This window comes from Perognathus longimembris, chromosome 4 (genome assembly GCF_023159225.1).
Source record: "Perognathus longimembris pacificus isolate PPM17 chromosome 4, ASM2315922v1, whole genome shotgun sequence".
In the NCBI taxonomy this organism is placed as follows: Eukaryota; Metazoa; Chordata; class Mammalia; order Rodentia; family Heteromyidae; genus Perognathus; species Perognathus longimembris.
The window spans coordinates 27,301,628-27,373,716 of record NC_063164.1 but is presented as its reverse complement, the minus strand read 5'-3'; the positions used below and the strand labels follow the sequence as shown (position 1 = coordinate 27,373,716).

General features: G+C 38.4%; 1 protein-coding gene across 2 annotated transcripts; it reads left to right on the top strand.

Moving 5' to 3' along the window:
* Positions 1–14,444: 14,444 nt before the first annotated feature.
* On the top strand, positions 14,445–58,164 carry Cd28 (CD28 molecule). 2 transcript variants are annotated; one of them, XR_007210729.1, is made up of 5 exons: positions 14,445–14,567; positions 34,918–35,274; positions 37,822–37,943; positions 44,569–47,935; positions 58,154–58,164. XR_007210729.1 is itself a non-coding variant. In XM_048344906.1 (4 exons), exons 1-4 carry the CDS (start codon positions 14,510–14,512, stop codon positions 44,695–44,697), a joined length of 666 nt encoding a protein of 221 aa, XP_048200863.1. In that variant the 5' UTR covers positions 14,445–14,509; the 3' UTR covers positions 44,698–48,117. The 2 variants fall into 2 exon arrangements, 1 of the variants encoding a protein (XP_048200863.1); XM_048344906.1 differs by lacking the exon at positions 58,154–58,164 and having other exon boundaries at positions 44,569–48,117.
* Positions 58,165–72,089: the final 13,925 nt, after the last annotated feature.

Here is a 72,089-nt window from a genome sequence, read left to right as displayed (position 1 = left end):
TGCACTTCTCATTAATCATTTGTTGAACATGAATGGCCTACAAAGGAAGTGAATTCCAGGGAGGAGACTTTCTCAAAAGTGGCCTTCCCTGTTATTGTGACATTGAGATGAGAGAACATACTGGAAACAGCATCCAGTAAGCCAGGATCGGATCACTCTTCAGTCCAGAGACCAGGTAACAGTGTGCTTCCTAGCCCTATGCTTTCTGTCACCATCCTTAAAGAAGTAGGCCCAGGATTATCCATGCCAGATCAAGCAAGGCTAGATGGCTTACCACCCCGATCCACACAGTAGAAGGATGTATTTTGATCTACATTGTCTGACACTCTTCACCCTGCTTACCTTCCATGACTGACCTGGTATAGGAGCTTAGAGAGTACAATATGGATCATACAGCTGCAAATTACAGTGGGGAAGGTTCTTTGTTGATTACTCCATTGACCACATGGTTGTTTAGTACCTGTTCTGCCCCTGGCATGTATTGGTACTAGTGTGCAGCGGCGAGCAAACCAGACATGCTCCCTGCTTTAGATTATTTGTTTTGTTTTTGTTGCCAGTCCTGGGCCTTGGACTCAGGGCCTGAGCACTGTCCCTGGTTTCTTTCTGCTCAAGGCTAGCACTCTACCACTTGAGCCACAGAACCACTTCTGGCCTTTTCTGTATATGTGGTGCTGAGGAATCAAACCCAGGGCTTCATGTATACGAGGCAAGCACTCTTGCCACTAGGCCATATTCCCAGCCCCATGCTCCTTGCTTTAAAAGAAATAAGTCTATAATAAATAAGGCAGAAAAAACACAAATATGTAAAAGAATGACAGATTGTAGGCATTTGTGAAAAATAGACTATCAAGATAGGATGTTCATAAGGTGGCCACAAATGTCAGAAGACATTACATTTTGAGAAGGGAATATAACTAAGTCCTGTTCCCTGCCCCCACCCCACCCCCCAGGGGGCTGAACTTGAACCACAGTCCTCCTAAGTTCTCCTGATCCTTGCCTTCCTAATAATGGGATTACAAGCTTAAATCACTATACCTGGCCAAGATCATTAGTGTTAAAAAAAATTAAACATTGAATTTCAGGCTAGGCACTGGTGGCTCATGTCTGTAACACTAACTACTCAGGAGGCTGAGATCTGAGGATCTCAATTCAAAGCCCACCCTGGCAGGAAAGTCCATGAAACTCTTATCCCGAATAAACTACGGAAAGGCCAGACGTGGAGCTGTGGCTCAAGTGGTAGAATGCTAGCCTTGAGCAAAAGGAGCTCAGGGATAGCTTGTAGGCTTTGAGTTCAAGCCCCAGGACCAGCACACATGTGCGTGCGTTCACACAATGTGTGCACACGCATGCACACACACACACACACTGCATTTTAGTACATTAGTACTTTAGTTTTATTTTTCAGTCCTGTATATTTTATTTTATGTATTTCAAAAAAGTAATTGAGAAGGGTTTTTTTTAGGCTTCTAGACTAATGAAGGGTCCCTGACACAATAAGAATTTATTGGACTCAGGCTTGGATGTAATAAGAATGTTGAGTTCAAAATGCCCACTTTTATATCCACATGTGTAGGAGACATTTTTGCTTTCTGACTGAGGAGAAAAAGGGAAGAGACAAGAAGTCCTTGCTAACCTCTTGTATGAGTGGGTAGAGCATACACATACATTTCTGTCCAGCTTGTAGACCATTTCAGAGATGTAATTTCCAAGACAGTGATTGATTTAGAGACCAGACTGTGCCCACAATTTTGGGTTCAGAGTATGTATTTCCTCAAATGTCCCTTACGTAGAGGTCTGAGAAAAGTACAAATAGCATTTTCTCTAAATTCTGACCCCCAGAATCTATGCAAAGTCCATTTAGCCAGGCAGAGCCCTCTCTATTCCTTTGGCCTGTTGCCTCAGAGACGACCCATCTCCAAGCGTGGTACAATTAAATCATTAGCGAGTCTGCCACTTCCCACTGCTTAGCCACTTTCAGATGCTATTTTTAGGAGGTCTGAACATCTCAGCATAGGCATAGCAGCAGTAGCCAGCCCTGAGAAGTCAGCCTGGTTTCCTTAAGGGCTAGGTGGCACCTGAAGATAAGTACGACAACCTTTACTCCCTCTGTGGAATTTCAAATGCTTCTATTTCTGCATCTTGGAGGAGGGAGAGGAGAGGGAAGAGGAGGTGTTTGTTCATTGCTTCAGAGATGTTGGAACTGGAACTTCAAGCTTAAGAGGAAATTCCCTCACCCCCACCCTCCATCACACGAATGACCGTTTTTGGTAATACTTCTTCCACTGTTTCAGGCAGTCTAATCTATTCTGAAGCTATAGTTTAATGGTAAAGAGCAAGACCTCAGTGGGACTTCATCAACTTCTTCAAGATCATAATCTCAGAGCTAGAAGAAGTGTTTTGAGTGTTTGAGGTTTTTTCCTGCTACTTAATTGGCCTTCTCATCCATAAAATGGTCTAATAACAAGCCCCTAAACAAGGTTCCAGTAAGATAACATATGCCAAATAGGTTAACATAACATATGAGATAATTGGAAAGTCCTTGATTAATGCTACTTAATACATAACAGCTATAGCTTCTGTTTTCCTGTTTCAGTTTTTTCCTGTTTAGGGAATACTACATGATTATCTTCTGATCCAGGCTCTGGGCCTCATTGTAGTTTAGTGATACTGACTCTGTCCTGAACGCAGAGCCTGTGGTTCGTAGCGATGCCCTGGGTTGGTGGGTAAGCTTGTTAAATTCCGAGGTGCATGTTGTGGCCAAAGAACCAAGTTCTTAGGTAATTTCTCTGTCAACCTGATTCCTTTGTCTTCCTTACTTTCTCTTACTTGATTTAGAAATGAATTAGCAAGTAGTTGATGGTAATTTATTAGCCTCCTCAAACCCAAACAATGGAAAAATGCTGAGACTGAAGGGTCAAGTGGGGAGAAGCAGTTTGCAGTCTGATGTGAGTTCAGGCTTTATCCTCATCCTAATCTGCAAGTCCCCAGGGTGCCTTTACCTATGCTCCCCCTTCCCCTTCTCAAGCCTCAGTGAATTTCTAAGAGCTTTCAGAAATCACTTTGGATATAAAGATTTGGGCAACTGGTGGCAATCATCTGGATTTGACATGTGAGATTGCTGAGATTCAACCTAATTTTTTCTTTTTTCTTTTTGTTCCCATACTGGGGCTTGAACTCAGCCTGGGCACTATCCCTAGGGTTTATTGTGGCAGGCTGGTATTCTACCACTTGAGCTCCACTTCTGGCATGTTGGTGGTTATTTTTCCAATTAACTATCATTAAGAGTCTCATGAACTTTCCTGCTGAAGCTGGCTTCGAACTGCAACCCTCAGATCTCAGCCTCCAGTGCCTGGATGAGATCAAACTTATTTGAAATACTGGATGAAATATCCTGAAGCCTCCTACATGTGTGACAGTGCTGGAGACCTCTGTGCTGACTTGTATTGTGAACTTCTTCACTGAGCTGGCTTCCAAGAGCAAATAGTTAGTCTGGCATAAAGACTGTTCTTCATGACTAGAGGGACCGCCATCTCCCATGCCTTTCCTCAGTATCCTTTCTGTGCCAAGCCACACTGAACTCTTCATGAGTCCCTAAGCAAACCATGCAGGGTTAGGCTTTGGATAACAATGTGTACTGGGCCTGAAACTTCCTTGCTTACACATCACTGGTCTGGCTAGTTCTGTTTATCCTCCAAATCCTGCTTGCCCTGTCCTAGAGCCTTTGGCTCTGCTAAAGTAAGTAAGGGCCTTTTCCCTCGGTGGTTCTTCCAGACTTGAGTTCCCTGGGGACAAGGGACTGTCTTTGTGTCCCCTGGACATCCTCTGTGTCAGTCAATAAGTATGAGCTTGTTGGGAAAGTGAATGCATTTTCAAGATTGCTTATGGGTATCCCTACACCTGTTTATTCAGCTTAGAAGGAAATGACCTAAACAATTGCAATGTTTTTCTAGAAGACCCTAGAACAATTTGGCCTATCCAGGGTGAGTAAATGCCAGATTAAATAACAGTATGAGAAGTTAGCCCCATTAGACTCCTAAAGAAAATGAAATTTCCTGTTGCTTCTAGTCTCAGAAAGGTGAGCTATGGTGAGCTAAGGTCATTACATATTTGAACACCCTGAAATATCTCAGAAACTACATTCTGTGTGAATAGTATGGACTTTTTCTCCAGACAACTTATGAAAGATGTCATATATTCTGTGGTGTTTAGGTATTCTTAGACAAATGCTGGATTTGTCTGGCCCTTGCTTTAGGGTTAATATTTTTACCCTTGATCTTTATTCTGTACTATTAGCTATTTTGTAACATCTCAACTTCAACTTTGGGATTTTTTTTTTCTTCCAAAGTTCCTTTTTCCTGCCTGCAATACTTTTAGGAGAAAGCACACAGATCTTTAATTTTATAATCTGTGTCTAAAGGAGTTTAGTGAAAGCTCTGTGTGTGTGTATGTGTGTGTGTGTGTGTGTGTGTGTGTGTGTGTGTGTGTTGGTTAAGATATGTAAAGATAGTCACTTAGATACAAAGAAGAATTCTATCTTTTCTAAAACCTAAAGGAAAAAAGCATTACACTTTGAGATGTCTTTAGTTTTGTATATGGCACATAGCAAGTTCTTAAAGACTTTAGCCATAGTTATTGTTTTGAGTACTAATATCATCATTGTTGTTGTCATTACTGGGATTTGGGTTCAGGGTCTTGTGCTTGCTTAGCTTGCTTGCTCAAGTGGTGCTCTACTACTTGAGCCATGCCTACAAGCTCTGCTTGTTACTGGTTATTTTATTTTATTTTGGTGCCATTCCTGGGGGCTTGAACTCAGGGCTTGAGCACTGTCCCTGGCTTCTTTTTGCTGAAGGCTAGCACTCTACCACTTGAGTCACAGCACCACTTCTAGCTTTTGCTGTTTATGTGGTGCTGAGGAATTGAACCCAGGACTTCATGCATGCTAGGCAAGCACTCTACCACTAAGCCATATTCCCAGACCCTGTTGCTGGTTATTTTGAGAGATGGAGTCTATTGGACTTTCTTCCCTGGGCTGGCCTTAAACTGCCATTCTTTGGATCTCAGATTCCTTAAGAGCTAGGATTACAGACATGAGCCACTGATACTCAGCTGATTACTCTTATCCTTTGCAATAATAGAACCCAGCACTTGAAAGCAGGTACTTCTTTTACCAAAGCAAGTATTTGGAGCAGTAATATACTCTTCTGTCCCTACATTCCCCATAGGAGGTCATGATTATATATATTAGTTGGAGTTCATCCAAGCTACTTTTGGGACAAGCAGGATAATGTATTTGGAGCAGAGGTCAACAGCTGTTACTCCTCTGTGACATTCCAGAGATGTGGACAGATGTATTTGGGTTGACCTTTCTTATTCAGCGAGTGTGGGAACTGGAGGGAGAGGATGGGGGAAGGGAGACACAGGCAGAAGGAGGAAGAGAAGCTTCCCACGGGGGACTAATAACATGAGACACCATGGCGAACAAGGCTGAATGAAGTGAGCAGTTCTATTTCCTGAAGGTGCTGTTCCGAACATGTTAGGAGATGAAGGCCTTTAAAATTGTTCCAAAAAAAGGAAACACAAGCATGGCAGTTTTCCCAAGGCTGGGGACAGCTTTCCCAAGGCTGGGACAGGATTTCAGCTCCTGAAGGGGTCAGAGGTGGCCTCCTTTCCATTCCCTGATTACAGGGTTGCAAACAGATGATCAAATCAGATTGAGTGCAAGATGTAGAATGGAATGTATTTTTTACCTTACCCTTTAAATCCCATTATATTAGTGATATTTAATTACCATTTAGATTTCTAGGGAATATCCAAGTATCCTTACTAATTCCAAGAAATTGAAAAAGTAGCCTTTGGAACATTTGTGTCATACCAGCAATCAGATGGGTGGGTCTTCAGGTAGAATAAAAGAGCCTGAATCAAACAAACAAACAAAAAAGGACTTTCTCTTTTTTTAGTTCAAAGGTATAAGACTACCCTGTCATAATGGCCCAGCTAAAGTCTGATTACTATTATCCTTTCTCCATCTTAAATGATGTCACTGTCCTCCTGCTTTATTTACTTTATCAAATGAATGAACCTTCTGTCATGAAATTTCCTAATGCTCACATTATCATTGCTTAGATCCATGAGGTATCATTCTGGCTGATAGTTCATGAATTCCTGGTCTTGATCCATTCATTCAAGATGATGTCAAGACTTTACAAGTTATGCTTCTCTTGAATGAATCTGAGTGACTATAAGGCCAGCAGGGAAGAGAGACCCACATAGTCCTGATCAAAGGAAGACTGCTAATCACATACAAAATTTGAGTGCAATCTTTATGAAGTTGCTGGCTGAAGTTCAGTTGTGCCTATCAAGACAATTCATATCACTTTAAAAGCATTGTTCCTTCCTGTCTACTGCACTTTCAATTGTGAATCAAAATTTGGACCATCTCTACCTTTCTGTGCCACTTGAATCTAGAGTTTCTTTTTTCCAATCAGATAGTTGGATTCAAATCTTGGTTTTGTTACTATATTGCTTTGAGTATGTCCTCCCCAAAGCATGTGCTGGAACCATACCTTGCTATAGTTCTTATGGGAAGTATTTTTTTTCTTCCAAAAGGCTCTTGTTCTGTAGGCTTGGTCCCCAGCTGGTGGTGCTGTGGAGTGGTGACTATGAGCCAAGAGTGGTAGTTCACACCTATAGTTCCAGCAAGCTGAAGAGGTGATTGGGTCATGGGGCTGCTAACTTCATCCATGAGTTAATCTGTTGATGAGTTGATAGTGAATGGGCTGTGAGGAGGTAGGGCCTGGTTGGAGAAGGTAGGTCACTGGGGGACTATGCCTTTGAAGGGTGGACATGGTCCCCAGCTCCTACCTTCCTTTCTTTCTCTCTGCTTCCAGACCTCCATGAAGTGAACAGCTATCACCCCCTATACACTTTCATAGTGATGTTTCTGCCTTGTCACAGGCTTAAAAAGCAATGAAGCCAGCCAACCTTGGACTGAAACCTCTGAGTTAGGCAAGGAAATCTCTCCTTTTTAAAAAATTCTACATGTCAGGTGTTTTGTCACAGTGAAAGAAGCTCAGAGACTTAGCATTTTGACAATTTGGGGAGACAGTGTTGGGGTTTAATGGGAGACTACAGTCTCCTGAATGGATTAATGTCAGTTACTAAAGATCTTGCAGCCACAATATCGATCTCTTGCCTTCTGCCATGGGATATAGCAAGTAGAAGCTTCCTTGATAGATACTGTCTGGCCCTTGGTCTTAGACTACTCTAAGATACATTAGAGGATATACCTCTGCTTCTTATAAATGACCTGGTTTATAGTATTCTGTTGCACAAAACAGGCTAAGACAGTTAATTAGTGTGTCATTGTGAGTAAATGATTTAACCTAAGTTTCTGTTTCCTTAACTATAAAATAGAGATAAAGGTAGTTCCAATATCCTAAAGTTGAAGTGAGCATTCATTCAGGTAAAGTGTGCATGAGGTTTAGCTCAGTAGCTCATAACTGGAATACAATAATAATCTTTAGCTACTGCTTTTATAATTCAGAGAGATAAACTTGTCTAAGTGGTTAAACGGTATTTATGCAGTTGTTCTGCATGATTTTTTTACATGCTGTCACTTTTTAATTCAACCCATCTACTGGATTCATAGTAATACCTCATTGTGATTTAATTTACATTTCTTTTTATTTGTTTCACATGATTTTAACCATATTTTTCATGTAATCTTTACTATAACCTCATAGATTGTTTATGCAAATATCTTTTTTTTTTTTTTTGCCAGTCCTGGGCCTTGAATTCAGGGCCTGAGCACTGTCCCTGGCTTCCTTTTGTTCAAGGCTAGCACTCTGCCACTTGAGTCACAGCGCCACTTCTGGCCATTTTCTATATATGTGATGCTGAGGAATCGAACCTAGGGTTTCATGTATAGGAGGCAAGCACTCTTGCCACTAGGCCATATTCCCAGCCCCCTACAAATACCTTTTTAAGAAAGATTCAGTGTAATTACTTAGCCAATATGGCAGTTTATTCTTATTTCCTTTATGTTTAGCATAATTTGTGTGTGTGTGTGTGTGTGTGTGTGTGTGTGTGTGTGTGTGTTGGTCCTGGGGCTTGAACTCCCAGATCATTGGAGATAAGAGTCTCATGGACTTTCCTTCACCAGGCTGACTTTGAACCATGATCTTCAGATCTCCACCTCCTATGTAGTTAGGATTATAGGCATGAGCCACTGTTGCCTAGTTGTGAATTTCTCCTTCCTTCTGTCCCTCCGTCCATCCGTCCGTCCCTCCCTCCCTTCCCTTCCCTTTTTCTCTCCTTTTGGCTTTGGTTTTGTGATGATATGCCCAGCTTTCTCAACTTTATCATTGCCTATTTTCTGAATTTTTTTAACACTAACACCTGCAATACTACTAAAAAACTCAAAGAGAGAATCTCAGGCTTAATTATTTTGCCACAATCATCATGTGAGAATTACAACCTGTATAAGGCAGAGCTTTGGGGGAAAATTAGAAACGAAAATGAAAGGCATGATTTTTGCTGGAATTTGGATCAAAGAAGATATTATCCTGGTAGATTTGCTCTGTACAAGAATAGCCACAGGGTCTCTCCTTGATAACTTACAATTTGACAACTCTAATACTTGAAGATTCTCAATGAAGCTTTGTAGATCTCACTGGTATGTTATGACCAAAGGATTGTGCATTAAGGAATCATATTATGCTAATTTCGAAGCCAGAGTTCTGCCAGTACTGGTGCTTTAAAGTAAAACACATTACTTTCCACAATCTATTCTAAGTAATCCAACCAACATTTATTCAGCTCCAATGAAAGGTGTGAAATGGAGATTAAATCTTATTTCTATCTTAAAGATGAGGGAGATTCATACACTGTGAGAAATATGAGCAACATACAGAGTGAGATACTTTCATCATTCCTTTTCACATGAGGAATAGAAGCTTTGACCTTCTTCAAGCATATAGATAGAAATTGGCCCAACTGGGATTTGATCTTCAAGGCTTGTGAATGTAGCTCCAAATCCTGTGATTTTTGCTACCAGAATTCCCAGTTAAATACCAGTTATCTTTCCTTTTCTGCATTTAACATAGTTGTCTATATTGTTGAGCTCAGTTCAGGGTAAGGGAACAGACAGTAATACAGGGCTGAAATCTTAGCTAGTACCAAGGTGCACTGTATATTATATTGGGGTATTCCTAGTGTCTTGACAAGAATGCCAGAGAGAGAAAAAGCCACAGTTGCAGCCATATTGGTTGAAGGTGGGAGGATGTCAGGAGAGCCGTGTTGGAGTGGCTTACACCTTGAGTAAATGTCTTAACGACACTATATGCTAGACACGGGGTTATGCTGTGAATGAGAGAGATGTGGACTCCATCTCCATGTTTATGGTCTGATGAGAGACAAATAATAAATAATTGCATGAACAAATCTGCAGATACTTTTTCCTCATTGCATTCTCCCATGATGTAGGAAGTGTGGTGGCGGCTATAGTGGGGAGACAAAGTTTAGATCAGTTGAAGTGGCAAGTGTGTGTGTGTGTGTGTGTGTGTGTGTGTGTGTGTGTGTGTGTGAAGGGGGTTGATAGTGATTGAAGAAAGCATGAGGAAGTTTTATTTACTCTGAACTTGGAAGGTTAAGTGTGATTTACTTAACTGATTGGAGAGAAACATCCTAGGTAACAATAAATAGAAAATGAATGCTCTGAAATTCCTTTTTACCTCTCCATATCTGCTCCTAGGCTTAGTTCCCATTATATTTGAAACATCATATAGAACTTAATCACCTGTATCATATTTTCTCCAGCAAAGCACATGGTTGGATTTGAGTATACTTGTTTGATTAAGGTACTTTGTTTAGCTATGATATAATATGGCCTCCAGTGTTAAGAACACATGTGGATTTAAAGAATATGAAATAATTCCAGAAAAATACAGGTGCATTTTTATGAAGTACAGTTTAATATGCTTTCTAGTTTTATTTGTGTCACCCTCCCTTTCCCTCAGTGATTCCTGTCACTTAACTTCTAAAAAGACATAGTTGTCTTATAACAATGGTATTAAACATTCTTACCTTTTTGTCTTTAATACTGGAAAAGGTTGACTGTAGAGAGTCAGTGTAGCACTTCAATTCTACCATTGCTTTCAGCTAGAAGTGACAAGCTTCTATTCTTGGTTCCATTACTCCTTGAGACTTCTTAACTCTAACTGAGGATCAGTTTTCTCATCTGTAAATGGAGTTAATAGCACATACAGTTGTAAATATTAAATGATGTCTGGAATATAAAGTGATTGGGAAATAGATGTTATACTTTTGGTACATAAACTTATACATACATATATATATGGATATAAAATAGCATTACAATGTAGAAGTATTTTCTCTGTGCTCTGATGGGTTTAAGGTCTCTTATTTCACCTCTGTTATTTGTACCTCTAAACAACATGTTTGAATGCCATTGAGTTTCAAGGGTAACTGTAAAATGACTAATGCAATAATCTGCTTCTTTCGTGTGACACATAGGGAGTGGAAAGCAAATGTCAAGTTGCATTTCTCTTTATTCTATCGGATGAAAACCAAAGTAGGATTGGCCAACTGGTAAAAGTGTTATTTTTATTAATTTGTGAAAGTTAGTTTATAGGGCTTCAGTTTCTGTACAATAAAGGAGGTAGACACATAACTATTTCTTTTGCTTCTAAGTTTGATTTAATTAAGCACCGTTACAACATGTATAATATCAAGTAGATGCTTCCCAGTGTTCTTTAATAAGTTATCTGTTATCAGTCATAGGAAATTGTGGGGCATTCGTTTCTACTATACACATTCTTAGTCTGTAAAACCAGTGTCAGAGCCTCTCACACTAGTTCAGGGTAGAATTCAGTGACTCTTTCATCTTAGACAAATTGTCCTTAGAGAGACATCAGGTCCTGAATAAGATATTTTGTCTAGTTTTAACTGGATGGAAGGTGAGAGCAGGAAAGCTTAGTTAAGATCTCCTGGCAATATTCTTCAGGACTACAGCACAACTATGCCACTCACCAGTAGTTTTGATGTGTGACTGAATCATTTCAAAGGGCCATTTGTTCCAAAGGCTTAAAGTTGTTTCAGTATGGGAAGATTACAAAGATTGCTTGTGAGAAAATTGCCATGTAAATAAAAAAAATAGCCTACCAGAGACGAACTACTTTTGATCTCTCACTTACAAGACCAGGAGGGAGGGAAATGAAAATTGCCTCCACCTATAGTTAGGTCATCAAGGATGTTCACTATAACATTTTAAAAAGGGACAAAAAAGCAACAGCACTGGAGGATAATAGGAAAGAGTGTCAGTGAGAAATGATGTTTATAAAAATATTTAAGCTTCAAGAGATTGGAATGGCAAAGAAGTTTTGGAGAAGACTGCAAAAGTAAAGGGAAAAAAATCTCAAAGTTAATGAATGCTAGTACATCTATCTTAAAAGCTGCTGCATAGCTAGGGAAATAATAAACAAGGTAAAGAGACCTATGCAATTGGAGACTATACATCTGTCAAGTTATGGATATCCAGAATATGCAAGGAACCCTAGGATCTCAATGAAGAAAAGAAAAACAAATGACCCAGTTAAAAATGGGTAGTAGATTTTAATAGAAATGTCCCCAAAGAAGACATAACAAGTAGGAAACAAATATGTGAAAAGTGCTCAACACCACAAATTGTCAGGGAAAAGCAAACCAAAGCCAGACTGAGATAGCACATCACTATAGTAAGAAGGACCATTGTTAGAATAAGAAGTATTATTGTCAGAAACAAAAGATAACAGTGGCTGGTGAGGGTTTGAGAAAAGAGAATCTTGTACACTATTTGTGGGCATGGGAATTGTAGTAGCATAGCTATTATGAAAAATAGTGTGGAGGGTCTTCAACCCATTAAAAACTGGACCACCATATGATTTTGTAATCTCAACACTGAGTATATATCCAAAGAAAATAAAATGAGTATGTTGAAGATACATCTGTTCTCCATGTTCAAGTGTAGCACCATTCACAGTAGCTATGAAATGGAAACCACTTATAGTTCATCAGCTGGTGAATAGAGAAAGAAAACTTGGTATAAATATATTCAACAATTAAAATAAAATAAAATTCTGTCATTCATGATGATATGGGTAGAACTAGAGATCACTAAGTGAAGTAAACCAGGCTTAGAAAAACAGATACCAACTGGGAATATGGCCTAGTGGTAAATTGCTCGCCTCATATACATGAAGCCCTGGGTTCAATTCCTCAGCATCACATATACAGAAAAAGCTGGAAGTGGCGTTGTGGCTCAAGTAGCAGAGTTCTAGCCTTGAGCATAAAGAAGCCAGGGACAGTGCTCAGGCCCTGAGTTTAAGCCCCAGGACTGGCAAAAAGAAATAAAACAAAACAAAGCAAAACAAGAAAAACAGATACCATATGATCTTTATGTATTCATAAGTGAAATATAAAAATATTGGTTACATTAAAGTAGAACTGGCATGATGAGACACATCCATAATCTTCGAATTTAGAATGCTGAGGTAGAATAATGAGTTTGAGACTAGCATAAAATACATAGCAAGATCCGGCCTCAAAAATGAAATAATCAAATAAACAAATAAGCAAACAAACACAAACCTGTTGATTCCCTTTGTTTTATTGCCTTTTATATAACTTTGTGTGATTTCTTGAGAGACAGAGACAGTAAAAGGTATCACGGAACTTTGGCTGCTATTCTGTCTTCTTAAGGGCATTAGATATGTTTATTGTTGTTGTTGGTGGTGGAGGTCATGGGGCTTGAACTCAGAACCTGGGCATTGACCTTGAACTTTTTTGCTCAAGGTTAGTGCTCAACCAGCTTCACTTCTGGTTTTCAGTGGTTAATTGGACTTTCCTTTCAGGGTTGACTTCAAACCATGATCCTCAGATCTGAGCCTCCTGAGTATTTAGTATTATAGGCATGGGCCATGAGCACCCGGCAGTTTTTTTTTTTAATTATATATAACTTAATTTTTTGTTGCCAGACAAGAGGGGTGACCAATAATTATTGTAAGTCAACTATATTTTCACGTTAATTATCTTGCTGAAAGATCAATTGGCTCAATGTGGGTGCCTGGCACATAATATCTATAGACTATCTGAAAAGGTCAGAGGTTTTACTACTGTGGATACTCAGCCATAGGCTTGCCTTTCAAGTTTTTTTTTTTGTTTTGTTTTTTTGTTTTTTTTTGGCCAGTCCTGGGCCTTGGACTCAGGGCCTGAGCACCTTCCCTGGCTTCTTCCCACTCAAGGCTAGCACTCTGCCACCTGAGCCACAGCGCCCCTTCTGGCCGTTTTCCATATATGTGGTGCTGGGGAATCGAACCCAGAGCTTCATGTGTAGGAGGCAAGCACTCTTGCCACTGGGCCATATTCCCGGCCCGCCTTTCAAGGTTTTTTTTGTGTGTGTGTGGCCAGTCCTGGGGCTTGGACTCAGGGCCTGAGCACTGTCCCTGGCTTCTTCCCGCTCAAGGCTAGCACTCTGCCACTTGAGCCACAGCGCCGCTTCTGGCCGTTTTCTGTATATGTGGTGCTGGGGAATTGAACCCAGGGCCTCATGAATACGAGGCAGGCACTCTAGCCACTAGGCCATATCCCCAGCCACCGCCTTTCAAGTTTTTGACCTTTTCTTTGCTTAGGGAAATTCCTACAGACATTAAGCTGGCTGGATGCTCACCTGCGAAATGTGTTTTGCAAATTTCCCATAAGTGAGTTGGGGGGCACTTGGCATAGCCTAGGCACTGTGTATTAAATGTCTCATAGGGCTATCTCATGATCCGCCTACATAACTCCTGTTAACACTTAGCAGACAATCTCCCAATTCCTCAATATCATTCTCCCTACTTTTTAAAACATAGTTTATCCCTGTACTATGAAAATCTCTCTTTGTAAAGAAACGCTCTTCTTTCTTTACAAACACTTGCTTGTCTACTCTTTTTTTTTTTTTTTTGGCCAGTCCTGGGCCTTGAACTCAGGGCCTGAGCACTGTCCCTGGCTTCCTTTTGCTCAAGGCTAGCACTCTGCCACTTGAGCTACAGCGCCACTTCTGGCCGTTTTCTGTATATGTGGTGCTGGGGAATTGAACCCAGGGTCTCATGTATATGAGGCAAGCTCTCTTGCCACTAGGCCATATCCCCAGCCCCTTGCTTGTCTACTCTTAAGTCTCCGATGGATTTTTCTCAACAGTAGAATCCATCCCTATAGAATAACTCACAAGTCCATTCTAGAGTGACCAACACTCTTTCAGTGATAAGAAAAGACTTTCTGGTAAAAGAAGAGACAAAAGTCTAAAGTCATCAAAACAATGTAATATCCTGTGTGAAAGTCATGATGTCTTGTGGTTTGAGTGCCTTGATCATGTGCCCGAAGGGAAGTAAGTTGGAGGCTTCTGAGGCCTTGGCAGGTGTGCCTGCAGCATTGCGCACCCTGCATTCCGCTGAGAAACCTGGCCTCCTTGAGGACAATGATGCTCAGGCTGCTGCTCCTGGCTCTCAACTTCTTCCCCTCAATCCAAGTAACAGGTAAACAATGTTGATTCCCTTTTTCCTCTTAAACTTGTATTTTGTATGGTTACTTTATTTAAATTTCTTTTATAATTCATATAATGGGTGAACGTTGCATTTGAAATGTGGTTCTGTTGTAATACAGCAGCCTATTCACTTAGAAACTCACTGATTCTCAAGACTACAGCACAGCATTTGAGCAAAGCATCTTTGGAAATAAATAAGATCTTGTTCAGGTATTAGTGAATAATGTTCTAAGAATTTAAAACTCTTGTACAAGTATATATATACATATATATACACATATTAATTTAGCAATGTAAGTGTGTTAGCTCTGAGAGCTTTGAATTTGGATTGTCTGGGTTCCTACCACAACTCTTACTAATTGAGCGTAGGCTACATTTAAAACTTGCTAAACTTCTGTTTCCTTATTTGAAAAATGGGAATGAAAACAAATGCTGTTTCAAGGTCATTGTGAGGATAAAGTGAAATAATCCATGGGAAATGCTTTGTTCCTTCTATCATTGGCTAGAAAGATCTGTGTTAGTATAACATCTGCTGAATTGAAGGAGTGTCAAAAAGAACCCTGGAGTTACTATAGACACTAGTATAACACAAATACTAACAAATTAGTTTCTTCTTCCTATTGGCTAAAAATCTGTTCACTTTGATTAAAATCCTCTAAGTTCCCAGCAATGCTGACAAGCAATATAGTAAGTGTAGAGTGCTTATTTTGAGTATCACTCAGTTCTCACAAGGAAATTTTTGGATGCCTCACTGTTTCCCTAAAAACATATGGTGAATTTTGACTTTATCTTCTGCTTTCTCCCAGATACTCAGCTGCTGGGTGCTTGTAGGTGCAATGTGGTTTTTGAAGAAACTAGTTGGGTTTAGGCTACTTTTCAACTCTCTAAAACTTAAACTTCCTTCAGTTCTCATCATCTCAAGGCCATTGTGAAGATAAAAATGAAATGATAGTAGTTACAGTTAAGTGAAATGAGGTAGTACTTTAAACCCCATTGCAGATGAAGAGATGGAGGAGTAAGAATCAGGAATGTTAAGCAAGTTACCGAAGAAAACACAGGTCCCAGTTGTTGGTGGCAGATTGCAAATCACCTTTGTCTGACTCAAGAGCCTGTGCCCTTCACTGGCAGGTCGTCTGACTTAGTATGATGCAACTTTCCATTTCATATGGCCACATGTATCCAGAGTTAAAATGATCTTTGGAAAGTCAATTCCTAACAGAAAAACCTTGTTACTTGGGTGAGTTGGAGTGATATGTTTATCCAACTTGTTCTGTATAGATAAAAAGATCTGGCTTATACAATGGACTTGTTTAAATAATGATAGATGGTTTTCTCTGAGAGAGAGAGAGAGGTACATCTCAGAGCCAGCATCTCTCATTTTGTTCCCATTGATTTGAATGGGCAGGGAGGGCATTATCCATTGGTGTTCTTCAACATCATCTGTGTGCCTCCAAAGAATATCACTTTCCAGCCTGCATGCACACATGCAGAGTTTGTTGTCTGACATGGTAGCGAGCATAAATTGTTCATCTTATTTATAAAGGGTGTTGATAGAAAGAAAGACATCAGTTGGTAAAATGGTTTCTGGAACCAAGCATTTAAAACTACTAATATCGTTCCAGAAGAAACTTTGAGATTCATTTTGAAGATATTTGTAGTTACCTGTTTAAAGACTCTTTAACATTTATTTTTAAGGATATTTAAACTGTGTCAATTTATTAGATGGCCTCACCTTGACTAAAAACTACTTAACATTGGTAATTGTACACCAAATGCTTTTCTGATGTGCCTTATGAACAGCCATCTGTCATCAACTCATTCACTCCCCTTTAAAGATTCCCTTGGTAGTACTCAAAGCTTTGTATTTTCCCCTTTAGGACATTTATTAAGAAGGGCATAGCTTAAAAAAACAAACAGTCAGAGGGCTGGGAATGTGGCTTAGTGGTAGAGTGCTTGCCTAGCATGCATGAAGCCCTGGTTTGATTCCTTAGCACCACAAAAGCAGAAGAAAAAAAAAAGCCCAAAGTAGCGTTGTGGCTCAAGAGGTTGAGTGCTAGCCTTGAGCAAAAAGAAGCCAGGGACAGTGCTCAGGCCCTGAGTTCAAGCCCCAGAACTGGAAAACAACAACAACAACAAAAACCCCATCAGTCAGAGAGTTCACATATGTGGAACACTTGCTTCCTATTTTGAGATACATTTACTTTTCAAATGAAAACTTGCTTTCTTACTAACATTCAGGATTTGGTGCTTAGTGTACATTAATGAAGCAGGAAAGAATAGAGGTAGAGGGTATACTTTTGAAATGCCTCTTTCAGTAAGAAAGGTTATGAGAAGTAAAATAATTGCAACATACAAAAGTGTACCATTCATTTCTAACCAAATGGTGCAAAGCTTTTTTTATGTGTTTTTTTGTTTTTCTCTGTTTACCCTCCATGAAGAAATTATCCATAAGTAAAGTTTCTGTGTCAATGTCCTTTGTAGAATCATGAGAAACTACTGCTATGCCTGTGTTGAGATTGTGAATGTGTGTATGAAGAATGGTTTCTCATTTCCATTTATTTATGAGGTGAGCACTTTTACCACTAGGCCATATTCCCAGCCTTCATTTCCATTTATTTAATAAATTTAGCTTATTGATTCACAACACAGCTGAAAATACATATTTGCTGAAGATTATGCCTAACCTGACTCTTCACAATTTGAGTAAGGCTGTAGCCAGACCTGAATGGATAATTTAAAGAAATAAAATTTAAGACGAGCAAGAAGACTTTCAGCCTGATAATTCCGTTGCAAAGGTTACATGTTTTCTTTGAGACTTGGGTACTTATATAACTGAGATCCACAAGAAAAAGTCTTGTTAGATTTTAGAATATGAGTCCGTCTTGGAACTGAAGGCTCTGAAATGGAAATTACTTGTTGAAGAAATGTGGAGACAATACATATGACATTGGTCATATGTTTTCCAGTGAACATTAGTTATTTTTTAGCAAACTGGTCATATAGTATGAAGACCAAAATCAGGACAGAAGCTACTCAGTTTTCCACAAGAATATTTCTTTTCATATTTCCCCCATCAACCTTAACAACTAAACTGTCATATCATCCAGTTTGGACATGACTGATTTTAGTACTGCTTCAATAACCTCAGTGCTTTATTTTCCCAGAGAAGTACAGAAGGCAGCAAAGTGATTGGTGTTTAATAAAATGTCCTATCTGCAAAGCAAAATAATTAAAGACTTTATCTTTAGCTCAGTTGCCAGCAAGTGATATCCTCTGTGATAATTGTGCACAGAAAGAAGTAATTCATCTCTTACAGTTGAGTATCACGTGGGGGCTGGACTTGGGAAAGTGAGATAAAAAGATGGACATTGGAAAATGCAAGGTAATAAATAGATCACGATATTTACACAACTTCCAATATACTACAACCAGTTTTTCTGACTTAAGAAAGTCACAAAGTATTTTGTTCTTTGGAGTAAATTTGATGCCTATGTAAAAAATATGAACATTGCTTAGGAATTATTTGTACTCTAACACATTGCCTGAGATAATATATTACTGTTTTCTCCATTTTTTAGGGTATCCATCTTGCAAATTCTTTTATAGCAAGGACTGCAAAATGAATACTGATTGATCAATTCCGAGCAATAGAATGAGTCATTGAAACAGACTAGAAATCGTGATTGTAACTCTGAGGTGCTGCTCACTTTCAGACCTTGGTGATGGGTAGGGAAGGAGCTCGCTGTCTCCCCATCTTCAGACATAGGTGTCCCCCTTTTTATGTCTTTCCTTCTCAAGTGGAGAAATGTTTAAGATTATTTGGCATTTATCTTGTATGGCTATCTTCCTCCAAGTATGTCCTGCAGATTGTGTGGAAACATTTATACAATGAAACTTCGTGTGCCACTCACATCCCAGGAGAAATTTCTGTTTGTGGTTTATTGTCTTCCTAAACAAGAGCTCTTCGTTTTTATGTGAACTCACATGGACATTGGTGGGGATGCACAATTTATCTCAGACTTTCTTGTATAAAACGCACAGGGCAGTGCAGAGCACAATTGTTTTTATTAGCATGTCATCACAAGGCATACAATCTTTTTCTCCAGACCTGGGGCTTGAACTCAGGGCCTGAGCACTGTCCCTGGCTTCTTTTTGCTCAAGACTAGCACTCTGCCACTTGAGCCACAGTGCCATTTCTGGCTTTTTCTATATATGTGGTGCTGAGGAATCAAACCCAGGGCTTCATGTATACGAGACGAGCACTTTGCCATTAGGCCACATTCCCAGCCCCCCTTTTCTCCTTTTTATCACAATAGAATTACAGTTTATTTTCTTCTTCGAGAAGTTTATTCCGAGGATGGGATTTTCCTGTTGAGAGTATAGTTAGACACTTGAGAAAATGACCTCTGAGTGGCTGGAGTTTCTAAGCTGGGTTTCTAAATTGTGTGAAAGTAACTGTATGTCTCCTTTCAAATGATTTGATTTTGGACTCTTTTTGCTCAATGATGTGGTATTAGCACCACTACCACCAATCAACCAACAAACAAAAACAACAAAAGAACAAAACCCCAACACACCCTGAGCTTTTGGTCTAAGAAACATTGCTGAGAATCAATCACCATGCTCCAGTGAAAAGCATTTGCAAAGAGGGTGTGTAACTTTTTAAGGTGTAACTCTGGTTTTGTTGACTGAATACTATCAGAGAAATACATCAAATGGAATCAAAATACCTAGCTGCTTGGCAGAGACTCAGAAAAAGAGGGTTTTCATAATTTAGTGCTAATTTCATAGACATCTTAATTTAGTCTGTGTGTCATCAAACAGTTTATGTGTGTTTATGGCTCCAATGCTGTAAGAGAAGTTGCAGGTGGAGAGTTTCTTATTTAACTTGAGTTGCTCCTTTATCTCAACATCACCATTACTGTCATCTTTTTGTCATCATCTTCATGATCTTGGGGACTCTGACTGGCAAGGTAGCTGGTTCCTGATAGTATCATTCAGAATTACTCAGTCCACTTTGTTTGTTTGTTTTGATTTTTGCCAGTCCTTGGGCTTGAACTCAGGGCCTGAACACTGTCCCTGGCTTCTTTTTGCTCAAGGCTAGCACACTTGAGCCACAGAGCCACTTCCAGCTTTTTCTATATATGTGGTGCTGAGGAATTGAACCCTGAGCTTCATGTATACGAGGCGAGCACTTTATCACTAGGCCATATTCCCAGCCCACTCAGTCCACTTTGGACTCTGGTCTAAATGTGAGCCTTTTCCCACTGTATTTCATCACAACATTGACTCACAATCTACCAAATCATGTACTGATTATTCCAGGAACTCTTCTTCATCACTCATTCATTTATTCAGCTACCTGGATCACTGATAAGTCCCTCTCTTGAACAATGATGTAGATTCTCTGTTGAGAACTTAATTGGGTGTTGATTTTTTAAATTACTGAGAAAGTAAAAGGTTGTGCTTTCCATTGCTTAGGGGTCCTTGACACAAGACAACGTGTCAAAAATCATCACCTGGCTACATTCTCAGCTTCACTAGATGATCTGATGAATTTTGTTGTTATTAAACACTACTAAAATCATGGGCACATAATTTAAGATCAGGAAAGGTTCCATTTCTGATTCACAGATTTTATCCCATTGAGGATTGGTGAGAATAGGTGCATAGGAAACTGTTTTCACCATGAGTCTCCTGGAGAAATAAAACAGAGTATTAGGTTTTTGTTCTCCAAAGGGCCTGCTCTTGTGCTTTGGCAAGATAGCCCTTATGTTAGATTCTCATTCGATGGTATTTATTCTATATGAAAGACACTAGTCTGAAGTCTGTGACAGACACAAAATCCCATTTTGAGATTCAGGAAATAGAGATAAAAATGATCCAAACTTCCATTTTTTTTCCTTTTAATTCAGGGCAATTGTGGATAATATTTTATCCATACTAACTTGTTTTATGGAAAATGATTATAAATTGAAGCATCTAAAGCAACGTAGAATGCAGACATCAATATTTAGCGATGAGAGAGAACAGAGAACCCTCCTGAATTCACAGAGAAAACAGCTGTGTTGGCTTTTCCTATAAGGATCAGATACAAAGATGACATTGCCAAGTTACCTGGGATTTTTGCATGCTTTGGGCCTATTGCCATCTTCTGTATTTAAACTATCTAATTTTGTGCTAGAAGGATTGCTTATGTTGTGTCAGTCCTCCTTGATTTCAGTTTAGTTGAGAAAATTATGTAACAAGATCAAACATCAGGAAACAGTTAACTGGTAATCTTTGGCTTTCCTCCACTTCATGTGGTGCCTTAATGGCTTTGCATATGTTGTTCTTATGATCTGGAATGGCTTCTACACCTCTCACCTGAGACACTAAATGCAAAGAGACTTCTTTCCTCCTCGAAGTTTTCAAGATTGTTATTCTAAGTTGAACATATCTATTTTTTCCTACTATGAACTATGAGCTCCTTGACCAGGGCAGGATCATTTCTTATCCATCCTTATAACCCAATATGAGGCAACATGTTAGAGAAGATATTCAACAAGTATTTGTGGAAGAAGGAAAGAAATGAGTATCAAAATGAGGAAGCACAAAAAAATGCTCTTATATGATAAACATAGGATGGTAACTTCATGCAGAGTCAGGAATCAAATTGGAATGATAGATGATTAAAGGACCATGTTCTTAATAAAAATTGCTAGCAACATTGTTCTACCTTGATTTCCTTGTATTAAATCATCTAATCTTTCCCCGAATCCTATGACGTTGTTACTATGATTGTATTATTTTGTAGAAAGGGAAATGGAAACCCTGAGCAGGTGGAGCGTCTAACCCTGTTCACATAGAAAGTATGCAGATGGTCTTACTACAAGATTCAGGTTCTTACCAGTACTACAATGCCTGAGAAAGAAGTCACGTGAACAAGGAAATGAAATCAGGAATACTGATGCATGTTTTTGGGACAGATGGCAAGTGAGACGGTATGGAGAAGTGTGCAGCACAGAGGTAGGGTTGAATCAGAATAAAGAAAGGACTGAAAACTTGGTAACAGGAGTTTGAGTCTTGCTTTCAAGACATTTTGAAGAAGTTGAACTGGATAAGAAGAAAATACTTAGTAATCATGTCTTTGACATGAGACAAGAGAAGAGATGGCTAGTTGAAAGGAGAGGGTACAAGTGTGTGAAAGCAGAATGTTGAACTGAATCTGGAACTCACTCTCTGTTTAAGAGTCAGCTAAAGAGAGTGGTGAGCTAGTGACCTACACAGAGAATTGACTTGAGTGGGAAGAAAAATATGGGAGAGGGAGACCAGTGGGATGCCACTAAAATCAAGGGGAAAAAGGATTTAAACAAGAGACAGTGACTAATAGCATTCAATTCAGAAACAAAGAGACGAACATTGGGAGTCTAGTAGGATCTTTGTTTAAGCAGAACCATAAAGAAGATAAGACTCCAAGAATTAAGAAAAAATGGAGGAGGACAAAACGGGGTTAGTGAAAAGAAGAAAAAATTGATAGATAAGGTAAAGGCAATTGGGAACTTCTATCAGCTAAAATGTTTACCATGGTACTTTGTATTGTAGGCATGTAATAAATGTTCACAGTGGAATAATTTAATAATGTTTGGCATGTGGGAGAAACAAGTGTTAGTTGAGTGTTAGTGAATTCGTGCATTTTGGGGGGCATCCCAGGGCTTGGGGAATAGAACACTATTAGGAAAGAAAAGAGGAGGGGGAAGAGGAAAAAGAAAAGGGTGGGTCAGTTTTGTGAAGATGAAGGCAGGTATATGTGGGATAAAGCTTGGGCAGGTGAATCATTCCTTACCTTGGTAAGCCTGAGATTTGTTTACCAGCATGGAAGGATTTGTTGGGCCTGGGCCATGGCTCAAGGAGTTCTTGCCTAGTTTGTTCCAGGCCCAGTGTTCAATCCCTAGTACCACCAACAAATAAAAACAAAGCAAGAAAATACACAGAAGCCAAAACAAACAAACAATCCCCCCAACCAACCAAACAAAGCCCTGCTTTGTTTAATGTATATATATATATATTTGTATTTAATTAGATCAGAATAGGTCCTAGTGTTAAATTGATGGCAATAGGCCAGTGAGATCATACACAGTTTGAATTCAAAGATTTACCCCAAATATCTTTAAATTCTTCCTTGAGCACCCAAACATAGTGCACGTTATGGCTGGACTTGACCTCAGCTTCTGGCTGTGATGACAAGATCCCAGGGTTCAAACCAGCCTTGCTTGCCATCATTAAGGCTCCAGTTTCCAGTCAGGGCTGTAGATATGAGCAGCTCCCTGCAGTCGTTTAGAAAAAGGATGTGGCTGGTTAACAGTTTGGGGGAGACCAAATCTGCTTCTCACCCAAACTCAGAAGTTAAACCCAGGCTTTCCCAAGGTAGGGAAGTAAGAGTAGACATTTTATAGTCTGCCACATTATGACATTACTTTTTGGGGTCTCTTTCCTTATTTTATGTATGAAGAGATTGTACTAGAGGACATTTCACATCTAGTGTTGGGGGGGCATAAAATGCTTCTATAGTAGAATTTTTAAATGCTAGCATGTGTGTGTGTGTGTGTGTGTGTGTGTGTGTAAAATCAGTTCTAATGAGGCAGCTCATCATTCACTCTATTCTTCTGTGGATGTTCTTATATTTTGCTAGAGTATATAGAAGAAATTGTAAGCCAGGTATCTGAAATCCTTTGAGGTGATGGATAACCAGGATCTTAGACACTAATATGCTTAGAAATAACTGCAGAGCTTTGGGGCCCTATGGCCTTTGCTGATTCTTATTATCTGGTCCAAAACTAATCATTTTCAAACTATTTTCTTATGACACCTAGAAGATTCTTTTATGCCACGGTAGTCTTAAGCAGGGCTTCAGAGGTGTAAGATTTAGGAATACTAGAACAGACATGAGAAATATATTTTTGTCTTTTTTTTATAGAGTTGTTTCGACTGCGGTCTCAAATGACATGGTTTAGGAGTACCTAAGCTTGGTTGCTTGATCCAACTGTATATTTAGAAAAACAGTATAATAATAGAAGAGATCCTTTAGTGTCTATGAGTTTTCTTTTTAATCTGTTGCTGAATTACTGTAATAAATTTATGTTGAAAGCCATAGAATCTCTGTCTACCTACTGTGGACTACAGATAATCTTTTAAAATGATAAAATTTTGATTTGGGAGAGTGGCTCAGTGGTTTTTGATTTGATATCACTTTTATTTATGTCTATTTGTCATACTGTCCTAATCAACTGTCTATCTAGCAAAGGAAAATTGTATGTCTGTGAATGGAAGGGGGTTGTGTGATATTGCACCCACATTTATGTGGCTATACGTTTAGGAGTTTCTGTCTTTCCAAGGTGTTTACACTCTGAATTCCTGGAAGTGTCTCTTGGATTATGGAGCAGGCAGTGGATTTATTTTTAACAGTTTTAATATTTTTATCCTAATAGATGGTTCCTCAATGTACATTTCTATCTCTGATTAGCTTCCTTAAACTTCAGTACTATATTTCTCACTTCTGTATCTTTCCTCTTTGAGGCTTAATCTAGCCTTTAAACACTGCATATCAAAAACTATACCCAACAGCTTTATTTCTCCCATGCTTATTTCTTCTCTCAGCTTACATTATTTTTCTTGTCCTCACCCTCCCATGAACTCATGTCAGTTTCCATTCCTGCTATCAGTCTGCATGGCAGAACAACAAGGCCTTGTCTCCTTTCTCTGCTACTACTCAGGTCTTTTGAGCTATGTTACTATGGCAACAGCTTCCTTATTGGTCTCCTCTTTGCCTCTGACCTTGTTCTAATCCAATGCCTTCCTTACTGCTCTGCTAACCATCCCCAGGACCATTCTCAACTAACATGTTGTGAGTGGCTCAGGTTGCTTTCCTGTAAAATCCACGTGCCTTTTCTTGGCATTAAAGGCCTTTAATTATTGATAGCAACCATCTTTTTCCATTTTTCTATCTACATAAATAAAATGTCCTACTATTTCCCAATAAATACTATAGTAAGGTTATTTGGTCCATAATTGAACTTGTTTACATTTGGCCTAGACCTGATGATCCAGTCAAAAGTGAATTTGTGAAAAAAACTGGATCAGACTCACCTGGAAACAAAGGCCTTCTCTGATGACTGTCAATTAGCTTCTAAAAAGCTTATGCACTGTTTATGGCTTTGCAGTATATCTAGCTAAGAGGGTAGCCCTTTAGGATTTCTTCTACATCTTTACATCTCCCAAGGAAGAGCATATGTGTTGTTGAATGAATGGTCATAGCAGAAGTCAGAATTCCAAAGGAAAAAAAATCAAAATTTTTTTGCAACGAAGTATTCATTGATCATTTTGATAATTTTTATTTCTCAAAAATGAGTGTCTTAGGTCTTAGAACTTAGACATTTTATTAGTGAACTACTTGACCTCTGAGTTACTTTGTGAAATTGCATAACAGTAATATTTGAAAGGGACAAGGACGAGTAACCTCTACATGATTATGACTGCCTGCATAGGGATATAGATTAGGGTCAGAGTGTGTGACTACTGCATCCGCAAAGCATCTTGTCCTTGTAAATTTATTTACCAGGCTTCTACGTCTATCCTTATTATTACCTATAGTCATTTGTCTTTGTTTGTATTAAAGTTTCTTTTAAATTTTGTTTAAAAACTGTATGTTCTGTTGCATAGTTGGTTGTATGCTCTGTTTGCATACTTGATGTACTTGATTAGCTTTAAGTTGTGACATACACAATCTTGGAGAGAGCTGTTTTGGCCTGTTTGCTCAACAGAAGTCATGCTTCTGCCCTTGAAGTCTCCTCTACACAATTGTCTTTACTTCTCATTCTTGTAACTTCATTATCTTTTCACCTGTTCAGTGCTAAGGGTGGTTATAACCTTGCTGCTACAGGCCTTAGGTGGTCATCCATTCCCCCTTGACATTCTGTTATTTATTATTATTATTATTATTATTTTCTGCTGGTACTGGGGTTTTAATTCAGGGCCTTGTGCTCATGCTCTCACATTTTTGAGCATAGCTGGCACTCTACCACTTGAACCATGCATGCAGTCCAGATTTTTTGCTAGTTAATTGGAGATAGAGTCTTACGGACATTTCTGCCTGGAATGGCTTTGCACCTTGAACCTCTGATCTTGCCCTCCTGAGTAGCTAGGATTAAAAGCATGAGCCACCAGCACCATGCTGAGGTACTGCTATCTCTACATCTTTACTAACCATCTTTTGTAAATAAGCCATCCTTCAAATATACAATTTTGAGGGCACTATTTTATATTGAAATCTTGAACGGGGCAACATAGATATGTGTATATTATGCTTGTTTGAAGCTACATTTTGAGAGATTTTTCTTAAATCATCATTCCTTATAAAAATAGAGATAGAATAACAGGCAACCAAAAAAATGAGATGAAATGACCACAATGTTGTTGAAACCATAACTTGATTTTTTGTCTTTGTTTTCATTTCACATGAATTTCAGGATCTTGGCACTGAACCTTTGATGGGACATTAGGGGCTCAAAGAGGATAGTGGAAGGTGCTATAGTCTGAGGAATGTTTGTACTCTTGCTACATCTGAAGGAGGCCAAGCTAACAAGAGTTACCAAGGCCACAGACATGGAGTTCATGTTTTTACTCAAGAGAACAGTTTTGTCTTACAGGTTCCAGAGCAAACCCTGGATTAGCCTTTGGGGAAGCCTGGCCCTTACATAATCTGAAAAGGAATAAGTGGTCAGATGGCCATGTTCTGAAAGGCATCTTAGACCCAAACAGGAAATGTTCTCAGAGGAAAGTTACAGACATGTAAGCAGCTGTGTGGTCAGGAAGAGGTGTCCTATGCCAGGGTAACCAGTATCACCCTTGCAACTGGCACACAGATTTCATAGGACAACACAGTTGAAAATAGTAAGCCATCATTTTCTTTGGTTCCTTATTCAACATGTGAAATTCTGTTCCGTCAGAATTTTTAAAAAAGGAAATTACATAAGCTGAGGATCTTATAGCCTGATTTTTTTTCAGCTGCAAAAGAAACTCTTGACTGTGATGTTCATAAATGGAACCTAATCAAATTCTTAAAGGTTCTGGAAGAAAATCAATTGCTCATTAAGCAGGTGTTTTATCTTCTTTCTTGCTTCTCCAGCTTCTCAAGGCATACTTCAGACTTGAGGGCTGCTTTCTTGATTCTGGTTCACTAGCTTCTACTTGTCATTTTGTTTCTCTATGGTGCTTATGACACAGAAAAGGAAAAGTAGAGTACTATACATTTTTTTAAATTTTTTTTTTATTGTGAGGGTGATGTCAGAGGGGTTACAGTTACATAAATAAGGTAATGAGTACATTTCTTGTCTAACATTGTTAGGTCCTCCTTTGTTTTCTCCTCCTCCCCTTCCCCCACTCCCCCCGCCCAATTTGTAAAGTTCATTTCCAACATAGTGTCTTGTGAGTATCACTGTTGCATTAGTTCACCCCTTGTCCTTTGTCTCACCATTTTGTTGTTCCCCTTCCTTTCCCCAATTCAGATAAACCTATATACAAGACACAGGGTACCAAGACGAAACAAAACAAACAAAAAACCCCAGTGACAACAGTGGATAAACCGAAGGAAATAAAAAATGAAAGAAAAAAGAAATAGCTTCACACAGTACATTAAAAAAACCACAAAAAAACAAAAACAGCCTTCTTGTTTCCAGATCTTGGCATTCATTTAGATTAGCATCATTTATAGCCCTATGTACATAGCTGTTGAGCTACTGTGATCCTCTGCTAGGACTATCCTGGACATATACTAATTATTACAAGTGAGAGAAACTATGGAGCCTATGTTTCTTGGGTCTGGCTTACTTCACTTAATATGAATTTTTCCAAGTCTTTCCATTTCCTTATGAATAAGGCAATTTTATTCTTTCTAATGGAAGCATAGAGTTCAATTGTGTAGAAAACTATACATTTCAACACAATTAACGAATGCATTTCATAAAAGCCCTGAAGTAATAATTTGTCCAATGATAGTAGAAGTTGAAAGTGATTTTATATGTTGATGACTGATCTCCCTTTTGTATATGTGGGCAAGCTGAACAGAAGAGCTGCAATGGTATTATTACTGTTTGTGCACTAGCAACAAGTTGTAACAAGTGTTTCACATGTCGGTCTTGTCCATGGATCTTATCTGCCAGCCACCCATGACCTTTAAGAAGTCCTTCAAATCGTAAGCAAAATGTTCTGTATATAGTAGCCCTCCTGCCTCACAGGGAATGAATTTCAAGACCCTCCTTGGATGCCTGCAACCTTGGATAGCATCAAACCCTCAATTGACTTTCTGTTTGAACTAAGCACACATCATGCACCATAGATGTAATGTTCTCAGTTTGAGGTGCAACAGTAAAACAAGCCAGAATTTTGTTTTCCTTCTTTACCATTTCATGGAAGGAAGTTCCATGTTAGCAACTCAACATACTGTTTTTTTTTCTTTTTTTATTAAGTAGAGATTTTTATGCTTTCTACTTAATGGAAGAACTCCATGGCTTCAGTTTTTTCTTGTCATAATCCAAGTTTCAGGATCATTACTTTCACATTACCTTTGGGACCCCTATTAAATAAAGTAAAGGTTATTTGACCTGGAGAATAGCTATGGGACTGTCCGAGAGGCAGCCTCCACACACTGTGGACCTGTGGACAAAAGGAGTTATCACAGCTTCTTTGAGACAAACAGGAAATCTCATTGTGCTACTCATACAGTACACGATTTAAAACTACAAATTGTTTATTTCTGGAGCTTTTAGATTGTGGCTAACTATGGATAACTAAAACTGTAGAAAGCAAAATCTCAGATAAGGTAGAACTACTTAATATTAGGTACAAAAAGTTTGAAACAAACTTTCTTTAAGTATGAAATCAATCTTCCTGAATGAAAAAGATGTTTTTCTTTTCATTCATGATTTAAAATATTATTCCTAGGTGTCTAAATATATTACATCTTACCTCTTTGGTTATTTGTGTGACTTGGTTCAACAAAGTTGTTTATTAGGTTTCAGTTATCCCTTCTGTAAAAGCACGTATTAGCTTGGATCGTTTTTTTCCAACAGTATTTTTTTTGGCGGGGGGGGGGGGCAGGTGGGAGTCCCACAAAATGGTGGAAAAAAAAAACTGGAATTTATCTTGATCCAGTTCTCTTTTCATGCCATTTACCCCTTAATCAATTGTATTCTCCCTGACTCCCACTTGGACTCTTCCATCTAGTCTAGATTTGACAAGATCTAGAACTAATCACTGAAATTATGCTGAAATTTTGATGCAATAAGGTAGAGGGTAAAGAACAATGGACTAGAAACTGTCATGGAGGCCTGAGCTGGAATCCCAGGGGTCACTTATTTGTCCTGAAACCTTGGGCAACTCTGGACATCTCCTCATCTGTAAAATGAGCATAAGGATAAATGTCGTATCTCTTTACCTCACTGGTGGTATGAGATAAGCAAAAGCCTTTTATAACCATATGAACTTTAAACTGATGCGTTTCCCGCACTGTATTCGAGGCTTCCTCTTTGGAAATCTGTGCACTACCTACACTGATGGGGAATGTCCTGTTAAGGTTGGGGTTCTTTGATGTCAGGAGCCACACCTTAGAAGTCCTCTCCACTTAGGCAGAGGATTGACCTGTTTACTAAATGTGGTAATTGACCAACTTAGAACAGGTGAAAAGGAAAGGAAAAAAAAAAAAGAATAGGTGAAAAGGCAGGTAGTTGTTTTTGTCACCAACCTTCCCCAACTCCATTCTCATGGAAACACAGCCATTTTCAATCTTCTAGAAGATGGTTATATCACAGGATTCACAGGCTATCTGTGGGAAATCTTTTAGCTCTTGTTACCTTGCTCAAAAGCAGCAGATAAGTACCATCTCACTTCAGATCTTACTCTTTATGTCGGCCTGTTGTCAAGCAGGAGTTGTGAGGGAATGAGGTTTGAGGTTAGTGCTTCCTGTCTCCACACCTTTAGCTAGTGAGCTGCTAGGAAAGGCTTTGAAAAGCAAAGCACTACATTAATCATCAAAACAACTTGTCAACTCAGTTAAACAAATGTCCATCAAGCTACTCCTTGGAAATACAATTAATAGGTTAACAGTGTTTCTCTTTTAATTAGTAGGGTTGACCCAAGGAAACCTTGTCTAAATGCTCACAAGAAGGAAAATCAAATATTTGCAGGAAAAGAGCAGTTCTGTCAAAAGCAAAGTCTATGAAGCATGTTTTCTACTACAAATATTATCTGAAAAATAAAGATGAATCAAATAGTATCCTTTAGCATCTTCTTCATCGAGCTTTATATGTCTTTATATTCTGCAATAAGTTCTTTTTTTAATTTCTCTTTTAATAGAACTAGACTTTATTTTCATGTTTATTACATGCTTATCATTGATGTTGAATACATAGTAGAACTGACAATATACAACTTAGGAGAAAATTTTACATTCTCCATTGTATGGGTTCAATAAGTTCTTAAATTATTGAAGTATTATGGATTTGCAGAAACTCCAAGAACCAAATACATATCCAGAACAATTGTTATTTGATACTTCAATTGTCAGTTACTTTGATTTCTATCTTAACACTGGTCCCATAGAGTGAGGGATGCATAGTCTTATATGTACTGTCTTTTAAGAGAAAACTAGGAGTCAGAATGATTATGTTCACTCAAAATCATAATGACCATACATATTCAATATTACTTAAAGTAATTGTTATCTTTGTCTAGCACCCAAAGTGAATTTCTTTCATTTAATGCCTCTTAAAATTATATATAGATACTGAAGTCCTATAACATAGTTTCTTGCTTCAACTTTCCTTAACTATTGACATGGACCAATGTGGGACCAAGTGTTATACAGATATAAATATTAAAAACAGAAAACAAGAGGTTTGTTGTATGTTGAATTGTATAATCCTGGAATTCAGGAAGTAGAGACAGGAGGATTGAAAATTCAAGACCAGACTGAACTACATAGTGAGGTCATGTCACAAACAAACCTCAAACAAACAACAAGAGATTTTTATCACTCAACCCTGAACTTAGCTTGAATTCTAAACTAGGTAGCCATTAGCCACATACTAGCATCAAGCAAGCAAACTATCTCAAGTACAGTATCTATGTTTAAGGGTCAGCAAATTCAATTATTAGTGTTAACAGAGAGTAGAGAGGATAAACACTGATGGACATAGCTGCTGATAGGAATGATGAAGTTGGATTACTCAATAATTACTTAAGGAGATCCTGTTACTCTCACAGTATTCTGTAAAGAACTGTAACATATGGTGCTTGCTGTCAAGACACTTGGAAACTAGGCTTATAGAAAACACATGCGAGTGAGAAAAAGAAAACCAAAGTAAACCATATGAAATGAGGTGTTCCAAAGACAGAAGCTGACCAAGTGGAAAATGAGTGATAGAGACAGGAGTTGTCTTGAGAGCTGGGAAGGAGATGGTAGGCCATAGAGCTAGTGAATCAAGTATGGGAGTGGGAATGCTTGCATGTGTCTGAGAATATTGATTTAGATGATCTGACTCATTAAGGTGCTAGTTTAAGAAAATGGAGTTGGAACATCCTATAGATGTTTATTAAGTTTGAGAATAAGAAGTTAGGTTTCATCAGTACAAGAAATGTATCCAATGCCTAACATATGAAACTGTAACCTCTCTGCACATCACTTTGACAATAAATAAGAAAAAAAAATTTATAAAAAAAGAAAAAAACTGGGATAAAATGAGGGAGAGGTTGACATTGTTCGAAAAGAAATGTGCTCATTACCTGACCTATGTAACTGTAACCCCTCTGTACATGACCTTTATAACAAAAATAAATACATAAGTAAAAATTTTAAAAAGAAGTTAGGTTTCATATATTAGGTTTATACTTTGCAAACTTGATTGTAATTTAGAAATACAGGGGAAACCTTAGAAATCCTGATGCCAAGCTAGGTACCAGTGGTCCATGCCTGTAATACTGGCTACTCAGGAAGCTGAAATCTGAGGATTGAGGTTTGAAGTCAGCCTTGGATGGACAGTGTGAGTCTCTTATCTTCAACTAACCAGCAAAAATCTGGAAGTAGAGGCGTGGCTCAAGTGTATGGCAGCGTGCCAGCCTTGAATGAAAAAGCTACATAAAAGCATGAAGTCCTGAGTTCAAGCCCCACTATTGGCACGAAATAAAAAAAAGAAGGAAGGAAGGAAGGAAGGAGAGAAGGAAGGAAGAAAGAAAGAAAGAAAGAAGGATGAAAGAAAGAAACAAAGAATGGATGATCATTCTGATTTAACTCTCCTGGCAATCCAGGATTTTAAAAAGTTTCTCCAGTGATTCTAATAGGTGGTCAGGTTGAGTCCTCTGTTTGACCAATTTTATTTTCAGCATCAATTGAATATTAGAATCAATAGGGGGAAATGTTTGAGACTAAGCAAAAAACAACACAGAAAATAGTTTCAAACCACACAGAATCTGTTAAGAAAATTGTTTCAAAAATGTAAAAGTGCTAGTCATACAGCCACAAAAACACAGTTCAGTTCATAAATGGAGAAATGATAACAGTAGACATTTCTTTGGAAAGGGCTCACAAATAGCATCATTCATTATTACAGAACTGCAAATCAAGCCATGAAGAGATAACACTTGATACACACATGAATGTGGCTTTTAAGAATAGAGAGACAACAAGTGTTGGCAAGAAAGTAGAGAAAATGGAACCTGTGTATAGTGCTGGTGGGAATATGAAATGGAACAGTTGTTGGGATAACATCCGGGCAAGTCCTCAAAAAATTGAACCCAAAATTATCACATGACTTAGCAATTCCATTAATGCTGTATACCTAATAGCTAACACACACACACACACACACATACACACACACACACACACATACACACACACCCCTTACACAGAATGTTCAGAGTGGTCTTATTCACAATAACCTGAAAGTGATGAATGGAAATCTAAAATGTGGTGTATTCACATAGTGGAATATTGTTTGGCCATAAAAAGCAATAGAGTTCTGACACGTATTACATTCTGGATAAACCTTGAAAACATTGTGCTAAGTAAAAGAAACCAGTTATAAAAGGTTACATATTGTATGATTTCTATTGATATCAGTGTCTTCAGTAGGAAAATACACAGAAATAGAATAGGCAAGTTGAATAGAATGCACAGAAAGGAGATTATTTGCTTCCAGAAGTTAAAAAAGGGAGGGATAGGAAATGACTTAATGAATAGCAAATTCCCTGTTGGAGAAATAAAAATGTCCAACGTATGATACTGTAACCTCTCTGTACGTCAGTTTGATAATAAAATTTTGAGAATAAAAAAGAAATAAAAATGTCTTGGAATCACATTGTGGTGATCCACTCACAACTTTCTGAATAGATTATTTTAAAAAACCCATTGAACTGAACACTCATTACAACATAACTCCACCCACCATCATTAACTTATACTAATTAAATCAGAATTTATGGGAATGGGAAAATGTGGACGTAAGTTTTCTCTCTAAAAATTTCTAATGTTTTTTATATATAAAAATATATATAACACTATTACACATTATGACACAAACCTAGTAACTGAGTTTTATGCCTTCTACTCAAGCAAAATAAAACTTCAGAGTACATGAATTTAAACCCAGGTTAAATGGGGGTAGAGGAGAGAATGACGGAAGAGGTGGTACTGATCAAGATACATTGTACATATAAATTGGCATGCTGAATCCAAACCCTTTGTACAACTATTTAAAAATAATTTAAAATGAATTTAAAGCAAACACATGTAGGTTAAATTATAAATTTCATTTTAACAGATTTGGATTCTACTTGGCTTTTCAAGTGTGAATGTGGGTGTTGACCAAGGAATCTTTTTGAAAAAGATGATTACTAGGAAGCTCCCCAAACAATAGCAAGAATGTTTTTGTTTGTATTGAACTTTACATTGAAGGTGAAAATGCTATTTGTTTACTTCTGAAAAGCTGAGGCCCAAACCCCATGGGTCCTTTGGTTGCAAAGCTCTCAATGACTCTTCTAAGTGTTTCTTAGGTGGTGTGGTGGGTATTTAGTTCTGGTTTTACTCATTATTTCCTTAGTGACTTTAGACAAACTGATGTTTAGACCTCTGAAGTAATTTTTTTTAAAAAGAAGGAATATGTTGTCATGTTGTAGCAATGGGGATATATGGGGAAACAATGTCAACATTTTTTTTATATAGAATTGATAACAGCTGCATTTCCTTTGCTTTAAAAAGGCAGCACTGCTTTAAAAGGGCAGCTCTTTTAGCTGGATAGCATGAAGGTAGACAATGACCTGCCATAGCTTTTGCTAGACTCCATCCTCTGAGACTTAAGAGAACATCTACACAAAACTCTTGAGAACACTGCTCTCAGAATTTGTTATGGAAATAAAGAAGCTCAAATTTCTAGGTTACATACTGTCTTACCTTTTTAATCCTACTCTTGGAATGTCCAATAATCAAAGTAAAAACTTTTAAATGCATTCATAAAATCCAGCCTTGCAAGTTAAAAACAAAATTGTTTGTATATCTGTGTCAGACTTCCAAGGATATCACTTAATCAGAAAATCAGCCCAGTGTGTGAGTAACATCTTAGGAATCACAACACAGATTCAAAAACTCCCTGTGTGTAGCTGTGGTGCTCATTGTAAGAAAAGACAAAAGGCAGAAAGGTGAACTCAACAGGCTAACAGGTTTTATTCTGGTTGGAACACCTGGGAAGGGCACCCAAGTCCTCTTGCACCTGTCTGAAGAGGAAATGGTGCATGTCCCTTACACGAGGGTCTCCTTATATTAGGCAGAAAAAGTGAGGTCAGGTGGGCAGATGGAAGTGGGGCCAGGTGGAGAGCAACTTTACATTGACCGAGGAGTTTCAAGTTCTCAGCAGCATCTGTGTCCACCAGATGTGGCCTGGGTCTCAGGCTCTCTTTTAAGACCACTGGGTGCATTTGTTCAGGGGGAAGGAGAGGGGAGATGGTTTAGTGAGGCTGGAGCAAGGACAGTTCAAAGATATGGCTGTTAGGGGGAAAAGGTGAACGTTTTCCATTTATTTTCCATCACTCACTGTCAAAAGAAGGCCTCATTTTACCTTCCAAGTGAACATGCTCCTCGGTCCATTCAAAGGAGGATGGATACATTATCAAAGTGTGAACTTTAACAACTTTAGATACAACGTATCGCTCCAAGAGAAAGCCTTTGCTGGGAGGTCTATTTATTTGATTAATTAAGCCATCTAATTAAAAACGAACATTTTTTATACTCTGGTTCTAAATATTTTTTTTTCCTCTAGAAAATACGATTTTGGTGAAGCAGTCCCCCTTGCTTGTGGTGGATGACAATGAGGTCAACCTGAGCTGCAAGTATACCTATAACCTCTTCTCAAAGGAGTTCAAGGCTTCCCTGCATAAGGGGCTGGACAATGCTGTGGAGGTCTGTTTTGTGGATGGGAATTTTTCCCATCAGCTTCAGTTTCACTCAAATACTGGTTTCAACTGTGATGGGAATTTGAGCAATGAAACTGTGACTTTCTATCTCCGGAATTTATACATTAACCAAACAGATATTTACTTCTGCAAGATTGAGGTCAAGTATCCTCCTCCTTACCTCAGCAATGAGAGGAGCAATGGGACCATTATCCACATTACAGGTAATGTGTGAAGTCTACCCTGGTACCACCCTGAAGTAATGCTTTCAACTGGAGTCCTGTACACTAGGTGATGATCAGTGAGGAAGTAGAGCAGTCCCAAGTGGGATCTATACTAAGAAAGATCAATCATGTTCTTTTTTGTAAAAATAAAATATTTTTTTACTTTAGAAAAGATTGAATTCTATCATCCTGCCTTTCCTTTCCTTCATTGACATATTGGTAGATGGGAGATGAAATTATGGTCAGAAAGATCGCATCAAATGTTTTCAATTTGAGAGGATCATGGCAGGAAACACAAATACCCTGTAAGCCTAGGTGTCTTCTAGAAGCAGGTGTGGCATGGGTCAGGGCCCAGGAAGAATGGCTTCTATTTCAAATTGCCTTTTTGTGCTTCATGGTGTTTCTCTGTCTAGTGCTTTTCCATTTCTCCAAACACACAAAGGATGTGACTAGGACAAAGGATGTAATATGAAATTTGATAGTAATCAACTCTGCTACTTGGGGTACACTGTTGGACAATGCTCAAGCTCAATATTATTAAACAACATTAATGAATCTGTGGAAATAAGTCCACTGAGTTTATATTGAGGTCAAATTCTCTCAAAACATTGGGGAGAAAAATTATAGATTCCCAAGCCCAGAAGAATGCAGTTTATTGGCATCAACACATAAACATAACAGAGACAAACACAATAGCTTTCTTTTTCTATAGAATGGTAAACAAGAAGATATATGTTCTGTTTTATATTTAATACTGGTATAATTCCTATAAATGCTTGTTCTCCTATCCTGAAACAAAGATCTACTGGAGAAAAATCAAATACTGGATAAGGAGTGTGCCATTAACATAATATAGCAGGGTAGTTTTGTGTTCTGGCAAAATAGAGACAATTAATGTGAGAATGTTACTGAATCTCATTTAATTTTCTAATATCAAGAATGCCTAAGCAGAGATAGACACAGTGAGTCATGCCTGTAATTCCAGCTACTCAATTGGCAGAGATCAAGAGGATTGAAGCTTGAGGCAAACTTGGCAAAAAGTTAAGTGAGACCCATCCCCATATCAACAAACAAGCTGAGCATGGTGGTGCTGTCTGTACTATCAGGAGGGATAGGTAGGAAAATTTCAGTCCAAGACTAGGCAAAAAGTGGGAGACCATATCTAAAAAAGTTACTAAAGCAGAGAGGGCTAAGGGTGTGATTCAGTGAGCATAAGGTCCTGGGTTCAATTCCTAGTACTGTCAAAACACACAAAAAGAATTCTATACATAATATTTTGGTTTAAAAAGAACATTTAAAAAGAATTTTGCCCATATAAATGCTATAATCCTTTGTACAACTACTTATATCCTAATATATATATACACATACTAATATGTAAATATGCACATATACACATATATGTACATATAGTAACGATCTCGGGCTCAGTATCTTCTCAGCATGTGTGCATATTATAAATCTAAGTGTGTTTAAAAAGATGCCTAGGCTCAACCTTGAGATTTTGACGTAATTGATATGGGTTGAGGAAGGGGCATTGAATATTTTTATATGATCAAAGTTCCTCAAATAATTTAATGTGCAGCCAGGATTAAAGATGCTTGGACTAGGGCTGGGGATATGGCCTAGTGGCAAGAGTGCTTGCCTCGTATACATGAGGCCCTGGGTTCAATTCCCCAGCACCACATACACAGAAAATGGCCAGAAGTGGCGCTGTGGCTCAAGTGGCAGAGTGCTAGCCTTGAGCAAAAAGAAGCCAGGGACAGTGCTCAGGCCCAGAGTCCAAGCCCCAAGACTGGCCAAAAACAAAACAAAACAAAACAAAAAACCCTTGGAATAGCCAGGTGCTGGTGGCTCATGCCTGTAATCCTAGCGTCTCTGGAGGCTGAGATTTGAAGATCATGGTTCAAAGCCAGGCCTTAACAAATCAGTGAGACTCTTAACTCCAATTAACTACCCCCAAAAGCCAAAAGTGAGCTTTAGCTCAAGTGATACAGTATTAGCCTTGAGCAAAAAAAAAAAAAAAAAGCTTACACAGTGCTCAGACCCTGAGTTCAAGCCCCAGCACTGGTACACACACACACACACACACACACACACACACACACACACACACACACACACGACACTCATGCTCTGATCACTAGCTCATTATTCTGACTGCCATACTATGCTGCTTTTCTTAAGGCTTGAAAACGTGTGTCATTTTATTTACTTCAAAAAGACAGTTTAGGTCTAGATGATTGGGCATCTAATGGGAGAGAGAAAATGAGGTTGGGTTGAAGTCATTAGAACCAGCCATTTTGAATCATACAGTGGATTCAACGAAGTCAGGTAAATGCAGGTCTGTAAGCAGTTGTTTTTCAGCTTGCCCTGAAAACTGACTGGGTCACGGTCAGTGGTATTGTGTAAGTCCCAATGAGCAAGTCCATATAGGAGCAGCTACTGACAGTTTTATGTCTTTCATGTTCCTCTCTGGGTGTTCCCAACATAGTGCACTTAACTGCTATTCCCCTATTGTTAGATCCATTCTGTTCTGTTTTCCAGAGAAACATCATTGTCCTGAGCACCAGCCTTCTGAGCCTAAGCCCTTCTGGGTATTGGTGGTGGTTGACGGAATCCTGGCTTTCTACAGCTTTCTAGTAACCGTGGCCCTTTGTGTTTTCTGGGTAAGAGAAGCAACACAGCTTTTATATCATTTTTCCACTGCACACACAATCTGAACATATCAAGAAGCTATTTTGTTTATTATAGCATTGGTAGGAGTAGGAGACAGCCCTGGATTCAGCCAAGCTGTTCAATTATCCTTCTCCTTTTCCTTCTCCCCCTCTTATTCTTCCTCCTCCTTCTCCTTCATCATCATCAGGATGTCTTTTTCTTCTTCATCTCTTTTCCCTTTTTTGCCCCCTTCCTCCTCCTTCTCTTCCTCCGCCTCCTAATCTTTTCCTTTTCTTCATCTTTTTTCCTTTTTCGCCTCCCCCCCACCTCCCCCACCTCCTTTTTCTCCCCCTCTTCTTCCTCTTCTTCATTATTATACAAGAGCCTTTCAGTCTTAGGTCATCTTAGTCTTTTTGGCCTCTTGCTAAAAATTTGCTTCTTAATTGTTCCCTACATGTTACCTATAGTTCAGAAGACCCTTGAAAAAAAAGCAGGGAAAAAAGAGACTTCTTGTCCCCAGGACAAGAAGTGTGGGTTTTTTTTTCCAGTCCCAGGACTTGAACTCAGGGCCTGTGCACTGTCTCTGATTTCTTTTTGCTCATTCTACCAATTGAGCCACAGTGCCACTTGTAGCTTTTTCTGTTTATGTAGTACTGAGGAATTGAACCTAGGGCTTTATGTATGCTAGGCAAGCACTTTCCCACTACGCCACATTCCCAGCCCCCCCCCCCTTTTTTTTTTGGCCAGTCCTGGGGCTTGGACTCAGGGCCTGAGCACTGTCCCTGGCTTCTTTTTGCTCAAGGCTAGCACTCTGCCACTTGAGCCAGAGCACCCCTTCTGGCCATTTTCTGTATATGTGGTGCTGGGGAATTGAACCCAGGGCCTCATGTATACGAGGCAAGCACTCTTGCCACTAGGCCGTATCCCCCGCCCCTCAGCCCCCCCGTTTTTTAAAAAATTATAATTTATTCCAGATGTTTGGTGGCTGATTCACTATCATGAGCAACAACTTTTATGCCTTTGTACGTTTATGACCTTTAACATAGATTTATAATGAATATTTTATACAGCTGTCCTTTATTATAAAAAACAGAAAAGTTAAAGATATTTGTTTAATATTTGTTCTGTATGTTTCTTTTAGTTTCCATCTAGTGTGTTCTCATTTCATTTTTCATTTCCATGCAAATGAAATGAGAAGCATTTCTTGGAAGGACTGTCCTCCAAACTCCCTGAGACTTTGCAAGTCATAAGCTTTCCTTTGCTTTTTAAGGGTACTTTTGCTATACAAAATTCCTGGTTTATAGGGTTATTTTTCTTTCAACACTTTGAAAGTAGCATTTTTGTTAGTACAAATTCTTTATACTGGTATTATCTTGGGAATTTTCCCAATTTGCCCTCTACAAGTTGCCCAATTCTTATAGGGAGAGGGAACTTGTAGCAAAATAGCCCAAGTTTTGCCTCTGATATTAGTTGAAAACTTTCATCTTTCCGGATCTTGGGTGGGTCTTCATTCTAGGTATCTTCCAGATCTGTGTTAGTTGTTAATGATTTTATATTTTTGATATTCTTAGTTGGTATTTTTTTCTCCCTTCGAATCCCTGGCCATTGACTTTTTATGCCTGTTTTCAGTCTTCTCATTGAGAATCTCAACTTCTTAATCCAGTGACCAGATGTAATGGCCCATTGGGAGCCAAATGCTGCTCTGAGAGAGGCTGGCCTAGGTCTGAAAATTTTACTAGCTTTGTGAGAAGTAGTTTGCAAACGCTTTAGCTTTCAGTGGCCAAATGAGTACTTTCCATCATTTAGAAATTATGGTAAAGTTGTGTCCATGCATTACTTTCTAAAATGAGGTGCTAATTTCCTGAGTGACTACAATCACACCAGAAAACAAACACAGCTTCTCACTTTTAATGAGTTTGAGCAATTATCTTTCAAATCAACATGCATCATAAATGCTATGACTTTCTATTTGGCAGTCCTATTAATTGCTAATAAAGTTCATCATGTTTAGCTTGAAACAAATTTACTTTGGTTTTTGTCTATCTCCCAGACTCCTGTTGAGTTAGGCAGTCTCAGTGGCCTGTCTCCTCATCTGTAGCCTCTTGTAGTCAAACAAGGTTATCTAATAATAATACCCTTTAAGTGCATCGCAAACCAACGTCTGTGTATTTGCTAACGAATGTGTACAGACAGAAAAATATCTATACTTCACAGTATAAAGTACCATTTTTATCTTGGGCCATCATTTCCTGCTGCTGTTATTTAAGCAACAAACACCTTGATGAGCTAGGCATCTAGGCCATGAGGGATCCCTAGGGTTTAGCCACTTCCTGGGTAATTTATGGGACTCCTATTTTTGGCTAGTCTTGCAGTATGCTTTGGTGAAAGTTGCTATTTTCTGTCATTTCCTGAGGGCCCAAGATGTGCTACTGTAGGCTGTTCTAGGCTGAGTGGGTTTCTGGGAACAGCTGCAGATTCTATCTCAGTTCTTGACCTGAGGTTGACATTTGAGTAAATAAAAAAAAAAATCTTCTCTTGGTCAGGCCGTCATGGACCAACACCTGCTATTCTCACTCACTTCTCTATCCACTCAGTGGAGTAATAAACGTGTTCCCATGCAATCTTTTAAAATCATGATCTTAAAAGGAACTCTTAAAATCACATTCTCTACTGCCTGGGAAATGCAATGTGGGAAATGTGGATAGTGTATGTTCAAGAAGCTTTGCTTTTAAATCCACTACTTTTTTTTTTTTTCCCCCAGTCCTGGGCGTGGACTCAGGGCCTGAGCACTGTCCCTGGCTTCTTTTTGCTCAAGGCTAGCACTCTGCCACTTGAGCCACAGTGCCACTTCTGGCCTTTTCTATATGTGGTGCTGAGGAATCGAACCCAGGGCTTCATGTATAGGAGGCAAGCACTCTTGCCATTAGGCTATATTCCCAGCCCTAAATCCAGTACATTCTTGAAGACTATTTCCTTTCTGGTTTTTTTTTTTTTTTTTTTTTTGATGGGTGGGGAAAGGATTGGGGTTTGAACTCAGGGCCTCACATTTGCAATGCTGGCATTCTACTACTTGAGCCATAATGTCCAGCCTTGGTTTTAGCTGGATATTTTGAAGATGGCATCTCATAAACTTCTCTGCTGTGGCTGGCTTCAAACCATGATTCTTCAGATGTCAGCCTGTCGCATAGCTAGGATTACTGATATGAGCTATGGGTTTCAGACTAAAGTTTTTTTTTGTTGTTGTTTTGTTTTTTTGCCAGTCCAGGGGCTTGGACTCAAGGCCTGAGCACTGAGGCTTCTTTTTGCTCAAGGCTAGCACTCTGCCACTTGAGCCACAGTGCCACTTCTGGCTGTTTTCGTGGTGCTGGGGAATTGAACCCAGGGCTTCATGTATGCAAGCCAAGCACTCTTGCCACTAGGCCGAATTCCCAGCCCCTAAAGATTATTTTGTTAAGTGAATTGATTTGTGTATGCTCTCTGTGTTGCTGTTAACTCCCAGAAACAAGTGAATAAGGCAACGTAGAGGAAAGGGCAAAGGAGGAGTGTCTCTGAGGGAGCAGAGAGCACAGACACACAGGCCCATAGGGGATACTTTGGGCACAGGTATCTGCATAACCACTGTGGGTTATGGGTACCATTCTCAGTCATGTTATTTCCACTCTAATGTTGCATTTAGACTCTGCATGGTAGGAGCCAAATTTGCTTAATAATACTACTGGGAGGGTAAGATGTGAGCTGATTGCAGATCTTTCATCATCATTGTGTGTAACTTGGGGTACCTCAGTGACAAGACATCTGTATTACTGGGTCCTCCTTATGAATTATAATTTTGTCCTTGTCCAGAGATAAGGATTGCTAGTTGAGGATTTGGCAAAGGGATTTTCTAGGGTTAGAGTAAATACTAAAAATGAATCCTGGGGTATCAGCAGAAGCATTCACTGCCTATTTGGGGCAAACATTTCATTGGCTTAACATTGCTCTAGTGTAACTTTATGCCCAAGAGAGTCCTAGACTTTTATTTATAGAAAGGATGTGGAACCGAGCTATTTGAAGAACAATATCACATGTTTGGCTTCCACAAGTTCCTCTATCTGAACAAACTTTCCAGTCATGTTTGCTATCTTTTCTTCTTAGTACCATACCAGGTAGACAGGCTGGCTGTCATCTCATTGACTAAACCTGAATGTATCCCCTTCTCTTTCAAATTTACTTCTCCTATTATTGTGCTTTAGACCTTTGGGTAGAACACTTGTCTTTTAGTCACCTCGGCTCAAACGATCAAACATCTTTTAGTATAAGTAAGGAGGAGCCAGACAGTCTAGCAATATTCATTCCAATTTGGTGACATTTTATATCCATTGCTTTCCTGTCATCCTATTATTTTTTATGGCCAAACTATTTAAATAAGGATTTTCTAATCTTGGCGCTATTGATGATGGGTTAGGTAATTTGTTGTTGTAGGAGTTGTTGTGTGCATAGTAGATTGTTTAATGACATCTCTGGCTGCTACTCTGTACATGCTAGTAACATCCCTTCCCATTATGACAATTAGAAATGTCTTCGGCCCTTGCCAAATGTCCTTTGGGCCAAGGAGTAAGGGAAATTGAGATGCCAAGGTTAAGGTTTAGGAAGTCTGACTTGGGCAACTATATTTATGGGAGTGTCCTTTATTGATATGAGAAACCCAAGGAAGAAATCAATTTTAAGAGATCTTGACTTTCATTTTGGACCTGTTAGGTGTAGCATACTTTTGAAATCTAGTCCAGACATAAACATTCAGTTGAGTAAGTGGTGACTGAAGCTGAGAATGTGAATGAGGATTACCTAGGGAGAGAGGACAGAGCGACTAAATGGGAGGCCAAGTACCAGGGAAGAAATTCTACTGTTGAATAGCTGGAGAAGGATGAGCCCACAGGAGTCAGAGAAGGAGGCAAAGAGAGGTAGGATGAAACTAGGATGTCACAGAAGGCAAAGAAGAAGCATGTTGAAAAAAAGGAATGAATAATCAATAACAGCTTTCCTTGGAATCTGAACTGGGATTGGTTCTGGAGCTTGTTGAAGCACCAGAAAAACTGAGAGATGCTCAAGTGTGTTTGTATTTCTTTCTTTCTTTCTTTCTTTCTTTCTTTCTTTCTTTCTTTCTTTCTTTCTTTCTTTCTTTCTTTCTTTCTTTCTTTCTTTCTTTCTTTCTTTCTTTCTTTCTTTCTTTCTTTCTTTCTTTTTCTTTCTGTCTTTGTTTTTTTTGCCAGTTCTGGGGATTGAACTCAGGGCCTGAGCACTGCCCCTGGCTTCTTTTTGCTCAAGGCTAGCACTTTGCCAACTTGAACAACAGCGCCACTTCCAACTTTTTTTTTTTTTTTTCTGTTTTTGTGGTGCTGAGGAATCAAACCTAGGGCTTCGTGCATGCTAGGCAAGCACTCTACCACTAAGCCACATTCCCAGCCCCTCAAGTGTCTTATATAAAATGCATAAATTTTAAATCATCTCTAGATTACTTAGCCTGCCTAATACAATGCATATGCTATGTAGGCAGTTTTATCATTCAAGGAATAATGACAAGAATATCATTTTGAATATTTTCTGTGTATTATTGAGTCCATAGATAAAGAGCCTCTGGTAGGGAGGACTAGTTGAGTAGATTGGTGCTGAGAGTTCAAGAAAATATGGCTGAAAGCTCATTAGTAGTTTTCAAGTCGTGTACTCTTTTTGACAAGGAAGATGTGAAGGCTCAGACACTGAGTGCATGGAAATGAGGCCAGAGCTATAGCCATTCACTCTTTTAGTTAGTCAGCCCTTGATGGCAGTTATGTCTAGTGTATCTACTCATGCATCAGGCCTCTGAGCCTAGAAATAGACATTGTTTTCCATGGTAGAGAATTCTGAATCCAGATACTCAGATAATTTTCTGCTTTTAGAAAATTTATGGATATTTTATCATGATATAAATCTTGTCATCAAATTTGATCCAGAAATGATACTCCTAGCTCAAATTCATAGCCCCCAGTCAAAGCTTTGCCGAGACTTAACCCTTGCTCCACATTCATCTTGACTTTTAATTCCTACTCTGGATAGAAATTTAATTGGAGGGAACTGAGCCTGGGAAATAATGGTGAGCACATTATTGTCTGTATAGAACTCTGTACACACAAGTAAATGAGATGTAGCTAGTTGTCTAGAACTATAAATCCCCATTAATTTGATTCCACTGTGGTGAATTTATGATTATCCCAGACTCTGGAGGAGCTGAAGGGGTCTTTTCTAATTAATTATAGGGAGTATGTTACAAAAATGACTAATGTAAGGAAACTATAACTTGAACACTTAACCTATTTTGAACAGGAAGGGCTTTCAAATAGAATTTAAATACTAATAAATACACTTTTGCAATCCAGGGCAAATGATGCATTGAGATACTTTTTTTTTCTAAAATATTTCCTTTGGTTGAGATTTCTGCAAGCTAATGTACAAGAACTAATAGGTTTGAGTAGTCATTATTCAAGTGCATGGTGCTTCAGAAATGCTAGCGTTCAGGATCATCAGGAAGTTGATGTCCTGAATCAATGTCCCCAAGTCTTAGAACTCCTCCTTTGGCATCTTCTCCATGTCCTTCCATGTTGACATTTCTTTTTTCTGCAGATGAATAGTAAGACCACCAGGCTCCTTCAGAGTGACTACATGAACATGACCCCCCGAAGGCCTGGGCCCACCCGCAGGCACTACCAGCCCTACGCTCCTACAAGAGACTTTGCAGCATACCGCCCCTGACAGGGACGCCTATCCAGAAGCCAGTTGGCTGGCAACCCTCCAACTACTCAACACCACTGCTCTGGATAGGAACACAGCACCTCATTTTTCAGCCAGCCACCTTGGGGCCCTGTTAGGCCACCAAGCCAATTGTTCTTGAACATTTACACTCTATGTGAAGATCATCCTGACACTCTACAATGAAGTTAAATTCCTGTGACAGGCTAAGTCTTGCAAAGTCATGACCCCAATTCAAACTTATCATATATTTATTGACTTGATGGAGAAATTAGGTAAGTCAACCAAAAAAGTGAGTGGATTCCCTTAGCTTTGAATTCTGCTTCTAGACTGCTGGGTAAGAGAAGTTCCTTCATGTTTATCTTCCCATCTCAGTCCAGTGAAGTATGATATTCAAAGATATTTTAGATGGAGAAAAAGATTAGAAAATAATTTCCTTTAGTTACATAGGTATTTAGGGTATGGATAGGTTAAACTGAGGGAGAAGGTAGTGTTACTAAACAGTTTTAAAGTGTTAAAACACTTTCCTCCTTATGAAATGAGCCACTTAGTTCTTATTTAATGCTATTTTCCTTCAATGAATTTTGACCACATTTAGTCAGTTTAAGTAACAGAATTCCCTCAAAACATTGGTAGACTTTGTTTCCTCATTCCCAGTGATGAGAATTTTAATGTTCACAGCATGACTTCATAAGAATTGAAGAACCCTCTGACACAAAGAAGAATGGGTCCAAAAATAAGGTCACGTGATGTCACAATGATTTGAATATTATGAAGGATTATTTATGCAGCAGCAAATTCCAGCCAAACTATGTGTGTTTCAGCTTTGCACAGTTGCTCTCTATGTGTGGAGATCTGAAGTGAGGTGCTGAAAGAACACCCACATGGGAAGACGATACTGTGATTGGGGGATGTTCGTGTCTATTAAGATAAAAGGGATGAGTTCCAAGAAATTTCTTCTGAAAAGGGGAATGAGGCAATTCTTGCCATGTGTTGAAGAGATAGTCAGCATTGAGTGGAAATTTTTCAGAAGGCACCAAATAGAAGAATCCTTGGTGTAAGAGTTCCTTTGTAGCAACTTTCAGCACTCCAGAATTCTGTGGGTTTAGTTATCTACGTATCCTGGAGATCCATAGGCATGGAAAAGGATTTTGGAATACATCTTTTGAGACATTAAAGTTCTCTGAAAAGATCTGATCTTGGAATGACTATGGATATTTCTCTGCTTCCAGTTTGGGTCAACTGAAGTATATCTAAGGACCTCGAAGAATAACTCTACTGCCACCAATATCATTTGTTCAGTACTTTGGTTTATTCATGTGCTAGAGGAGCCTATGTTTTAGAGGCAGAGAGAAGTGTTTCAACATCCATCACTATTTGAATGGTCTCAGGCAGGTCACTGCTCATCTTTGACTAAGATCTTTCAATTGTGAAATGGACATAATGGTCACAAATATCTGTCCTTGTAATCTCCATGAGGGTATGGCTACTGTCATGACAGTCAAGGTATGCTGTCAAGATACCATCCTAGTCTTTATTCTTGATTTACAGTATTAGCTGTATTATTATTGTCATACAGGTAAATTACATATAGAAATTAAAGTGGACAATGATCTAAGAAAGTAGGTAAATATATAACATATTTAAACCCAAATTTCTGAGCTGTTATAAAATATGAGAGCCTCAAAATCCTCAATTTTTATATTTCTTGAAATATTGTATCTTGTAATGAAATGTAGGGCATTTCTTCCCCGCTTATTTTTGTATATAAAGAAGTCATAAATTTTTTTTAATGCAGGGAGAAGGGAAGGCTTAGGAATCTTGTGATTCTGATAGAAAATATTATACTCTGATCTTTAAATGCTCTTGTATTTTATGCATTTAATGAATCCAGAGAAGGTCAAATTCAGCAGTACTGGTTTGATGGAGTGTTGACTTTACATGTGCATTTGTGTCTAGGACTACCTCTTGGCACATAGAGTTCTTCAATTCAGGTTCTCTGATTATGTTTTAAAGCTGATAGAGCTGGAGAATTTGTAGAAAGGGCAGTAGCAAAAAATAAATACATGCATTTTTGTGAACATGGAAAGACTTGATCTTTGGTAATAAATAGTTTTGTTTTCTAAGTGGAAATGTAGGTTTACTAAAGATGAATCACACTTGAGATTTTTTTTCTTACTCATGTTGAGCAGAACCAAAGCAGTGTTATGGAAGGAAGTCCATTTTCACTCTTAGTGTGAACCAATAAAAGGTTAAAAAACAGTGGTTGGAGTAATGCTGTTTGCAGTTTCAGATATGGTAATTGTGAAGAAAACAGTATCATTTGCTGTTATTGTTGTAAGTATCTATAATTCATGATATTTCTGTAATTTTTGATTTGGGGGCTGAGCATGTTAAGCTATAAAGATAAAGTATCCATTACATTTTCTGCACCTTGTGCAAAAATTACCACACTATCATGTACTTGTTTTCAATTTTGTGTTTAAATATTGTCTTCAGGGTGTGTATACTTTCTGGCTTAGCCAATACCTCATTTAGGCCAGGCTTCCATATATCAATTTCACTTCAAGCAAGGTACATTGCTGGCTTATTTACTTGGCTTCAGTCACTGTTTCTCATTAGACCAATAGTTTATCTCACTGAGGGGGTCAGGCTGAACTTCTCTGTACATTCTGTGTGATATAAATGCTCTGTGAGAAAATTCAAAGTTCAGTCTTGAATCAGCCAGATACCTGTCATCATGGACATTTTAATGGACTTGTTGATTATTAAATGATGTCACCCCTCATCCCAGCCTTTTTTTGCATTGTCAGATGGGAATTTTAGCAGCCTCAGGGACTGATCCCAAGGTACTAAATTCAACTACATGCTAGAGGTTGGAGATGATATCAGTAATGGATTTAGAACCAAGATCAGCACTGCCACAAGCCTGCTGCTAATCCATGTCAATGAGAGAGGCATAGCTTCTCTCAAGATCTGGAGTCAGTGAGTCTTGTATCTTCAAGGCCATTTGAGGCTCTGGAAATCTCTCTCTGCCTCTCTCTCTCTGTTTCTCTCCTTCCCCTTCCCACATTTCTGCATACTTTTGGGGGGACATTTTCCTCTTCAGTTATCCCAGGCATGTTCCCACGTTAAGGCCTTCACACTTAGTAGTTTTCTAGAAGGTTCTTCCTAAATATCTACCTGGTTGAGACCTTCAGGTCTCAGTTCAAGTGTCATCTTCTACCCCAGGTATTCTCCTGTACATACACCCTGCCTACTTTCTTGCTTACTTTTCTCCATAATATTTTACCATCTTTTGTACTAGCTATTGTATTGGTTTGTTTATTGCTTCCCTCCCCAAACTGGATTGTAAACTCTATAAGGGAAAGGATTCTATTTTGTTTATTGCCCGGCATACAATAAATATTTATTGACTGATATTTCATATGGGTTTATGAATTAATGGCCCAACAAAATGATCTAATCACCCTCTGAGGAGTGAGACAATGCATATTATAAAAGTCATATTTATTAGAGAAATGGGTAAAGCCTACACAGTGAAATCTGGTGAAAGAAAATCTGATGGATATGTTACCTTACATGTTAGACATTTTTGTGCAATCTGGAAAACTAATACTAGTAGGAGGAATTATCCTCAAATACCATGTTAAACAAGCCTAAATTAAGAGCAAGCTTATTTTCCATTGAAGTCACATTCCCTCTTACTGGACTACCAACCATGCTTTTAACCATATCGTTAGACTATTACTCTGAAAATGTTGCTTCTGAAGCTCTCCTCTTTCCTATGAAGTGATTTTACACCAACAAATTCTATCAATTTCTTGCCTGGCTCTGATTCAAAAAGAGCTCTAAAATGGAAATTTGAGGACAGAAAATATAAGTGTCTTCACCTGTCCTGCTCATGTCATAACTAAGCACTCAGATAACTTGCAACAGTTTCAAAATAAGAGAGTAACAACAAACAAATAACACTTGCAGCACTTAAAGAAAATTAAAAATTGAAATCAGATTTGGAGAGTAACAAAGGGGGAATTTGATCTAAATATGTTGTATACATGTATGGAAGAATTGCAAGCTTCCCTCTGGTGAAATTAACATGTGCTAATGAAAAAAATTTTTAAATCAGATTTATATTCAATACACACCCACATACACCCACATACACATACACACACACACACATACTCACATTTTGTTACTAACTTGTAGATAGGGGAAGGCCCTTGATTGAACAACAGACAGAGAACTTTTCTGAATATTCACAGACAGGGCAGGTCCTGTTTCCTTGATTTCAAATTTTACTCTAAGAGTGGCTTGGGGTCAAATAGGTAGACCATGAGTTATTAAATAAAGCTTAATAAAGGCAACAATAGTGTGGGAAAGATGTGTAGTCACTCGTGAATGGTTCAACAGGACAAATCAAATCAACTGAAAAAGGACAAACTTGATTAAAACAATCCCAGCTACTAAATAAATCTTCTTAATAAGCTGTTTTTTTAGAGTACTACTAAAAATAGTACAACCTACTTCTGTAAAAAACAAAACAATACAAAACACCACATTCTTCTAGGACCCTGAAACTCGAGTTCAAAATGAAAACCAATGTAAACACTACTTCACCTGACAGATCTTCCACCATTTGGATACATAAACATATGAACTGTATAAATGTCCACAATCCTTAGTTCACACCTTTCCAACCCTTTTAAGAAGCTGTTTGTCCTCTCTTTGCCTCATCTGGAATAAAGATGATGGAAGGTGAGAAAAATCAAAGAAGAAATATCTGTATTTGCTGCAATGGGTGCCTGATCACAATAAGCACTGGATATTGCTCGATGTTTTCATAACTAAGGTCGTATTGTTCTGTTGAGGCTTTGCCCAAATCCTTATATTTCAGTAGCATTCCTTGAAGTTTGTCCTCTAAGTTTTGGTTCTTCAGGAACACAGTGGAGGGGCTGGATCTCTCCATTCTCTGTCTAGCCTCCCAGGACCAAGGTGCACTTTCCCTTTGAAGACTCACAGGCTGCCAGCGATCTCAGGCCAGTGTCCAGAGCAGAAAATGACTCACTTTCTCTGCATGCCTTTTGTTAAACATTTCAGAGTGTTGACATTGGGCCTTATGCTTGACAATCTCTTGGGATGAAATTTGGATGATTGAAGAATGTATCAGTTTTCCTCAGCTGATGTTACTCTTGGAACAACACCAAGGGTCAAAATGCCTGCTTCAAAGACCGTTCCTCTTATTTGCTCACGTAAACTCTGTAGAAGGGTTTGGAGTGGCCGATGTTCAAGAGAGGATAGGGCATTATAAGAAGATAATTGATCTCAGGACAGGGGGATAGAATTTTACTTGTATTTCAATGGGCAGAGCTATCTCAGCGATAGATATAAACGCTCCCCTCTCTCCAAAGAAGAAACTATGAGCTGGGTGGAAATGTCAGTTGAGACCCAAGAGCAGCAAACAGCTTTGTTTTCCTATAGTTGTGGTTTTACATGGTGGTGATGACACACGAAGATGAAAATGTGCAGCATGAACTCCAGTTGTTATCTGAGTGAGCATCTCTGCCCACGCTGAAGGATATGTGTGGGTGTCACCTGCACACACACACACACACACACACACACACACACACACAGAGAGAGAGAGAGAGAGCTTTTGTTTTAGAAAGAACCAGTTAATAAAGATCATCGGTGACAAGTGATGTTATTTCATGAACTTTATATTCACTTTCCTTCCTCATGTTAATCTCCATATCTGCATTTAGTACCTGGCCTAAATTTACTAGCATCTGGGGACTGAGTGAATTTCTCCTGCTTTATACATGGCATTCTGCTTCCTGGTATGGGTAAACCATCTTAGGAACAACAAGATTTTTCTTCTATAGAAGATAGAAATACTGCGTATTGTGTGCCCTGCTCAAGACTTCTAATGATGGTGATAAGGGTAAAACCCACCCAAGCTCCCTTTAGGAAGGATGTATGTGCTTCCTAAAGGAGTGGGTGGGTGACTGCCTCTAATGCCTCCTGGGGACTACTGTGGCCCTAATAGAATGTTAACTGTTGTACTACTAGGTAACAGAGCTGTGGATCCTCAAAAGAGAAAACACCTAGCAGTGCATATCAATGAAAGCAAAAAGAAACAGCCATACTCTTTCTCTCTGGAGTCCCCTCTTTAGCCTTTGCTTCCTGATGTCTCTGCCTGCTTTCATATATTCTTGATATATATTTGACATATATTCTTGACATAAATTTGGTGAAGTTAGCAATGTGAGAACAAACTTCCTGGTTCAGATCTCAAAGGAAATATGAGTAGGTTTTGGTGACCTGTAGAATACTAGGTTTGGGGTTCTGGGGATGACTTTGGAAACTTTTCAGTTAATGGCAGAGTCTACTCATATTTCCTAGTTCCCAGTACCATGAGTGAACTAGAGTAAATGATTTTTATCTCATTCCTAGAATAGTTTACATACTCTGGAGCTCTTCTAGAATTATCTTCTCCAAAGGAATACAACATGTGTATTTTTTCCCATCACTGCATTTCTAAGTCATTGAGAAATATGTTATTTTTTGAGGTTGCTAATCAGGATTATTTGAAAAATCTCCAATTATTGGAAATCTATACATTCATTTAACTGTTACATTAAAATATGAGTTACAATAATTATATTTGTTTTGGCAGTACGAAGGTAACTTGGCTTTATACTTGCAAGGCAGTTAGTTGTCCTCCCGCTTGAGCCATATCCTCCGTCCTTTTTGTACGTTAGCTATTTTTAAGATAGGTTATTGCATTTTTGCCCTGGGATTCCCTCAGACTGCCAATTTCCTACTGGTGCCTGCTATGTAGCTGGAATTACAGATGTGAACCCCCATGCTTGACATACTGTTTGTGATGAAGTCTTGGTAATTTTTTTGTGTAGGCTAGCCTCTAATCATGTTACTCCCAATCTCTGTCTCTTGAATAGTTTTGGACTAGGCATGAGTTCAGACACAGAAGATTACTGTAGAGTGAAATTCTAAAGACAGTCTTAGACTGGAATGAATATTATCATACATAAATCTTTTTGAACTTTGTGGGAAGTGGAGTTGCTTTCAAGAGGAATACTGGCATTTTTATCCTTGGAATTATTGCCAATTCGTTTTGTATTGAAATTCTAATGATGTACACTTCCATCAATCAAATTTAAGAGTTTTAAAATCCATTTATTCTTGTTAATGTAGTGTTAGCACCACTTCTGATCATTGCCAAATTGATAGCTTAGAATGGTATCACATAATCTGGATAATTAGCATTTTATTTTTAATGAATTGATTATATCATCTTTTTAAATGATTAAGAGCTATTTGTATTTCTTCTTCTGTGGGTGATCAATTCATTCTTTGTCCACTTTTGGCGGGGGGGTCATGGGGCTTGAACTCAGGGCCTGGGTACTATCCTTGAGGTCTTCAACTCAAGGCTAGTGCTCTACCACTTGAGCCACAGCACCACTTCTGGTTTTCTGGTGATTAGTTGGAGATAAGGGTCTCACGGATTTTCCTGCCCCAGCTGGTTTTGAACTGTGATCCTCAGATCTCAGCCTCCTGTGTAACTAGGATTATAGGCATGAGCCACTGGAGCCTTTTGTCCATTTTTTTTTCAGTTGCACTGTTGGCTTCACAATGTGCGACCTCTTTAAGGAAATTATCCCTTTGTTTGTGCCTTCTTCATTTTCAACATGAGTAGATGTGAGCTGCTTGTTTCACTATGAGTTCACCAGCTTTGCATGCTCTGCACTGAACAGGAGTAAGATACAGTCCTTTACTTGGTCAAATCCCCAGATTATGGGAGATACTTAGAGGATACAAAGACAAGGGCTGGTGGCTAACTAGGAGTTAGAAGGAAACATCAGGTTGCTCCCTGAGTTCTGACTGGTGCAATAGCAATGGGCAGGGCTGGGAATATGGCCTAGTGGTAGTGTGCTTGCTTTATATACATGAAGCTCTGGGTTTGATTCCTCAGCACCACGTATACAGAAAAAGCCAGAAGGGGCACTGTGGCTCAAGTGGCAGAGTGCTAGCCTTGAGCAAAAAGAAGCCAGGGAAAGTGCTCAGACCCTGAGTTCAAGCCCCAGGACTGGAAAAAAAAAAAAAGCAATGGCATTTACTTTCTGGGAGACAGAGACGTAGGAGGAGCAAACTGGTTTTTACTAGGAGAGAATGAATGGCCTTGGCTTTCCCATGTTGAACTTGATATGGGAATCTGGGGACCCACACTTTATAAGGCAAATGGACACAGAATTGTGACACTCAGGAGTGAACAGAAACTAGGGAGATCGATTTGTGAGTTAGACATCCACTTATGGTTTACTCATACTCTAGTGGGTTCACTTAATAAGCATCTATCAAATACTTTTTATGCTGGGTATGAAATACAGAACAGATAAATTTCCTCCCTTCATGGAGTTTTTAAGCTGGTGAAGGAGATCGACATAATTTGTGAGTTTATACTCACAAATATGTATGTAATTATAGATTCAAGTAGGTGTTGCAGAAAAGAGAATGCAGGCTTATGTGTGCGAGTAACAGTCCAATCTAAATTTAGATAGGTGGCAGGGTGGTGGGTGGGAAACATATGGACAGGCAAAGTCTCTATGCTCAAACCTGCTGGGTGCAGAGTTGCTTAGGAGGTTGTGAGTAGAGAACATTTGAAAGAGAAGTCATGGACAGGTCCATCCCAGTCTTTGTGGAGCTTAGGATAAACTAAAATCAGTGGAGATCCATTAAGTATCTAAATATCATAATTGAGACAAGGAGTCAATAATATATTCTATTTCCTTATCTTGGCAAATACACCTGTATAATAAAAAAGGAAAAATATGTGCCATGAAAGACGAAGTTGGCAAAATAGTGATAACAACTGAATATAATTATTATGACACATGTCTGAGATGACTGGATAAGCAATGAAATGCACACAAAATCACACATTCTCTTAATGGTTTGAGGTGATTGGATAAGCAGTGAAATTCAGAAAGGTACAATACTTTATACTTTCAAAACTTGCTGGGCTGTAAACATATGGGTCATGTGTATTTTTCTGAATAGCTATACCTTAGCAACACGCTTTTAAAACAAATATTTATATCATAAAATTTATTTTTCTTCTCTTTATTTTAGTACACATAATATGTCCTAACCAAGACATTTTTTTAAACATAATTTGGCATCAAGGACTGTAAGGTTGAGTTAATTTGTCTTTGTTAATTGTGGTTCTTTTTTTTTTTTTTTTTGGCCAGTCCTGGGCCTTGGACTCAGGGCCTGAGCACTGTCCCTGGCTTCTTTTTGCTCAAGGCTAGCACTCTGCCACTTGAGCCACAGCGCCGCTTCTGGCCGTTTTCTGTATATGTGTTGCTGGGGAATCGAACCTAGGGCCTCGTGTATCCGAGGCAGGCACTCTTGCCACTAGGCTATATCCCCAGCCCCTAATTGTGGTTCTTGTCTCAAATGACCAGAAAAAAAACTCTAGAAAAATTAGTTTCACAGTTATTGAATAGCAGGCCTTTTCTTTCCATGAAAAGCATTTTTATTTCTTATGTCTCTTTTAAAAAATGTCACTTTAATTCATTTCACATGCAGTTTTTATGTGGAAAATTTATTTACTCTGAATTAAAAAACAAATTTTTAAAAAGGTAAAACATTCAAATTTTGATCTGTTTCTTTTTTATAATAAATAGCAAGTAATCATTCTTACCCAATAACTGTAGCTAGAATTAATGTAGCAGTAATTTCTTTTTTCTTGGCAAATTCTACAACAGAAGATTGGTTCATTTACCCTTTTTAATGTATTCCATATCTTGTCTAAATTAAATCTAAGTACTTTAATAGTATTTAGTTGGCATTGATCTGTTTTAGTTCAGGCTGCCAATACAAATTATCATAGATTGGATGGCTTAAACAACAGAAGTCTCTTTCTCACAGTTCTGTAGGCTGGGAAGTCTAAGAGCCAGTGCCGGGAGGACGACTAGTTTCTGACTTACAGCTGGCTCTCTTCCCGCTGTGTCCTCATATGACAGAAGACACAGAGTCAGACTGGCTTGAGCCTTTCCTTATAAAGGCTCTAATTCCATCATGAAGACTACTCATAGGAACACATTATCTCACCAAGACTCTAGTTACTAACATTGTTGCATTGAGATTTAGGGTTTCAATATAGCAACCTTGGGAAGACACATGTAGGCCATAACCCGTCAAGTGTTCAAACTAGTTATAAGTCTATATTTACCAAGTGTTCATTAATATTCCTACCAGTTTTCAGATCTATGAAACATTGTGTATAATGATAGGATATTTTCAAAAAATGCCATCACTGTTAGCCTATTTGATGTCATGTCTCCTAGGATGAAGAACAATCAGAGTCATGGTGTGGATTCTGAATTTTTTTGGCCAAAATCTTTATATACATCTTACTTTCCAGCCATGTTAATGCCAGTCTCATAGGTTTTCCTTTGATAAGTGAAAAAAAATCACTAGCATAAAATTGAAATAGCTCTGGTGTTTGTAATGTCTAAGGAAAATGTATTAATATTTTTATGAGTAAAAGATTTGTATTTTAATATTATATTTATGAATTATGATACAATAAATATATTTATTTATTTTAGTCAGTCATGGGGCCTGAACTCAGGGCCTGGGCACTGTCATTGAGCTTTTATTGTTCATGGCTAGTGCTCTACCACTTTGAGCCACAGTGCCACTTATAGTTTTCTGATGGTTAATTGGAGATAAGGGTCTCACAGACTTTCCTGCCCAGGCTGGCCTTGAAATTGGATTCTCAGAGCTCAGCCTCCTGAGTAGCTAGGATTACAGGCATGAGCCATCAGTACCTAGCTTGTATCTATATTTTAAAAAATTATAAATACAAAAATATTCGTAAATGCTACCCAGGTAATGTCCATTTAGTTGCTAGTATAAGTGTGACAGACACTAAGATGTGTTCTCTAGATGCTCTATAGGAACAAATCATATATTCCTGAGGCTGCTGAAGTGTTTGTTCCTAATAGTTGATAAATGAGTCCCTCCATGGGCATTGTCCTTTGCTGAGGGGAGCCATCGCATCCAAGGTCATGCTTTCTTCCTAGAGCGCTGTCTGATGGCTGGTTAATCGATGTTTCTGTATGCGAACAGTTCAGAAGAGCTATGTTCCAAGTCTGTATGTTTTTCCAGAGCCTCTGTTTGTATTGACTAAGGTTTCTGATTTAACTGTAACTGCATTGGAGTTTAATTTCTTCCTCTGCTCAGTTCTACTTCTCTTTCTATGCTTCCCCACTGAGTGGGAAGAAAATTCTTCTGTAAAAACTTTAATAAATTTCAGAAGCCCAGAGTCGGTTTTTTTTCCCCCCAGAGTCTGTTTTGAAGGGAAATTATGCTACATTAGTGTTCTGTCTCAACTTACGTATGTGTTTATATACATATATGCATACATACAGTATACATATACACATATGTATATACATATGTGTACATATATGTGCACATATAATATAAATCTATATGTATGTATATACATATACACATATAAACATTTATATGTATATGTGTATATGTAGGGTTGTTTAAGCTAATTAATATTGCATAATGTTCCAAAACAGTATATGGAACTATTGCAAATACTGTGCTAACTTTTAAGCACTTTCTAAAGCCATAATTTGAAACTTTTTTTGAGAGGCAGGAAGTAGTGAGATGGTACCTGCCTGTAATTCCAGAAAGTAAAAAGATCATGAGGTAAAAAGATCATGACTTTAAGGCTAGCCTGGACTATATAATGAGAACCTATTTTTTAAAAAAAGCAAGAAAAAGTGTGGTTAGTAGTTGCAAGAAGTAATATCTTGTAAAAGGAGCAACTGTATTCACACTATCTGTGAGGAAGAGCATAAAAGGCCAATTTAATATTTTTCCCTTGTGGGATATATTTCTGCACTCAGTCCTCAAGCTTGGAACAACCTATGGCCTTCATAGCGTGTGGAGACAATTACCATTATTTTGAGGTCACAGGACAAGAGCGATAAAGGGTATCTCCCTGGCCTAATATTCTGGGTCCTAAGGACAGATGCCCTTCTCCTGTGGAATGTTCAGAGTTAGAAGAAACATAGAACTCTGGAGGAAAAAAATGCCAGTAGCTAAGAAAAGTACTCAGGGAGATAAAGCAGACTCATAAGGAACTGGTGGTGAGTTCAAAAATTGTTAAGTCATGTGAAATAAATGATATGTGATATTAAAGAATAGAGTTAATTTGTGGCAAGTTTGAGTCCTTTGCAAAATTAAGCGGAAAGTGCAGAGTTCCCATATATTTTCTCCACATCACAACAAGGCTCCTCCACTGTCCCTGACCTGTATAAGAGTAGTACAAGCCATGTTACAAGCCATTATCAACAAAAGTGCAGAGTTCACATTAGCATTTGCTCTTGGTGTTACATAGTCCATGGATTTTGACACCTATGAGGTGATGTGCATTAGAGTATCATATAGAATGATTTCACTGCCTAAGAATTCATCCACTTCACCCTTTCATCCCTTTCTCCCCTCTAATCCCTGGCTAGTGACATTTTTTTTTTATTGACAAAACCTATTACTTCACACAGTTCATTGTAATGGAGAAAGAATCATATTACCCCACATGGAAAGAAAAATTGAAATGTAAGGTGGTGTGATTTATAGTGTCCACTAAGTAAGTAAGATAAGAAATGAGTCCAGCTCTTTGGACTTAGCAACTAGAAAACTTGGCAAGACTGGTGATAGCAGAATGGTGGAGCTAGAAGTGACATTTTAGCAGAGACAGTTGTAACTAGGCAGTGGAGAAGAGGAGGCCAAGAAATTTACGGCAATTGGTTTTCTTGGCAAGAGAAGCTTCTTGACACCTGAGTCCCTATATGGTCTTTAAATTCCTTGAGGACATCTCCAAAGTCCATCACACCGAGTGGTCAATGAGCCATGATTTCAAGGAAGGCCATTAGCTGAAGACTTTTAGCTTATTCTGAACTTCTCCACAGAGCCTGGCTTTTTTGACTGTATGTCTGCAGAGGTTCCAAGGTCAGGGATTCTAAAAAGAGAAAGATAGTTGTTTGCCTTAGAATTAGAAGCCTATCACTAAGACTAGTCCATATTCATAGGAAGAGCGTTAGATTGCTTGAAGACAGAAGCAAAGTTAGAGATACCCCAAACAACTATATCCCAAATCAACTATAACTTAGTGAGGGAAGAAAAAAAGAAAACAGCCAAGTACAAAGGACATAGGATTGGGAATCAGGAGACTTAGCTTGGAACTAAGTTGCTATGTAAAATCCTTTTAACACTTGATGTCCTTATAAAACCAGAGTGTGAGATGTCAAAAGATAGTATTAATGTCACTGATGGCCAGGTCTCCATTTGTGTTTAGCATCTCTGTGGACTGTAATACCTCTAGATTCCCTTTGAGTCCTTTGAGATTCCCATGTATTTATGATGTTTCACGTGATTTCAAACTGGTGAGATCCAAAGCTTTAATACTACTGATAATTATAGCTAGTATTCAGGAAATGCTATGTGCCTGGTATTAGAGCATGCATGTACAAACATGGTTTTATCTCATCTTCAAAGTTCTTTCATGAAGTTCACACTTAATAGATGAGGAAACAGAGAATTTTCAATGACTTGTCTAACTATGGACCACAGATTCAAACCCAGGGGAGTTGATTTCCAAAGCCATATTCTTAATCATTTTGTGTAACACAGCTTCTGCCTTTTAACTTATAGAGAACCATCAAGGCCCATGATGTGGTAATTTGTAATTGTGGACATGAATATGAAGTTTTTCTTCCTAGAAAAAGGTAGGTGAATGAACTGCTAAGTAGGGAAGCTGTCCTTTCCTTGAGCGGCAGCTTCTGCAGTAAGTATTGTGATCAGATTTAAAAATAAAAATAAAAACCACCCTTTTGTTCACTTTGAGGAGTGGCCTGAAAATGAAGTAGATTTTTAGAGCTGCTGAAAATAGAGTTCAGCACTCCTATGGTTGCAGGTGACAGAAAGATGACATGCACTGGTTTAAATAGACAAAGGGATTTTGGTGGCTCGTGTGTCAGACAGTCGTGAACTAATGGAATCATGGCTCCCATACTTCTTGGAGTTTCCTCACCCCCACCTCTTGCTTCAGCTTGCTTCCATCAGCTCCTTTTCCTTTCTCCTTAGATTAGAAATTCTTGGTAGTTAGTCACACAGCCTATTGGACTTCTGTCCACTCAGGAGAGTGATCCAACAGGAAAAAGCAAGTCAGCTTCAGTCTTGTCAGCTTGGATCAAGTGCCAATAGGGGGGGGAGGAGGAGAACAGAACACAGGCAGGGTTTCTGGAAAAGTCATTTTCAACTGAGCTACTCCTGTGTGTGGCTAATGCAGGTCTAGGGATGTTTGGTTCACTATTAAAAAAAAAAAAGCGCAACAGAGGTATTAGTATGTTATGTTGTCTCCTTGTCAGAGAGTTATGAATACTACTGTAAATTTTTTCATATAAGGTATATTGTGAAGTTGTTGACATTATATTTTTGAGCCATCACCAAATTCAAGGGTTCATCACCTTTTATTTATTGGAAAGTTATGAAATTTCTTTTAAGAAAAAAGCAAATACGCAAATAACTGTTCTTATTTTTTCCCATGGTTTTTTTTTATGGCTCTTAGAATTATGGAGAACTACTAAGTAATCTAATGCAGAGGGCCATCTATAAAAGTGAAAATTATACATCATTATGGGGATGTGAATTTGGAAGTATTAACAAGCCTCAAGGGAGCTGCTATTGACTGTTTGCACTAGGCATGCACAGTTTTGACTTCATCTTCTTGATGAATCAATTCATAGGAAAATTCACAAAAAATTTGAAGTCACTTCTGTGTAATAAAGAAAATTTTGGTTACTTGCTTGTGAGTTAAATTCAGGTATCATGCACTTGATATGCTGTAGACAAGATACCTGGATATGATGGCTTGACTGTGAATTTGGTTTTAGTCTTGAAAGTCTCTGGATAGGAGACAGATGAATTCTATTTTATAAGACATATACATATATAGTATGTGGACTATTGATTTGAAATCTCAGCTCTCATTTAAGGTTGTTGAAGTTCCCTTTCCTTTAATTCCTAAGTGGCTAGAGTTGTATGTTTAAGACATGAATGAAGTACTCTGGTTGGGCTTAGTAGAAATGATCTGCTTAAAATATGGAACCAAGCTGGATGCTGGTGACTCACTCTTATAATCCAGGCTACTCAGGAGACTGAGATCTGAGGATCGTGGTTTGAAGCCAGCTCAGGCTGAAATGTCCGTGAGACTTTTATCTCTTTCTAAGCACCAAAAAAGCTGGAAGTGGAGCTGTGGCTCAAGTGATTGAACACTCTCCTTGAGAGAAAAAAAAAAAAAAGCTCAGGAACAGCAGCCAGGTGCTAAATTCAAGTCCCAAGACCCACACAAAAGTAAAAAAAAAATAAAATAAAAACCCAAACAATTATGGAACCAGTGTGTATTGTCCTCAAATTCTTTATCCTCAGGTCTTGTGAAGAGGAGAGAGCTGACTTCAAAAAGAATATTCTTTTATCCATCATCAGAACATGGTTAACAACTAATTTCTCCTGAAATACAGGCGTTTTCTCCTTAATATTCCTCCCAAGTCTCTTAGGATAGCAGTATGGGGAAAGGATGATTTCTTGCTTCCATCCACAATATTTATCTCCTGTTTATTTTCCCATAAAGGAAAAGAGGGAGTGTGAAATCATAGGAAAGCTAGAACTTCCTTGTTACGTCCCATGGTAAAGAAATTATCCTCTCCATGTTATAGACCTCTGATAGCAGTTTCCCTGGTCATCGTTATCTACATTTATGTCTAATTTTCATTGGTTGCAGGCTTATATATGTTGTTCTGATATTGGAGGTTTCAAAGTGTTTACCATCCCAATTCTTCACATCTTTGCTAGCAGTTAGACAGTAAGTCGTCAACTTCTTTCAACTTTTGCATATTTAAGAGGGCTAGTAGGAAAGGCATGTAGGTGTAAAAGGGTCAGTGAGAAGATGGTGACTTGATTGAGCCTGATTTTTAATTTTTATTCCTATCTCTCTGAATCTGTAACCTCTTCTGTCAGTCATGGATCCTTTCTATTACCCAACCCCAACCTCTGTCTTCTTTGGCAGCTGGCAATCACAGCAGTAAGGATGCATTTTTGTCACTTGGAAGGCTTTCTAAGGATAGAATGGATTCAATGGGAAAAAGAGTTTCTCCTGACTGGTGAGCTAAGGTATCTGGATGATCATTATCAAGTGTGCAGAAATAGGTAAGTAACTACATAATACAAAAGCTATCATGTATCTGGCTCTAGGCACAGTGCTAAGCATCTTACTTCACATCATCACAATAAGCCTATACACTACTTTTTTCTCCATTTTCCAGTTAAGCAAATTGAAACTCAAGGAAATTTAAGGCCATGTGACTAGGAAATGGCAAAAATTACTTAGTTTGTCTTGCTTCAAAACCTATTCTCTTTTCAGGTTTATACGTTACTTTAATTGAGAGTTTAAACTATCTCAACTTTAAGAGTCTATTTTCAGAGGTTCTTCGAATCTACTAACTTTCACATCAAGACATGATTGCAAAAGGGGATAAAATAGTACTAGATGAAGCTTCTTTTTTTTCTTCATGTTTTATAACAAGAGGTCTAGAAATCCAAAAGAGTAATACATTATAGCTCTTTTAACAAACAAGGGAATATTGTGGTTTTCACATTCAAATCAAACCCAAAGTTTTTTTCTGACTCCACATGAGCCTTTGTAGAATGCAGTCATTTTTAAATTAGGGGGAGCTTGTGTTTGGCTGTTGTAGCTGGGATGGAGAATATGAGCCACAAACATCTGTGGGAGTGTGGGGGTCATGCCTGGGGAAGTGTAGGTGATGTTTAGAAAGACAGCTATTTCAGTCAAAGATTTCCTTATATCTGGGTGGGCTCTGGGTGTTTTTGAAGGATTATGAGTATTAAAAATGATATAACGGATGAAAGAGAAGCAAGGGAGTAGAGGTTTGGCCCAGAAACTTATGATCTGACTCACAGAGACATGAAAACATTCAACAGAAGGGAAGAAGGTGTGTGCTTTAGGAAGATATGAGTGCACAAACATAAAACAGTGAATTTATGACTTTAAGAATGTACTGGAACTTTCTTCACAGTCTGAAGAAGGAAATGAGAGCCATCTAGGCTGTCCTGAGGCTACTCTGATCAGATCGTTGAATACAGAACCTAATCTTCAGTGTTTCCAATGGACATTGGAAAAAATGGTTTATTTTGTTAATGAACCTGCATTCCTGGACACTGTCCATGATCTGTTGTGCTCAAGGCTAATGTTCTACCATTTGAGCCATAACTCCATGTCTGACTCTTTTGGTAACTAATTGGAGATAAGATTCTCACAGGCTTTCCTGCCTGTGCTGGCTTTAAATGGCAATCTTCAGATCTCAGCCTCTTAAGTAGCTTCAATTATAGGCTTGAACTACCATAAATAAGAATATTCAATTTTCCTGGCATGTGAAATCTAAAATTCCACAAGAATGTTTTCAAGAAGGAAAGTCGCTAATGTATCTGCGTGTGTGTGTGTGTGTGTGTATGTGCTCACGAGCACGTGCACATAAATTGTGATATAGGAAGACTTCAAGACATTGTTAAGTCAAGAAACAATTTTTAGGTCTAGCTATTGAATTCAAGAAGAGATTTTTCATGGTGTGAATAAGAAAAACAACCATAAAAAGGAAAGACTTATGAATAATGGAAAGGAAAAATTTAGGTCACACTATGCCCAGAAACCTTACTTTTTTCCTGCTTCAAGTAAAAAGATCTCTAAAAATATATTTTTCATAAATATAAAAAAGCATTTTATACTGGTCTTATCATAAGTGGTATTTGCAAAACCATTCTAGTATATATTTCTCTATAAGAGCTTTGCATTTCCTGATATTTCAGCATGTTGGCATGTATCTATGTAGTAATATATAAGAACATAATGAACTTCATAGATAGGTATCTCATCAATAAAGCATGTGATTGGGTTAGAAAGTAAAGTTTGAAAATGGAACTTCTTGCCTTAGAAAAAACTGGAATGATTTGTAGCTGTCTGTTGTGATCAAGTCTGACACAAGAATGGTATATGGCTCAACATTGGCATGGAAGTGATCAGAAGATCATGACACATCACTACAGCTAGGACTAGATTCTCAGAATGTCACAAATACTTTATCCTTAAAGATTTCACCTGAGAGTAAAAGACAGCCCCAGTAACAAATTGCTTAGATCACTGAAGTTTGGTAGGCTATGTAGGGCTGGTTACAGGGCTCAAACACATCATCAGGAGCAAAGCTTTCTTTGTCTTCCCATGGCACCATCTTTACCATGTTGCTGTTGTCCTTCAGGTGCCAAGTTACATGTCTCATTTCTGGAAATAATGCTTATTAAACACTCCAAAAGAAAGTTCAAATGACAAAAGATTTCATAAATTTTTTTCTCTCAACCCAACTTGAGTGTAAATATGGGAGGGTAAAACAGGTGCAAGGATGGAAGGGATGACACTGACCAAGATGCATTGTACTTATAACCTGACATGGAACTGAAACTTCTTTAAGCAACAGTTTAAAAATAATATTTTTTCTAAAGTGTGTCCATACAAATGAAAGTTTGAATTACATATGTATTTGTTTATACTTACATATGGTTCCAAATAAAATAATATAATGGGGGCTAGGAATGTGGCCTAGTGGTAAGAGTGCTTGCCTTGTATACATGAAGCCCTAGGTTCGATTCCTCAGCACCACATACAAGGAAAAGCCAGAAGTGGCGCTGTGGCTCAAGTGGTAGAGTGCTAGCCTTGAGCAAAAGAAGCTTAGGGCCAGTGCCCTGGCCCAGAGTTCAAGCCCCAGGCTGGCAAAAAAAAAAAAAAAAATATATATATATATATATATATATATATATAATGAAAATCTATGCCTGTCTTCGAGTTAGGAATAGATCACAATCAATAACTTCAACCTTCCCCCTACTCTATCAGAGAAAAATTCAAAATTATGTTTTTTAATCCACTGTGCTTTTCTTTAATTTTATCACAAAAATAGATCTTTAAGCAACTTTTAAGTTTTGTGTGCTTGTGTCCTTTATGAAAAGACCTATATTGTATGTTTTCTTCTACAATTTGTATTTTTGCTCATTATTAGATTTAATGTATCTATATTAATGAATTCATTTTCATGGAGGTGCTTTTTTGGCATTTGAAATCTATCTGCAATTTAGTTTGTTTTCTTTTTCTCTATATTTTAAGAAATGGGACAGTCATATCTTTCTTTGTGCATATCTGGAAGATTTTTTTAAAGTATATAACCTATACTAGGGAGTGGAATAGGAACTACCAGGAACTGAGGTGTTAGGGAAATGGGGAATTGTTACTTAGTAGGATCAGGTACTCTAGACAAAGAAGCCCTAGAGATGTACTAGGTAACAGAGTGTCTACAGGTAGTGCAAACTAGGTGCTTAAAAATTAGTAAAGAGGTGGGTATCATTGTAAATATCGTCACTGAAATTTTTTTTTAAAGCCATAACTGAAACAAAGGGACTGGAAGAAAGTTCAGGAGGTGTTAGGTATGTCTTTCACCTTGGGGATGGTGATATGTCATGGGTATTTGCATGTATGCAAACACATTAAAATGTCTTCATTTGATTTGTTTGTGATGGTCCGCTAAATGGTGATGTGCTGGTCTTTCTTCTTAAATGAAAACACCATTTTCGTTTAAGCTTTGCTAGTTCCACAGGCTTAACGTAGAATGCATTATTTAGCATTGTCCATTGTGTATTTTCTTAGGGCCTTTGGCTGTTTATGCTTTTCTTGTTTCTTTTGTAAAGTGCCTATATATGTTTCTTTTAAAATCTATTTTGCTGATCGCTCCACCTTCCTCATTTTTCACTTACTAAAGGAGTTCTTTATATTTTTCTGAATTTTACTTCTTTGTCATTGTGTTACATATATCTTCATTTTGTAACTTAGCATTGCATGCTTTTTATGGTTTGTTGGCTAAAGTAAAATTAATAATTTCTGGTCATAGTCTCTTTTGGGATGATGTTTTTTTTTTTGCTTTTTTTCAAATTTTATTATCAAACTGATGTACAGAGAGGTTACAGTTTCATATGTTAGGCATTGTATACATTTCTTGTACTGTTTGTTACCTTGTCCCTCATATCCCCCTCCCTCCCCCCTCTTTCCCCCCCCCCCCCGAGGTGTTCAGTTCACTTACACCAAACAGTTTTGCACGTATTGCTTTTGTAGTTGTTTCTCTTTTTTTACCCTGTGTCTCTCAAATTTGGTATTCCCTTTGAATTTCCTACTTCCAATACCAGTAAACACGGTTACCAATATACTCAGATAAGATACAGAGATAGTGTAGGTACAACCACAGGAATGTGATACAAGAACATCCTCAATAATAGAAGCTACAGATACACATGGGACGTTGAAAGTAGTTACAACTGTGATATAACAATTGTTTCCATAACATGGAGTTCATTTCACTTAACATCATCTTATGTCTTCATAAGGGTATAGCTATTGGGCCTTGTGATGCTCTGCTATGACTTGCCTAAACCTGTACTAATTATTGGGATGATGTTTTGTGTCTCATGTTTTAAAAAGTCCTCTCTTCTGAGATCATAAATATATAATTTTTAAAAAATGAGGGAGGAGGTAACAAGTTGAGCAAGAAATGTACTCATTGCCTTTATATATGAAACTAACCCCTCTGTACTTCACTTTGACAATAAAGGAGAAAAATATTAAACATTTTTATTAAGTAGTTGAACAAGAAGTGATAATCCTTAAGTCAGGTTATGAGCACAATGTACTCTTTTTATCCTTCTATTTCGTTTTCTCTCCTCATCCCTCCCCTTAAGTTATGTAGTTCAATTTTTACTTAATGTACATTGAATACAATGACTGCATTTGCTCATCTTTTGTCCCTCCATTCCTGTGCCCCTATTTTGTCCTCTTTCCCCAAACATGTTTCCACCTTCAGGTATTCATTTTGTGAAACAGTTCATTAGTTGTTTAGATGAGTTACACCACTGGACTCCTCTCCTAAGCATAACTTTCTTTAGACTGTTTGTTTGTGTGAATATGCATAAAACCCTGTATATGTTATCATGCATGCTTGTATTTTAGATCTAGCTTCTAAATATGAGCCTGCCTTACTTCATATAACATGATTTTTTCCTAGATCCATCCATTTCCCTGCAAATGACATATTACTCTTTCTAATGGATGGATAAAATTCCAGTGTGTATATGTGCCTCCTTTTCTTGATCCACTCATCTGTTGTAGGGCTTCTAGGTTGTTTCCATACCTTGGCTATTGTGAGTAGTGCAGCAATATATATGGATGTACAAGTGTCTTAATCATATCTTGACTTGTAATATTCTGAGTAGATGCTCAAGAGTACTATCTCTGGATCACAGGGTAGTTCTATGCTTAGTTTTTGAGGAATCTCAAAACTACCATCCAGAATGGCCGTACTAGTTTACATTCCCATCAACAGTAATAGGGTTCATTTATTTATTTACATCACTGCCAGAATTTACTATTGTTTGTATTTTTGATGATGGCCAATCTTACTGGAAAGAGAGGGAATCTCAGTGTTGTTTTGATTTGCATTTCTTTTATAGCCAGAGATGTTGAACATTTTCTTACATGTTAACTTGTCATTATTCTGAGGAATCTCTATTTAGCTCCTTTGCCCATTTGTTAATTGGCTTATTAACTTTTGCAGGGGGTGGGGTTACTTTCTTGAGTTCCTTGTGTATTTTGGATACTAAGCCCTTGTCAGATGTATAGTCTGTAAAGATAGTCTCCCAATAAATAAACTGTCTATTTAGCTTGGTAATTATGTCTTCTGCTGTGCAAAAATTTTTTAGTTTGATTCAATCCCATTTGGCAAGTCTTTATTCAATTTACTAAGCCCGCATAAACATATAATTTTCTAAAGATTTTAAAGTTTTGCTCTTCAATTTAGGACAACTCTCTATTTGGATTTAATTACTGAATATAGGCTAGAATCCTCCCTCCCTCCTTTACTCCCTACCTTCCTTCTTTTTTCCTTTCCTTTCCCATTTCTTTTCCTCCCTCCATCTTCTCTCTCTCCTTTCCTTAGTGGGTATCATTGTTGCATTTGTTCACCCTCTGTCCTACTGTTTCTGTGGTTTCCTTTCCCTTCCTCAAATCAGATAAATATATATGACAGAGGATACAGAAACAAAAAACACTGACAACAGGGAATAAACCAAAGGTCAAAAAAGAAAGAACTGCAAACACTACACTAACAACAACCGCTTATTTCCATTTCTTGGAGTTCATTTCGATAATCATCATTTTATATGGTCAAATGCACACAGATATTGAGCTATTCTGATCTTCTACCAATATTCTAATTATTCTAATATTCTAGTTATTACAAATGAGGGAAAGTATTCAGCTTATGTTTCTTGGCTCTGGCTTGCTGTGCTTAATGAAATTTTTTTCAAGTCTTTCAATTTCCTTATGAATGAGTCTTTAGCCCATTTATTAAGGTGGTTCTTGTTTCTTTGATGATTTGTTTTGGGGGAGTTTAATTTTTTGAGCACATAGTACGTTTTAGACATGAGGACCCTGTCTGATGCGTAGCTAGTAAAGATCTTCCCCCAATCTGTGGGCTTTTTATTTATTTTGCTAGCTATGTCTTTTGCCATGCAGAAACTCTGAAGTTTAATGCAATCCCATTTGTCCAGCCTTTCTTTGATTTATTGTGTTTCTGGATCTTTACTTGGGAACTTTCACCTTTTTATGGTGGCCATTTGCTTGAAAGATTTTATTCCAACCTTTCACTTTGAGAATGTTTGTTTTTGTCAGCAAGATGTGTCTCTGGAAGATAGCAGATGGATGGGTCTTGCTTTGTATTCAACTATTCAATCTATGTCATTTAATTGGAGAGTTAAGTCCATCAATATTAAGAGTTACACTGAGAAGTGTTTGGTAATTCCTGTCATGTTATCCACCTTTTTAGGGGATGTGTCTCATCTTTTCTTAGTATATTTATCTGGTTCTCTGGTAAATGTCCTTTTCTAATATCATATTCTTGTTGGTTTTCTATATGTAGGGCATCTTTAAGTATCTTTTGTAATGCTGCTGTAGGGAGATAAGTTGTTTCGATTTTTCTTTGTTATGGAAATGTTTTATTTGTCCTTTGGTTATGAAGGAGAGCTTTGCTGGTTATAGTATATTTGACTGGTATTTGTTTACTTTTAAGGCATCGCATACATCATTCTAGGATCCCCTTGCTTTCATGATCTCAGGTGAGAAATCCATTGTTATAAGTAATGAATCTGCCCCCAACCCCTGACAGTTTTAAGGATTCTTTCCTTGGTCTCTATTGGTCCTGTGTGGATTACAATGTGTCAGTTGGATGTTCTTTTCTGGTCTGGTCTGTTTGGAATTCTAAAGCTTTCTTGTAATGTGAATGGGCTTATTTTGGATGTTCAGGGAATTCTCTACTAGAATTCTTTTAAATGTTTCCTGTCCCTTTTGTTGTCTTCTCTTCTCTTTCCCCAATAAGTATCAGTCTTAAATTTAGGTCTTCTGATTGATTCCTGGAGTTCTTTCTTGTTTCTTGAATTGTTTCTGGATAATTTTTCCCCCTGTCCCTATAATATCTAATCTATCTTTGATTCCTTAGAGTGAAGTCTACGTCATCTATTCTGCCATCAAGACTTTCTGCTTTGTTTTTTATTTCTCTGTTGATGGCTTCTATCTATCTATTGATGCTCTCTTTTAGGTATTGTATGGAATTCTTTATTTCCTTTACTTATCTGTATCTTTCCTTATAACCTTTACCTAAGTGACTATTTTTTCATTGGACTACCTTTCCTTCTCTTGAAACTCATTTAGCTTTCTGTTTGTGGACTCCACGAATTTCTCTAATAATCTTTGATTAGCCTCATCACACTCATGAATTGCCTTGTATAGGTTTTCTGTCTTTTCATTAAGTGTATTTATTAGCAGTGCTTTTAAATTATTTTGAAAACTATCGTCCAGGTTCTTCACCATCTGTTCTATTGCCCAGTTATTGTTTTTCTATGGTTTGCTCTGTCCATTTTGGAAGCCCTTTAGGTTTTAATTTTTTGGAGGTAGGGGTGCTGTGGTCTTCCTAATAGGTTGTTCTCTGAATTCTTGGTTAATTAGGCAGTTGATGGTTTGATATTCTGTTGGGATTTGTTTATCTAGGGTAAGATTTTGCTTAGAGCATTAAGTTTTGGATTGGAGTTTAGTTGTGTTGAGATGCTGTGATGTTAATGCATGTGTTTCTCTGTGTTGCTTTGTGTATTGCTTCAGACTGACTACGGTGTGGACAACATGGTGTGGCCAACTGTCTCTGTGTCTCAATGTGGCTGGCTTGGCTATGTATTCCCTAAAACAGAATTTTTATGATTTAAAAAGAGGAGAAATTTTCAGTAAGAAGCCAGGATAGGGTCTTCTGGTGTGGAGTGCGGAGATGGCCAGCGCAGCTAGTGGTTGGCTGTGGTGTGGGGTCTCCCCCATATCTGACATCCTTTCCCTTCACGTGCCATCTTCACCCCTCTGCCCTGGAGATAACCCAACAGAACTAACCCTTGCCGCGAGAGCCTGAGGAGTCTCCTGGAGAGCCCAGGAGACACCCATCATGGATAGCCAGAGCTCCAAGGCTCCCCAGCGAAATGACCACTATCCAGGCTGCAGGCACTTCCCCGTGACAGCCAATGGGTAAGAGAATGGCCACGTGAAAAGCAAGGGAGATTTATTCCCCTCTCCTGTGAGTGAAAGAGATGAAGCCACTGGGGCCACTGGTGATGCCATTGAGCCAGCACCCCGAGGCCAAGGAGAAGGCTCCTGTCAAGAAGCCTTTCAAATTCAATGGCCTGTCCTTCAAGAGAAGCAGGAGAATCACCAGCAAAGAGGGCACTGCCCAGGAAGGGAAGGCTGTTGTCACCCCTGACAGCCAGGAACCCCAGGCCAAGGAGACAGAGGCTAGTGTTGCTTCCAAGAGAGGAGATGCAGAAGAGGAGGCAGTGTCCCAGGCTGCAGAGCGGTCCACTCCCTCAGAGCCTGGGAGTAGCCCTGTATGGGCCAGTGCGGAGCAGAATGACTAGCTGGGTGGGGGCAGGTGGGTGATCTCTAAGCCACCCAAACTCTGCTGCCCTTAAGAGGCCACTGCCTGAATCTGGGGCCTGGCTGCCTTCCTGTGTCCAGAAAGGATGGGGTTCATTGTCCCCCTCCTAGCCACATTTCCTCTCCTCTCCCTCTTGTGGATTCTCCCATCATCCATCTGGCTTTCTCTTATGGTCAGTTGAAGATGGTCCCTTAAAGTTTCCCAGGTTAGGTTAGTGATGTGAAATGCTCCTGACTCTGGCCCTACCTTCCTCCTTGTCCCTACCCCTGCCGAAGGCAATTGCTGGTCTTTGCCCCCAGTTCTTTTCCAAGTAGGTTTTGTTTATCCTACTCCTCAAATCCCCGAGCCAGAAGTGGTGTGTTTATATTCCCCAACCCCAGTGTCCAGCCTTTCCCTGTTGAGATTTTGAGTCTCTGAGCTGGGCCTAGTGGCACCTGGGCTGGGGAGGACACAGGACCTGTCTAGGCTTTTATAAATGTCTTACTCCCGCTTGTGAGTCAGCTGTACCCTTTTTGAATCTGTAAGCAAGCATTAGGCTTTGGGGAAAGAAAGAGGTCTGTAATGTGAGACAAATTCTTGTCTTTTTTTTCCCTCCCATTGTTGTAAATAACTTTTAATAGCAAAATCCCAGAGTTTTACTTTTTTATTTCAATTGCTAAAACTGTTCTCTTTCACCTGGTTTTACTGTAAAAGTTGCAAAAGAAATAAATGTTGTCCCTTAAAATAAAAAGCTAGGATAGATTCATTAAGAAGGAAATGTAAACTTTTCACATTCTACACAGGATCTCTTCAGCTGTATATAGAAGGGATAGATAAATGTAGTTCCATAATCACTGTGGATTTTGAGGACATGTTGAGAAGAATCTTTTGGTCTTTCAGTAAAGAATTGGATGCTGGCTGAGACTTACTTAGATGAATCAAGTGATAGTTTGAATACTTGTATCCAAAGAGCAGTATAATTAATGTCTGGTTTGAACTTGGCAGCAAGTCTCCTGGGGACAGTCTCCACAGCTTTGTTTTCAGGCCTGTTTAAAATGTTCTACTGGATGCTGATGTGAGTGAGTGCATGGAATGCACGTTTACCATCCACAGATTTGATAAATTGCTGGGAAAAAGATAATATCCTGGGTTATAAAGTCATGATTTAAAATTACTTCAACCAGTTGGAATTTTAAACTTGAAAATGAAAGATAAAGTGCAATAAAGGCGTAGAGATTGGAAGGGAAGAAAGAAAGTGACATTCACAGATAAGATGTTTATGTCACTTGAGAATGTAGAACTGAAGAAATCTACAAACTATATTGCTACGAGAATTTAGCAAGCTGTCTAGTTTTGTCTTATGTACATATATCAATTATATTTTTATACCAGTAATAAACACATAATAAAAGTTTAAAACAATACCTTTGAAACAGTGTAAAAGAACTAATAATTTTCTAGGAATAAATTTAACCAAAGATGAATAAGACTTTTACACGAAATACTTAAAAGCACTGCTGAGAGAGATGAAAAAATATCCAGAGAAGTGGAGGAAGGACTTCAGGCTGGTAGATTGGAAGACTGAGGCGTGTACTGATTAACTCCTATATCAGTTCCTACATAGATTCAAAATAATTCAAGTGAAAACACCTCAAATTATTCTGTGGAAAGTGCCCACATCATTCTAAAATATATGTGGGACACAAAAAACCAAAATTGGTAAAGACATCTTAGGAAAAGATCAAAGTAAGAGAAGCAACATATTCAGATGTGTCTGGGCTGGATAAAAAAGTTATTGGAAAAAGAGATACTGACTGGCCACAAGAACAGTATAGAAATTTGAGACAAAGTGTCCACATAAGCAGATTACCTGATTTATGACACAGGAGCCAATCACTCCAACATAGGAAAAGTGTAAAAGTGTTTGACCAATTAGATATCCAAGTGGGAAAACACTATATCTTAATCCCACTCACATATGCCTGGATTGAATCCTAGAAAATTGCCAGTCTTAGTTTGAAAGGTAGAACAAAAAGATTTTAATAGAAAATAGAGCAGAACAACCCTCTAGTTCTGGATTAGACAAGGATTTCTTAAACAGAACACAAAAATGTACTAATTATCAAGGGGAAACCTAATTAATTGGACTACATTAAATTAAGAAATTACATATTCAAA

Bases quoted from the DNA above. Each gene is read 5' to 3' on its own strand.
- Cd28 (XM_048344906.1), top strand. From the start codon at position 14,510: ATGATGCTCAGGCTGCTGCTCCTGGCTCTCAACTTCTTCCCCTCAATC. The intron at 14,568-34,917 runs GTAAACAATGTT...TTTTTCCTCTAG, and splicing joins CCCCTCAATCCAAGTAACAG to AAAATACGATTTTGGTGAAG. The intron at 37,944-44,568 runs GTAAGAGAAGCA...TTTTTTCTGCAG, and splicing joins TGGCCCTTTGTGTTTTCTGG to ATGAATAGTAAGACCACCAG.